The sequence below is a fragment of the Glycine soja genome, chromosome 7 (genome assembly GCF_004193775.1).
Source record: "Glycine soja cultivar W05 chromosome 7, ASM419377v2, whole genome shotgun sequence".
NCBI classification, from domain to species: Eukaryota; Viridiplantae; Streptophyta; class Magnoliopsida; order Fabales; family Fabaceae; genus Glycine; species Glycine soja.
The window spans coordinates 6176148-6235823 of NC_041008.1; the positions used below are offsets into that span (position 1 = coordinate 6176148).

Below are 59676 nucleotides of genomic sequence, written 5' to 3' on the forward strand. Positions count from 1 at the left end.
AGTTCCATCATGACCTAGTTCGGAGTCGGAACGTATAACCCATAAAAGCCATAAAAAAAATCAAGACTATTCAACGAAAACTCATTTTAAAGTTTAAATTGCTATAATATTCTTAAAATAAAATTGATTATGTGATATGTATTATGTCAATATATGGTACGATGAGAGTGTACTGTACGTGCGAATATGTTCGATCTAAAAGCATATGCATTTGATACGTAAACTTCAGCTAAGAGCGAAGCTGAAGTTTGATTGGCTTTGAAATTAATTATATCATATCCTTTTCTTCCTGATAGATAGCAAATTTTCTTCGGGGTTTGTGAGTAGGATTTGCTAGATATCCTTGGCCACGTGCACTTTTTTTGAACTTTGGATCTTAATGTCCTTTGATTGATGATGATATATATGTAGATAGAATTAAAGAACGAGACAACAGAAAAAGTGAGTGAACGATCATATGAAAATGAAATGATTAATGTCTGGAAATAGAAGTAGCTATGTCCCGGATGAATGTTTTAATTAAAGAGTATTAGTTGTTTCTACTTTAGCAAGCGTCAGCATGCCTTAATTAATTATATATGTATGTAGTCTCGTGTGTTTTGTATTCGCAAAGTTAACGATCCCAGACAAAAGTGCCGGAGATTACACATGCAATGTGATTCATACAATCCATATATGAAATGATTGGCATATATGCATGATTTCTTGATAGATTACACAAAATCTGGTAGGAAACTGAAATTAACTTCTTTGTTATCTTTTTTTATTGTCCCCATATTGTTTCTTTAAAATGATGTCGTTTTGAAAGTTATATTTTCAAAACGATATTATTTTAGAGACAACACAAAAAAGAATAACAAAAAAGTTACATTCCTAGGAAGCTAGGGTTGCGAAACGAAGAGAGAAAGAAAAGAAAAAGAAAGCGTTAAAGAGAATGACATTGCATGTTCACTATGTGATGTAATTCACAAGATCAGCTTAGTGGTTGAAAGCTGGGTAACAAAAAGTTTATTACTTATTGTAAAAAAGGAAAAGCTTAATTATTATGTGACGTATTTAACATTCAATGTATAATTTTTTTTAACAACATTCAACATGCAGTGACTGAGGGATGAGGACATAATTTTATACTTGTTATATGCTAATTACTTTTTTAGATTCATTACATTGGAATCTATGCTGCTTTAATTGTGCTTTTATTTTTGGAGTTGTATCTTTATGTCAACCTCAATCGGCCGATCCAATCTGGGGAAGGGAATCGATATTTGAGGAATGGGCTAAAGGTTTCTTCTGCAACATTGAACTGATTGGGATATATGTGGTTAAGCTCTGTTGTATGATTGTGATGTTATATTTGGCTGGGTGGGGTTACTTTTGGTATGTGGGGGATGATGGTTTTGATGTTTTGTTCCGAACTTTGTTTTTAGATTCTATATGGAGCTTTTTGTGCTACACAGCTAGCTCATTTTTTTTTTTTTAAAAAAAAATACATTATATCTGTTTTTTGATTCTGTCTCAATGGATTGCAAGCATTTCATCACGTTTACTGATGAAAGGATTAAATAAAATAAAATCAACTTTATACAGTAAGGGTTTGAATTACAAGTTAATATGAGGAATTGAATTGAGAATAAATATATATTGGTTAAAAAATCATTTTTGTTATCCATATCATTTCTATTTTCACTTTCTTCATCTCTAGCTATTTCTAGCGAACTAAACAGCAGTGGTTTGTCTCTCTTAAGATCGGAAACTTATAGGTGTAAAAAAAAAAAAGCTTGGAACTTATAGCTTCTGTGCAGCAACCATTAACCACTATATCCAATGTATTAGAGAATAATTAACTCCTTCTCCACTCCCTTGTGGATAAATAGGCTTACATCTAACTTATTTTCCATTTGTTTCACCGATTTAACTCTTTAGTTTTTAGACTCCATTTAGTCTATGTTAGGATTTTATTTTATTTTGCAATGCTAGAAAAGAAGAAGTTCAATTTGGTTCCTGAAAATCGTAAAAGATGAGTGTAAATTAATGAAGGAAATAAGCTTTTAACTCTACAAGCCAGTGTCACTATCAACAATAATTTACACTAAATTTTGTAGCAAATTTAGTTTAAAAATAATGTTTCTAAATATAAATTAATTCACTTAAAAACTTATTTTTAATCAAAATTAATTTACCAAAAAATTATCTAAGCACACTAATCGGCGAGGTATGAACAGGAAACGTGGTACACGGGGGCGACCACTATGATTCAACATTCTTGAACTCATTAAATAACATGTTCCATTCAATTTTTCATGAATCTATCTGGTTTAGTTCCTTTGGTTTACCTGCGATTACAAAATCAGTAGACTGCAAGAAACATAACAAATTAACAAAATTGATGCTTCAACATTAAAGAAAAATGTAATCAAGTACAACTAGAATGAGACTATTACACAATTATTTAATTTACAAAGCATCCTGTATTCTTTTCCCAGATACCTTGTCACTCTAATCTTTTTTTAAAAAAAGAAAAAAAAAAAAAGAAAAGAAATGTGAAAGAGTACAAAATAACAATGGTACAAAGGTCAAAATGCTGTTTTCCCTTTAGCTTTATCAAGGCATTGCTCCTACCAATCATGATCAAAAGTGGAAACTTAGCCAATGTCCACATCAATGGCCATTGATTTCTCCTCTGAAACAAAGTTACTTTCTGGAGCGGCTGCAGGCTCCGCAAACTGCGCCGAAGTGGACTCTGATTCTGTGGCTGCAAATGGACTCCTCGTGTGAGGAGCAATACTAGTGTCTACTTCCATAGCAGAAGCTCTGGGAGGTGATAGTGGCTGCACCTCCACATCTGGATAAGCAGCCTTAAACCTTGCTCGCAGCCCCTCATCCACCAACCTTACACCACTCAATTGATTACCAAGAGACATCCATCTGATGCAAAACAAGGAAGAACTTAATCAATAACGAAGAACAACACCAACAGCCTATGATTTCTATCCACAATTTTTGTCCCTAAACCTACAACTACTTGTCTAGTGCCTATGGTTCTACCAGTTTAGGTTCTTAGTCCAAGAAATCAAATCCACATGAGAAGAAAGCATTTGATTTATAGAAAATTATCATGTAAACTCCACTTACAAAGCATCAAAAACCATTTCATATTAAGACTATACTCAATCTCAACAAACTATTTCAAGAATACCATAAAAGAAAAACTCAAAAGGAAAATACACCAGTCAAGAAACCTACCCTGCATGAGTATTGTGCATGCGAGCAAATAGTTCTAGCTTTCTTGTTCTTGGACTTATCCTCTCCAGCAAAGGATACATCTGCAAGAATAAATGTTGACAATTTTGAAAATGTTAAGCATGTGAATTATTTAATTTTAATAACAGGAATAGTAAAATAAAATTATTATTAGGTGTAATTAAACTATTTCCTCTTCACACAAGGGACGGGGTTTCATCCCAAGATCATTGAATGTGCAAGCTTAGTAGCAATGAGAAACGGAAATGGAAAAAAAGAGCATGTGATGGCTTTTATTAATTAATAAACATTTTTTCCCTTGGCCAACAGGCCAAGCCTATTATAATATCAAGCACCATTTTTTGGATAAAAAAGAAACTTAATAACTGCAAACATAACATATCCTTCAAAATATAAAATTATAGATACAACATCCATGACTACTGTTGACCACCGTTTTTAGAGATAAATTCAGTCAAAGCATTTAAGGGCATAATGAACTATCAAAACTTAAGCGAATATTATACAAACCTCATCTGGTTTGCGACTTGTTTCCCGGACCTCAGCAACAATAACATCAGTGTCAATGTTCCTGTTTACTTCAGGATTGCCCTTTATTCCAACAAGACAATGTTCCTTACTGTGATTGAGCCAGTGACCTGTACGCCCAGTTCTGATTATTCGCTGAAGTTGATTTGTTTTGACCCAAATGATCTCCTCAACACGTTTATATCCCCAAAGGTCCAAGCTGGAGGGAGCATATGGATATAGAAATCAAATACATGACATTAACAAAAGGCAGACTTCTCTGCTAACCAGATGATAGATTTTTTTTTTTATCAAAACAACAATTAGCATATAATCAAATACAAACACAATACCATTCCCGCCCAAGTTCCATTGCACGTCCAGTGACCCATAGAAAAATAAGACCATCAGTTTGCAAAGCAGGGACATTAAGACTGCGCATTTCATCATCAGCCATTGTTCCATAAGGCAGTTCCATGTGAATGTCCCATGGTGGATCTGCCATTATTACTCCAAATTGACCTAAAATGTCCATTCTAAAGTTACGTATATCACAGTTGATCCATTGTGGTTCACCAAGTTCCACTTCAGAACAGTATTCAGCACGCTGAGGCTTTAGCGGTTTGGGAGGAGGAGGGGCGCCCATCATTGTTGGAGACACATCAGGTGTAGGGTCATACTCATAGTGCACATACTTGCATGTCTGTCAAGGGATAAAAAGAATAACACGCAACTCAAAATAAGAATAAACATTAGTAAAATGAAAATCATTTCAAAATAAGTTAAGAGGGAAAAATCATGCCTTCATGTGTCGGCAGGTATCAAGAAAAGAACAATCTCCTAAATTGATGTCAGTATGAGGTGCAATGATCCGTCTAAAATGAACCTGCCAAGGAAAGGAACATTAATGCATGCCAAGAAAGACTAATAGAAAATGTAAACACCAATATTCATGGTTTGATTCCATAAAGAACCACATTATCAGCATAGTATTTAAACCAACAGACATTGTAAGAGTTAGCAATGAAACACAAGAGATGGGAAAACAGCATAATACTGTCCTTGTAACTAACCTTTTCACATGCTATAAAGGAACCAGATTGACGTCGACAATCCTCTTTTGTCAGTAAGTCACAGTATTGCCTCACCTGAGAACCACCTTTTGTTTTGAACTGAACAATACATTGTAGAAAAGCTGGATTAGATTAAACTGTACAAAATAGCACTAAAAGCTGACAATCACAAAGGAAATTTTAGATAAAAGCCTAGTAAAGTAGGCAGTGACTTTGAACCTTAGCAGCTACAGCAGTCTCCTTTGCAGTTGGTCGGTGAATTAGGTCCAAAAGCTCCTCACCAGTTTTAGATTTTTGCATCTCCCTAAATGATTTCTTATTCAACAATGCCTCAAGATCCTTCATATCATCCTCATAAGTTCTTGGCTTCTGTGGCATTGCATTAGGACTACCCCCTGGTGCATTTGGCCCCAATGGGAGTCTATGCATTGAAGGAATACTTATACCTCTATGTGCCCCCATCATAGCCATTACTCTGGGTGGAGCTCCCCTTGGTCCTCCTGAAAACATTGGCTGCAATGCTGACATATGGGGGTCCCCATGGGGTGGCCACATATCAGACATTGGCCTCGGAACTAGCCTTCCCATCCCAGGCAAACTACCATTCACATTAGAACCACTATGAGTGATATGCTGAACTTGATTTTGATTCGCATTCCCATCTCCAGAACTTGATTCAAGTTGCTGATACTGCACACTTTCTGGCAATTCTCTCAGAAGCCGAGTCCGGTCTACATTTAAAACCATAATTCTTGCCTTGCCACTCACCACAAACTCCTCCACTTCAACACCACCATTATCATCTGCCATTGCCCTTAAAGCTATCTCCACTGCAAGTGTTGCCCCCGAATCCCCTCCAAGTTCCTGAAGTGCTGCCTTCTCTGTTGGTGTCACCATCTGATCATTTTCCAATTTCCTTGACACGGTGGAAGAATCAATCGGTGAGAAGGGTACTCGCCCTAATAGACAAACAGTGACCATTGATCGAACCACCGCTAATGGACTAACCTTCTCAGACTCTACTTGAAATGCTGAGTTTGAATGCATAGATGTTTTGGGCTTTTGATTCTTGGGATTTGTCAAGTTTGCCTCAATAGAGCCATCAGCACAGGTTTCCGCATTGAAACGGTGAGTTAGTTCAACCGGTTTTTTGGGACTCAGTTTTGGATCAGGCTGAGGCAGAGAAGGTGTAGGAGCAAAAGGACGACGGTTGAAAGAAGACACAACCTTGAGAGAAAGGTCAAGGGATGAAACAAGATTAGGTATTACAGTTTGCATAGAAGCAAGCATCTCCATGTGAGCCTTGTGTTGCGACTCTATGCGAGTTTCAAGCTGCTGCCTCATATTTTTAATGGCAGCTATGTTGTCCTCATTACCATCTGATTGTGTCTCCATAGATTCCTCCCGAAGACCCAAAACTGCATCACATTTTCAGACATTCTGGTCACCAACTAGCATTGTTTGCCAAGCAAAAAATACAAACAAAACAAGATCCTTGAAAAATTTGATAGTTAAAACTAGGAGGGGGTAAAAGAAAGATTAATTAATCAAAGTACCATCTTCATAAAATTAACCACAAAGGAACTAAAATTTGCTACTGTTTCAAGTTCAACCAACCACCAAGTAACTACCTAGAGGGTACTCAACCATTTAGAAATGATGCTAAAAGAAAACCTCAAAACCAGATCATGGCTGGCAAAAACTCGTCATACATAATAACAAAATAATGATACATCAAAATATCAAATGCAAACAATACAAGAAACAACCATTGCATATAAATTAAACATGGAAAAAACCCTCTAACACTCAACAAATAAGAGTATGCTAGATTCCCAAAGCAAGCTTGAATCACAAAACCCAAAATGATACCAAAATCAATAACCCCTTTACCGAAAAGTGCTTAAATTTAAAGCAAGAATAAAATTTTCTCGGCGGCATAAGAGTTTTTACGATACAGAATAAAAGGCCCTGATTTCTGATTTTTTAATACCTAGAACAAAGAGGGAGAACTTGAACCCAACGGTATGAGATACCGAATCTTCCAGAGAGCACTCGAAGGTTGAAACTAGCAGGAACTTAGGGATTTTCGACGGTGGAGAAAGAACAATGAATGAGAGAGGTTTAAAGGTTAGAGCAGTGACAGAAGAAAACCAAAGCTGATTTTGCAGGGAAGTTTAGGCTAGGTAATCGATGGCATTATCCTGATGTTACCATCGTTTAGTATTGTTAACTCGTAAGGAGGTGTAATAATTTGTAAGAATTTAAAAGAAAAGATAAAAAATTTAAAGAAAAAATAAAAGACAAGAAAACTGAAAAATTTAAAATACAAAACATTAACATAAAAAAAAATAAAAGATAACAGAAATAAAAAAGATTAAGATAAAAAAAATAATTGATATTGTTAGAACTTGACTTGTCTCCTTAATTATGAGTTTATGATTTTTTTTAAAGATTGATAAAAAAAATTCTGAATTTATAAAAGATTTCATAAAAATGTTATGATTTATTATACTTTTATAAAATATTTTTATGATTAAAAATTAAATTAGTGATATCTGATTAAGACATCACTAATTAGTTTATATAATCCTATTTATATTAAAAAAAATTAAAAATTTTACATCCTTCCTTAAAAAAATCCAAAAAAAAATCACAAATTTAATATAATTTCCCAAGTTCATTCTTAACATTAAAATCTATCATATTTATGCACGAGGTTCCAAAACTATAATTTTTATTGGTTAAAAATCTAAAACTATTTTAAATTATTAAACTCTTGCTTGGGATGTTCAGCTTCAGCATAAGTTTGGTGCTTCTAATGACCAGTCTTGGCAAATTTAAGTTAGAGGATCCTTTTAATAAATTATTTACGTAATAGGGTCTGTTTCAAAAATTTTTACAAAAATAATTTATTTTGCATGGAAGCCACCAGTGTCATTGGTAATAAGAAGGAACCGTCGTTGCCATTGGCGAGAAAGGAGATGACATGGACAGTCCCTCCATCGTTGTTGGCGAGACAGGCTGATGTGGTCGTCCTACCATTACTGCTGGCGACTCTAGTGACGTGGAACTATCGCCCTTCCCAATGAGAGTGCTGACGCTTCATCCCTTCACCACCACCACCGTCGCCTCCATGGTCTCTCCAGCTGTTCCTCCATCCCAGAGATAGCCTTCGTGCTGGGCCTTGATTTTCGAGCCCAGGAAAATTCTGCTGTGGTATATATTTTAAAGGATATTGTTATTTTTTTCTTAAATATATTCTTTTTTTAGTCTATTGCTTAAAAAAAAATTATTAAGTGACATTTTTTTACGTTCTACTTTTTTATCTCTTGTTAATCTAAATTTGTTAAATCATAAACTAACCTCAAGTATCAAAAACAAAAGTTAAAAAATGCCAGATATTAAAATAAAATAAATAATAAGCTGATAAAAAACATATATTATTGATATGAAAAATATATTTTTTAAGTGTAACTTTTTATTATGTAAATCAATAAAGATATGATAATACTATAAGTAATTCTAAATTTAATTTTCCTAAATAAAGTTTTAGGTTTGATTTTCTAGATAAAAAATATAATTGAAAAAAAAATCTGATTAAAAAGTAACTAAACAGGTTTTTTTTATCAACAACATAATTAAAAATAAATAAAAATTTGATGATCCGCAGTCTTTTTATCCGTAAGAAAGGAAAAAAGAAAAAGAAAATCAAGTAATTTGAAAAAGGGCAAGAATCCCAAAGAAATTTGAAAAGGACAAGAATCCGTTGACAAAGCTATTCTTCCCATGCCATCAGCAAAAACAAGGAAAGTAAATCAAGTAATTTGAAAAGGGCAAGAATCCCAAAGAAACTCAGCATCAGAGATCGATGACCACACTTAGACTCGCCAGCAGCAATGACGATACACTCCATGTCACCAGACTCGCCAGCAACAATGGTGGGATGGCCACGTCACCAAACTCGCTCCTTTTCATCGCCAATCACACTGGCAGCTTCCATGCAAAACAGATCCCCTTCGTAAAAACTTTTAAAACAGACCATATTACATAAATAATTTATAAAAAAAAACCCTCTAACATAAATTTACCACCAGCCTTCTCAGTTGTTTCAGGTCTTACTCGCCGATGTCATTGGCGTCTTGTATACTAGGATCTAATTTTGCTTGTTTTTTTATTACCACTTATTAAAAAACTATTAAACTTTTATAACAATACTCTGTCTAATAATTAGAACAAAAAAATATTGACATGGAACCATCTATTTTATATATGTAAGAATCGAACAACCATCTATTGGAGGGTCTTTGTTTCACTCTGGTTATGGCTCTATCATTGAAACCCTACAGTTTGGTCATAGCCTAGCTAGTTTTATTACCCTTTATTTTGGATCAACCTCTTAATGCAAGGTTTTTGGTGGAAAAGGGACTAGCCATTGAAGTGAAAAGTAATGAAGATGGGTCATTCACTAGAAATGACATTGCCACATCCCTTAGACAATCCATGGTAGGAAAGAAGATCAGAATTAATACAAGAGAACCTGCTGCAATTGTAGGAAACCTGAAGCTGCACCAGGATCGTTGCATAGCTGCATTTGTTCAGTTTCTTAAAATTGAATCTGGAAACAAATATGAAGTTGAAGAGTTAGCATAAGTAATGTGAACAATCACTAATGTAAATGTATTACTGAATTGGCTAGTTGTGAGTGAGCTTTTCTGCTATTATTTTCATTTTGCGTGGATCTTAACTCCTTATCATGACTTGGTCCAAAATGCTTTGATATGATGCTCAGAAACAGCTAGTTCAAAAGTTTATGATGCTAAATTGTTCAGTATATTTGACAAACGTATTAAATCATACAATTAGCATAAAATGAAAGGTTCAAATATTTTTTTTTAAAGAACTTGTGTAATATCAGTTCTTAGTGTGCAGTTTATATATTTATTGGACAACTTCACTTGGTGTCAATTAATTTTAAGTTAAAATCTAACATGGTATTAGAGTTTATAGCCCATCTTAGTTCTCGCCTATCGGTAGTCCATCATAGTTCTCGCCTATATTGGCACCTTGTCTATATCAACGGCATCTATGAAGAGGAATGTTAGAAAGTCCCACACGCCTGCTTCGTTCTTTGGATGCAACTTATATATCTAAACATTATATTAAGTTTCATTCTTCATGATCCGAATAAACTTACTTAGGGCTAACATGATTATAAAAGGTAACAGAAAATTTGCTCGATACATCCTTGTACATAGTATAGAAAATATTATTGATAAAGTAACAAAAGAATATAGAAGGTAGTAGAGAAGGGGAGAGACGGCAAGAAAATTAGACTATACTTGAATTAGTAATAATGTAATGGATCATAATATAATGAAATGGGATAAAAATGTCATTCTAATATTTAAATATTTTATGATAAAAACCAACAAAGATTTCATTCTATTGTTTGAAAAAATAATAAGTTACAATTTTTTATTTTCACGTTATTCTTATTTTAAATATATTATCCTTTTGAGGGCTAATGATCTGCATGCAGCTCAAGCAACAGAAATTCAGTCATCTTTTTTTAGAATCATAATGTAGTATTCAAAAGGAAAAAGAAGAGGATCAAGAAACTTACCTCGGGCCGGCTTAAGTTTAAAGCCGTGCAACCAAGAGCTTTAGGTTCCAAAAAAAGGTTTTAAAATATTTTTTAGTATTAATATATCTCAAAAAAAAATTTATTGTAAAATTATATTTAAAAATAAATTTTAATTAAAACATTATAAATAAGTGTTAATTTTTTTATCATTATCGTAAATAACAATTAATAAACAACAACTATTCATCGATATCATAATTATTCAACCATGATAATTTTAATAAATTATTTCATGAATAAATAAAATATGTTATTCTTAAATTTATTTAGATCTATCAAGTCATTGAGTTGTTTGTTCGTCCCTATTTAAGTGTGAGTGTGACGCTGTTGAATTTTGCTTCACACACCCCTACCTCTAAGGCTATGTTAGTAATATTTTAACTTACACTAATCATATAATTTTACTTTCTATTTGTACCGTGCAGTAAAACAAAAAAAGCCATACACTGTAATTGGTACCATAATTCTTTCAAAAATCAAAACTTAAACTCCTCCGAAAAAACCCCCACTCTTGCAAAAATATACTACTTTTACATTTGGGCAGCATGCATGGTCTTCAGCATTTGTTCAGTGACCTCGTTTCAGTTTCTTCAGACATTGAAACCATAGTTTATCTTTTACACGCAAAATCGGGCTTCTTTTGACAATCCATCCATTTCACTGTCTTTGTCTTTACTTAACATCTCACAAAAAGTAATAATTTTGTAAACACCGTCGAATTTGTATGATGTAAATAATTATAAATAATAAATAAAACAATAATTACGTATTAATGACTTTAGTTCTTTTTATTTTATTTTTAAAAATAAAATTTATAAATATAAAAATGTAATAATAATCAACTAATTAATGTAAGAAGTCACATATTTTCATTAATGAAACACTGCTTTATTTCACAATAAAGTAATTAATACGTTTACGTAATGATTGTTCAAATTTAAAAATGTAAAAACACAACAGTGCCTCACGGATATTTCAGAGAGAGTGTCTTATTGAATTCAAAAACAGGAGTTGGCTTTAGTTACCCTTACAAGATAGAAAACAGATGCAATTATTGAACCTCGACTTAAAGAGTAGGACTTTATTCAACAAACTGATGATAAACCTAAAATAAGACACAGTAATGATCCTCTTCAACATCATATTGGTTTCCTGATTCCATTCTTAAGAAACTGTACAAATGCAGCTACGTAGTGATCCTGGTGCAGCTTCAAGTTTCCTACAATTGCAGCAGCTTCTCTTGTATTATTTCTGATCTTCTTTCCTTCCTCCAATACCATGGCTTGTCTAAGGGATGCGGCAATGTCATTTCTAGTGAATGATCCATCTTCATTTCTTTTCACTTCAATGGCTAATCCCTTTTCCACCAAAAACCTTGCATTAAGAGGTTGCTCTATATTAAAGGGTAATAAAACAAGTGTATTCCCAAACTGAAGGTTTTCAATGACAGAACCCCAGCCAGAGTGAAACAAAGATCCTCCAATAGATGAATGTGCCAATATTTCTAGTTGTGGTATCCATCCCTTACAAACTCTTCCTCTGTTAGATGTCCTTTCAATAAAACCAACAGGTAGAGAATACCCATCATTGCTTTCCCAACTTGGTTTTCTCAGTGCCCATAAAAACGGCAATTGAGATTCCTCAAGTCCATAAGCTATCTCAAAAACTTGATCCTTGCTCAGCTTTAACTCACTGCCAAACCCCACAAACACAACTGATTTTGATGCTTGTTTATCAAGCCACTCAAATACGTTATCACTATTCCCATCAACAACTCCTCTCTCTACAGGCAATAAACCAATTGGAATCATAGGCTTCTCAAATAGTTTCTGATATGCATTCAGATATTCTCCTTCAATCTCGTAGCAGCTACGAAATATCACAGCTTTAGAGGCATCATGTATCTTTATAACCCTTTCGAAATCACTTACCCCGGAAGAATTTACCTTGTCGAAACCAGCACAGAAATGTATTGCCTCGTGTATTCGAAAAGCCACTGAAGATGGAAATGTCACCCATTCTGGTGGAGCTGTTAGACTTTCTGGAGATAAGTGACCTGCCCTTGTACCTGGTGGTCCTATGAATGTTGTTCCTGTAGCAGATAAAATAGAAAATAAGATTAACTTTACCTGAAACTCTTGGGCAATGTCTACAACCCAGTGAGGATTGAAATCACAGATTATCCAATCTGGTAACTGATTGGCCACAAATTGCTTCACAGCATCTTGGAGCTTATCATATGCTGCCTTTAAGTACTCATGTTTTTCAAATGGAATGTCCACGGTGGCCTCAGCACCTTCTGGCAAGATATCATTGTCCAATGATGGTAAAGGAAGTTCCACAAAATGAACCAAATGAGATAAAGTCGAAGGAATTTTGGGAAGCCTTTGAATGTTTTTGGGAGTGGATATGAAGGAGACATGAACACCAGCTTTGGCTAAGGCTATGGAAAGTTTGAAAAATGGTATCAAGTGGCCAAAGGCAGACCATGGAATCATCGTTACACGAATCGGATTCTCAGCCATATTTCCTAGATGTGCTTGCTGCATATGCTCTATCAAACATGAGAAAATATCAATACTTATAATTCATTATGTACACCCATCATTTATTTATAGGCATTCATCGAGCTTCCTGTTTCACTTGCTAAGATGTACAGTGCTGTAACTATATATACATATATAGTACCAAATAATTAATCTTGGCATCAAGCAAGGACCAATTCATACTTGTCTAAATATTTCAATTGTTTTTATAGGAGTTTAATAGAGTGGAAAGAAATAAAATAAAATAAAAATTTGAGATCAAAATTTCAATTGTCTTTATAGGAGTTTAATAGAGTGGAAAGAAATAAAATAAAATAAAAAATTGAGATCAAAATTTAAAATTAAATTAAAAGTATAAAAATATAAATCTTACCTCATTTTACTTTTCATTCTCTGTCTTTTTTTTATTGCTTTCTTTCAACTCAAATGTAAGGATCCTATATAATTGAGTCGTGCAACATGGCGCGCAACACCAATTTGCGCCATAATATGAAATATTAATTGGTTTATCTATTCTTTAATATAAAAATACTTTGTAAAAAAAAAAAATAGCCTTGGGCAGTAGTTTATTCCAAAACAATATTAGGTACTATATAGCATTGATTGCTATCGGTTACTTTTATCCATGGTGAAACACGTTGCAGTGTTCCAATCCTACATTTGGCCAGCATGCATGGTCTTCAGCATTTCTTCAGTGACCTCGTTTCAGTTTCTTCACACTTTGAAACCATAATGACTTAGTTTATCTTTTACACGCAAAATCGGGCTTCTTTTGACAATCCATCCATTTCACACTCTGTCTTTGTCTTCACTTTAACTTAACATCTCACAAAAAGTAATAAGTTTTTAAACACCGTCGAATTTGTATGATGTAAATAATTATAAATAATAAATAAAACAATAATTACAAATTAATGACTTTAGTTCTTTTTATTTTATTATTAAAAATAAAATTTATAAATATAAAAAATGTAATAATAATCAACTAATGAATGGAAGAAGTCAAATATTTTCATTAATGAAACACTGCTTTACTCCACAATAAAATATATATTATAACATTCAATAATTATAATGTGTAATATATATATATATATATATATATATATATATATATATATATATATATATATATAAAGTTAGTCATTATGGTACTTATCAATGAAAGTTTTATTTTGGTTTATGGTGTGAAATCTTGTGGTGTTGAACGATTGCTTGTAACTAACATGTTTTGATATGTGAAATGAAATTATGGTTAAGCTATGTTAGTTCTCTGGTTTAGGAAGTGTTAAATGATCACATGATTTAATATTCTATTTCTACTTTTTCTCTTATAATTTACATATTATTTTGGAGTTGGAGTTTCATGTATTTCAACTTCGAATTAAAGAGAGAACAAGGAATGATCATTACTTTTATTGCTTTTCTTTTTCCCTCATTGGTTTTTCAATTTCTCAAACATTTACTACTTCACTAACTTCAACAAGCTATGCAATTGGAATTATGTGCTTTATTACTTGAACACTTATGATAAATGGGGTTAATGAACAACCTAATGACAAGGGAACAACAACAAGAAAAATGCTAATGAGGCCAAATTAACTCAAATTTCTAATGGTTGTCAATAAAAAATGCCAACAAGCATTATAATTAGAAAATATGACAATTACTCACGCAATCAACACCACTAACCAATTATATGATATTTGATCAAGTTGAGGATCATTCTATTGTTCTGCAAAGTAATTGACAGTAGATAAACCAAAATCAAATTTCAAATAAAAAACTTGAGGAGCTGCAAAGTAGTTGACAATAGCAACACATTTTTTCCTGCTACAAATTCTTCAACAAAACAACAATTATAATATCAGAAGATGTTACTACAAATTTTTCCTAAAATACATTCACTTAAACTAACATTATAATTAAAAATGAAAAACCTAACAACACAATGTTAAATTTCTCATTTTCTTCTGCAAAGCTTCAATTTGTAAGTTCAAATCAGTCATTATCATTGATTCTCGTGTGACAGAAGAAGGATTAGAAACTTGATTTTCTTCTTCAACCCATTAAAAAAATTGATAGTTTTTTGGGTCTATTTGGAGCAGTGCACAAATATAGAATAACCTTCCTGAGTTCCTCCTTGTTCTTGTCGTTCGAATAGTTGCACGTCTTCCATGGTGGCATTGGCGAATGGTTCTACCAGAGAATGCAGAAGAACTATCACTTGCAGACATGGAGAAATCAAGTGAAGAAGAAGAAGCAAATGGTAGAATCTTTACAGACGAGAGAAGTTTTACAAACCCTAATTTGAGGAACACACTTAAGAACAAGAAGGGAATTCAGAGGACAAAAGCTTGATAAACCCTAATTTGAGGAAGAAGAAGCAAGTGACCAGAAGAAGCTTTATAAACACAGACTTTAGTGTCGTGTTGCATAGTCTTTGTGCCACTATAATTGTCAACAATGTCTCTCACTAACGATCGTACTTTCGAATTTAACGGCAAAAATTATCTTGCAACACTTATGCAAAGATATAGACTATTTTTTATATTTCAATAGGACAAAGACTAATTTACAAAATGACACAGGGACCAAAATACCTATTCACTCCATCATTTTGGATATATTTCATTAAAATTTTAAAAGATTGATAAAAAAATTCTGAATTTTTAAAAGACATCATAAAAATGTTATGATTTATTATACTTTTATAAAAGATTTTTATGATTAAAAATTAAATTGGTGATATCTGGTTAAGACATCACTAATTAGTCATATAATTCGATTTATATTAAAAAAAGTTGAAAATTTTACATCCTTCCTTAAAAAATCCAAAAAGGAAAAAAAATTAATATAATTTCCCGAGTTGATTCTTAACATTTAAATCTATGATATTCATACACGAGCTTCCAAAACTATAATTTTTATTGGTTAAAAATCTAAAACTATTTTAAACTATTAAACTCTTGCTTGGGATGTTCAGCTTCAACATAATTGTCGCGAGGAAAGTGCTTGTGCTTCTAATGACCAGCCATCTCAGTTGTTTCAGGTCTTGCTCGCAAATGTCATTGGCGTCTTGTATAATAGAATCTAATTTTGCTTGTTTTTTTATTACCACTTATAAAAAAAAACTATTAAACTTTTATAACAATACTATGCCTAATAACTAGAACAAAAAAATATTGACATCGATCCGTCTATTTATATATATAAGAATCGAACAATCATCTATTGGAGGGTCTTTGTTTCACTCTGGTTAGGGCTCTATCATTGAAACCCTACAGTTTGGTGATAGCCTAGCTAGTTTTATTACCCTTTATTTTGGATCAACCTCTTAATGCAAGGTTTTTGGTGGAAAAGGGACTAGCCATTGAAGTGAAAAGAAATGAAGATGGGTCATTCACTAGAAATGACATTGCCACATCCCTTAGACAATCCATGGTAGGAAAGAAGATCAGAATTAATACAAGAGAAACTGCTGCAATTGTAGGAAACCTGAAGCTGCACCAGGATCGTTGCATAGCTGCATTTGTTCAGTTTCTTAAAATTGAATCTGGAAACAAATATGAAGTTGAAGAGTTAGCATAAGTAATGTGAACAAACACTAATGTAAATGTATTACTGAATTGGCTAGTTGTGAGTGAGCTTTTCTGCTATTATTTTCATTTTGCGTGGATCTTAACTCCTTATCATGACTTGGTCCAAAATGCTTTGATATGATGCTCAGAAACAGCTAGTTCAAAAGTTTATGATGCTAAATTGTTCAGTATATTTGACAAACGTATTAAATTATACTAGTAGCATAAAATGAAAAGTTCAAATATTTTTTTTCTAAAGAACTTATGTAATATCAGTTTTTAGGGTGCAATTTATATATTTATTGGACAATTTCACTTAATGCCAATTGATTTTAAGTTGAAATCTAACATGATATTAAAGTTTATAGCGCCTGTATCGACGGTCCATCTTAGTTCTCGCCTGTATGGACGGTCCATCTTAAGTTTAAGGCCGTGCAAGCAAGAGCTTTAGGTTCCAAAAAAAGATTTTAAAATATCTTTTTAGTATTAATATATCTCAAAAAAAAATTATGATAAAATTATATTTAAAAATAGATTTTAATTAAAATATTATAAGTAAGTGTTAATTTTTTTATTATCGTAAATAACAATTAATGAACAACAACTATTCATCAATATTATAATTATTCAACCATGATAATTTTAATAAATTATTTTATAAATAAATAAAATATGTTATTCTTAACTTTGTTTTAGATCTCTCGAGTATTGAGTCGTCCCTCGTCCCTATTTAACTGAGTGTGACGTTGTTGAATTTTCCTTCACACATCCCTACCTCTAAGGCTATGTTTGTGATATTTTAACTTACACTAATCATATAATTTTACTTTCTATTTGTACCGTGCAGTAAAAAAAAAAAAAGCCATACACTGTAATTGGTATCATAATTCTTTCAAAAATCAAAACTTAAACTCCTCCGAAAAAACGCCCACTTTTGCAAAAATATACTACTTTTACATTTGGGCAGCATGCATGGTCTTCAGCATTTCTTCAGTGACCTCGTTTCAGTTTCTTCAGACATTGAAACCATAGTTTATCTTTTACACGCAAAATCGGGCTTCTTTTGACAATCCATCCATTTCACACTCTGTCTTTGCCTTTACTTAACTTAACATCTCACAAAAAGTAATAAGTTTTTAAACACCGTCGATTTTGTATGATGTAAATAATTATAAATAATAAATAAAACAATAATTACATATTAATGACTTTAGTTCTTTTTATTTTATTTTTAAAAATAAAACTTATAAATATAAAAATGTAATAATAATCAACTAATTAATGTAAGAAGTCACATATTTTCATTAATGAAACACTGCTTTATTTCACAATAAAGTAATTAATACGTTTACGTAATGATTGTTCAAATTTAAAAATGTAAAAACACAACAGTGCCTCACGGATATTTCAGAGAGAATGTCTTATTGAATTCAAAAACAGGAGTTGGCTTTAGTTACCCTTACAAGATAGAAAACAGATGCAATTATTGAACCTCGACTTAAAGAGTAGGACTTTATTCAACAAACTGATGATAAACCTAAAATAAGACACAGTAATGATCCTCTTCAACATCATATTGGTTTCCTGATTCCATTCTTAAGAAACTGTACAAATGCAGCTACGTAGTGATCCTGGTGCAGCTTCAAGTTTCCTACAATTGCAGCAGCTTCTCTTGTATTATTTCTGATCTTCTTTCCTTCCTCCAATACCATGGCTTGTCTAAGGGATGCGGCAATGTCATTTCTAGTGAATGACCCATCTTCATTTCTTTTCACTTCAATGGCTAGTCCCTTTTCCACCAAAAACCTTGCAATAAGAGGTTGATCTATATTGAAGGGTAATACAACAAGTGTATGCCCAAACTGAAGGTTTTCAATGACAGAACCCCAGCCAGAGTGAAACAAAGATCCTCCAATAGATGAATGTGCCAATATTTCTAGTTGTGGTATCCATCCCTTACAAACTCTTCCTCTGTTAGATGTCCTTTCAATAAAACCAACAGGTAGAGAATACCCATCATTGCTTTCCCAACTTGGTTTTCTCAGTGCCCATAAAAACGGCAATTGAGATTCCTCAAGTCCATAAGCTATCTCAAAAACTTGATCCTTGCTCAGCTTTAACTCACTGCCAAACCCCACAAACACAACTGATTTTGATGCTTGTTTATCAAGCCACTCAAATATGTTATCACTACACCCATCAACAACTGCTCTCTCTACAGGCAATAAACCGATTGGAATCATAGGCTTCTCAAATAGTTTCTGATATGCATTCAGATATTCTCCTTCAATCTCGTAGCAGCTACGAAATATCACAGCTTTAGAGGCATCATGTATCTTTATAACCCTTTCGAAATCACTTACCCCGGAAGAATTTACCTTGTCGAAACCAGCACAGAAATGTATTGCCTCGTGTATTCGAAAAGCCACTGAAGATGGAAATGTCACCCATTCTGGTGGAGCTGTTAGACTTTCTGGAGATAAGTGACCTGCCCTTGTACCTGGTGGTCCTATGAATGTTGTTCCTGTAGCAGATAAAATAGAAAATAAGATTAACTTTACCTGAAACTCTTGGGCAATGTCTACAACCCAGTGAGGATTGAAATCACAGATTATCCAATCTGGTAACTGATTGGCCACAAATTGCTTCACAGCATCTTGGAGCTTATCAAATGCTGCCTTTAAGTACTCATGCTTTTCAAATGGAATGTCCACGGTGGCCTCAGCACCTTCTGGCAAGATATCATTGTCCAATGATGGTAAAGGAAGTTCCACAAAATGAACCAAATGAGATAAAGTCGAAGGAATTTTGGGAAGCCTTTGAATGTTTTTGGAAGTGGATATGAAGGAGACATGAACACCAGCTTTGGCTAAGGCTATGGAAAGTTTGAAAAATGGTATCAAGTGGCCAAAGGCAGACCATGGAATCATCGTTACACGAATCGGATTCTCAGCCATATTTCCTAGATGTGCTTGCTGCATATGCTCTATCAAGCATGAGAAAATATCAATACTTATAATTCATTATGTACACCCATCATTTATTTATAGGCATTCATTGAGCTTCCTGTTTCACTTGCTAAGATGTACAGTGCTGTAACTATATATACATATATTGTACCAAATAATTAATCTTGGCATCAAGCAAGGACCAATTCATACTTGTCTAAATATTTCAATTGTCTTTATAGGAGTTTAACAGAGTGGAAAGAAATAATAAAAAAAAAAATTGAGATCAAAATTTAAAATTAAATTAAATGTATAAAAATATAAATCTTACCTCATTTTACTTTTCATTCTCTCTTTTTTTTTATTGCTTTCTTTCAACTCAAATATAAGGATCCTATATAATTGAGTCGTGCAACATGGCAACACCAATTTGCGCCATAGTATGAAATATTAATTGGTTTATCTATTCTTTAATATAAAAATACTTTGTAAAAAAATTAGCCTTGGGCAGTAGTTTATTCCAAAACAATATTAGGTACTATATAGCATTGATTGCTATCGGTTACTTTTTATCCATGGTGAAACACGTTGCAGTGTTCCAATCCTACATTTGGCCAGCATGCATGGTCTTCAGCATTTCTTCAGTGACCTCGTTTCAGTTTCTTCACACTTTGAAACCATAATGACTTAGTTTATCTTTTACACGCAAAATCGGGCTTCTTTTGACAATCCATCCATTTCACACTTTGTCTTTGTCTTCACTTTAACTTAACATCTCACAAAAAGTAATAATTTTTTAAACACCGTCGAATTTGTATGATGTAAATAATTATAAATAATAAATAAAACAATAATTACAAATTAATGACTTTAGTTCTTTTTATTTTATTTTTAAAAATAAAATTTATAAATATAAAAAATGTAATAATAATCAACTAATGAATGGAGGAAGTCATTATGGTACTTATATATATTATAACACTGCTTTACTCCACAATAAAATATATATTATAACATTTAATAATTATAATGTGTAATATATATATATATATATATATATATATATATATATATATATATATATATATATATATATATATATATATAAAGTTAGTCATTATGGTACTTATCAATGAAAATTTGACTTATTTATTTTGGTTTATGTTGTGAAAGCTTGTCGTGCTGAAAGATTGTTTGTAACTAACATGCTTTGATATGTGAAATGAAATTATGGTTGAGCTATGTTAGTTTTCTGGTTTAGGAAGTGTTAAATGATCACATGATTTAATATTTTATTTCTACTCTTTCTCTTATAATTTACACATTATTTTGGAGCTGGAGTTTCATGTATTTCAACTTTGAATTAGAGAGAGAACAAAGAATAATCATTACTTTTAGTGCTTTTTTTTCCCTCGTTGGTTTTTCAATTTCTCAGACATTTACTACTTCACTAACTTCAACAAGCTATACAATTGGAATTATGTGCTTTATTACTTGAACACTTATGATAAATGGGGTTAATGAACAACCTAATGACAAGGGAACAACAACAAGAAAAATGCTAATGAAGCCAAATTAACTCAAATTTCTAATGGTTGTCAATAAAAAATGCCAACAAGCATTATAATTAGAAAATATGACAATTACTCACGCAATCAACACCACTAACCAATTATATGATATTTGATCAAGTTGAGCATCATTCTATTGTTCTACAAAGTAATTGACAGTAGATAAACCAAAATCAAATTTCAAATAAAAAACTTGAGGAGCTGCAAAGTAGTTGACAATAGCAACACATTTTTTCCTGCTACAAATTCTTCAACAAAACAACAATTATAATATCAGAAGATGCTACTACAAATTTTTTCTAAAATACATTTCCCCTTAAACTAACATTATAATTAAAAATGAAAAACCTAACACAATGTTTGTTAAATTTCTCATTTTCTTCTGCAAAGCTTCAATTTGTAGGTTCAAATCAGTCACTATCATTGATTCTCGTGTGACAGAAGAAGGATTAGAAACTTGATTTTCTTCTTCAACCCATTGAAAAAATTGAGTTTTTTGGGTCTGTTTGGAGCAATGCACAAATATAGAATAATCTTCCTGCGTTCCTCCTTGTTCTTGTCGTTCGAATAGTTGCACGTCTTCCATGGTGGCATTGACGAATGGTTCTACCAGAAAATGTAGAAGAACTATCACTTGCAGATATGGAGAAATCAAGTGAAGAAGAAGAAGCAAATGGTAAAATCTTTAGAGACGAGAGAAGTTTTACAAACCCTAATTTGAGGAACACACTTAAGAACAAGAAGGGAATTCAGAGGACAAAAGCTTGATAAACCCTAATTTGAGGAAGAAGAAGCAAGTAACCAGAAGAAGCTTTATAAACACAGACTTTAGTGTCACGTTGCATAGTCTTTGTGCCACTATAATTGCCAACAATGTCTCTCACTAACGATCGTACTTTCAAATTTAACGACAAAAACTATCTTGTAACACTTATACAAAGATATAAACTATTTTTTACATTTCAATAGGATAGAGACTAATTTACAAAATGACACAGGGACCAAAATGCCTATTCACTCCATCATTTTGGATATATTTCATTAAAATTTTAAAAGATTGATAAAAAAATTCTGAATTTTTAAAAGACATCATAAAAATGTTATGATTTATTATACTTTTATAAAAGATTTTTATGATTACAAATTAAATTGGTGATATCTGGTTAAGACATCACTAATTTGTCATATAATTCGATTTATATTAAAAAAAGTTGAAAATTTTACATCCTTCCTTAAAAAATCCAGAAAGAAAAAAAAAATCAAATAACAAATTTAATATAATTTCCTGAGTTGATTCTTAACATTTAAATCTATGATATTCATACATGAGGTTCCAAAACTATAATTTTTATTGGTTAAAAATCTAAAACTATTTTAAACTATTAAACTCTTGCTTAGGATGTTCAGCTTCAGCATAATTGTTGCGAGGAAAGTGTTTGTGTTTCTAATGACCAGCCTTCTCAATTGTTTCAGGTCTTGCTCGCAAATGTCATTGGCGTCTTGTATAATAGGATCTAATTTTGCTTGTTTTTTTATTACCACTTATTAAAAAACTATTAACCTTTTATAACAATACTCTGCCTAATAACTAGAACAAAAAAATATTGACATCAATCCGTCTATTTATATATGTAAGAATCAAACAACCATCTATTGGAGGGTCTTTTTTTCACTCTGGTTAGGGCTCTATCATTGAAACCCTACAGTTTGGTGATAGCCTAGCTAGTTTTATTACCCTTTATTTTGGATCAACCTCTTAATGCAAGGTTTTTGGTGGAAAAGGGACTAGCCATTGAAGTGAAAAGTAATGAAGATGGGTCATTCACTAGAAATGACATTGCCACATCCCTTAGAGAATCCATGGTAGGAAAGAAGATCATAATTAATACAAGAGAAACTGCTGCAATTGTAGGAAACTTGAAGCTGGACCAGGATCATTGCATAGCTGCATTTGTTCAGTTTCTAAAAATTGAATCTGGAAACAAATATGAAGTTGAAGAGTTAGCATAAGTAATGTGAACAATCACTAATGTAAATGTATTGCTGAATTGGCTAGTTGTGAGTGAGCTTTTCTGCTATTATTTTCATTTTGCGTGGATCTTAACTCCTTATCATGACTTGGTCCTAAATGCTTTGATATGATGCTCAGAAACAGCTGGTTCAAAAGTTTATGATGCTAAATTGTTCAGTATATTTGACAAACGTATTAAATCATACAAATAAATAGCATAAAATGAAAAGTTCAAATATTTTTTTCTCAAAGGACTTGTGTAATATCAAACACGTACTTGTTCAAAATTTATCAACTAAGGCTAAAGAATAAAATAAAAGAGTTTCAATGACAATTTTGATTGGAAAACTAACACTAATTAATAGATAATGCAACAAAAGCGGAATCAAGAACAAAAGATTTAAGGATTTTTATCGAACATGTAGTATGTGATAAAACGGATAACAATCAATATGATTAATGTTGTGGGGATTGGACTTCATGAAACATCCGTCCACATGTATAATCAACACATAACAATTATCAAACTCAACTCGTATACTCATTTTAATATACCTCAATGCACACAAATTCATCAATCCCCAATCCCTTAGAATATTGAGATCAAATCCCCCCCACCCCCCCCCCCCCCCCCCCCCCCCATCTTCTCTAAGCACAAACATTAATAGAGAGATCATTGAATCTAAACTCATTCCTAGATCTAAAATCCAATGATTACTCTACTTCAAATCTAGAGTTAATAAGAGTTTTCCAAATATATTTTTGCTTGTTTAACCTTTAAGCAGTTGTTCCTTAGTATCCTATCAAAGCATTTAGGACTTAGGACTCCACATGCATAAAACGAAAATAATAGAAGAAAAGCTCACAAAAACTACTAGCCAATGAAGTAATTAATACGTTTACATAATGATTGTTCAAATTTCAAAATGTAAAAACACCACAGTGCCTCACGGATTTTTCAGAGAGAATGTCTTATTGAATTCAAAAACAAGAGTTGGCTTTAATTACCCTTACAAGATACAAAACAGATGCAATTATTTGACCACGACTTAACGGGGTGAATACATGAATAAGAAAAATCCAAATCCATTTATGCGCGTCCCAGTCGTCCTTAAAGAGTAGGACTTTATTCAACAAACTGATGATAAACCTAAAATAAGACACAGTAATGATCGTCTTCAAGTTCATATTGGTTTCCAGATTCCATTCTTAAGAAACTGAACAAATGCAGCTACGTAGTGATCCTGGTGCAGCTTCAAGTTTCCTACAATTGCAGCAGCTTCTCTTGTATTATTTCTGATCTTCTTTCCTTCCTCCAATACCATGGCTTGTCTAAGGGATGCGGCAATGTCATTTCTAGTGAATGACCCATCTTCATTTCTTTTCACTTCAATGGCTAGTCCCTTTTCCACCAAAAACCTTGCAATAAGAGGTTGATCTATATTGAAGGGTAATACAACAAGTGTATGCCCAAACTGAAGGTTTTCAATGACAGAACCCAAGCCAGAGTGAAACAAAGATCCTCCAATAGATGAATGTGCCAATATTTCCAGTTGTGGTATCCATCCCTTACAAACACTTCCTCTGTTAGAAGTCCTTTCAATAAAACCAACAGGTAGAGAATATTCATCATTGCTTTCCCAACTTGGTTTTCTCAGTGCCCATAAAAACGGCAATTGAGATTCCTCAAGTCCATAAGCTATCTCAAAAACTTGATCCTTGCTCAGCTTTAACTCACTGCCAAACCCCACAAACACAACTGATTTTGATGCTTGTTTATCAAGCCACTCAAATATGGTATCACTACACCCATCAACAACTTGTCTCTCTACAGGCAATAAACCAATTGGAATCACAGGCTTCTCAACTAGTTTCTGAAATGCATTCAGATATTCTCCTTCAATCTCGTAGCAGCTACGAAATAACACAGCTTTAGAGGCACCATGTAACTTTATAATCCTTTCGAAATCACTTACCCCGGAAGAACTTACCTTGTAGGAACCAGCACAGAAATGTATTGCCTCGTGTTTTCGAAAAGCCACTGAAGATGGAAATGTCACCCATTCTGGTGGAGCTGTTAGACTTTCTGGAGATAAGGGACCTGTCCTTGTACCTGGTGGTCCTATGAATGTTGCTCCAGTAGCAGATATAATAACAAACAAGATTAACTTTACCTGAAACTCTTGGGCAATGTCTACCACCCAGTGAGGATTAAAATCACAGATTATCCAATCTGGTAACTGATTGGCCACAAATTGCTTCACAGCATCTTGGAGCTTATCATATGCTGCCTTCAAGTACTCATGTTTTTCAAATGGAATGTCCAGGGTGGTCTCAGCACCTTCTGGCAAGATATCATTGTCCAATGATGGTAAAGGAAGTTCCACAAAATGAACCAAATGAGATAAAGTCGAAGGAATTTTGGGAAGCCTTTGAATGTTTTTGGGAGTGGAAATGAAGGAGACATGAACACCAGCTTTGGCTAAGGCTATGGAAAGTTTGAAAAATGGTATCAAGTGGCCAAAGGCAGACCATGGAATCATCGTTACACGAATTGGATTCTCAGCCATATTTCCTAGATGTGCTTGCTGCATATGCTCTATCAAACATGAGAAAATATCAATACTTATAATTCATTATGTACACCCATCATGTATTTAACAGTTCTGACATAGGCATTCATTGAGCTTCTGTTTCACATGCTAAGATGTACAGTGCTGTAACTATATATACATATATAGCACCAAATAATTAATTTTGGCATCAAGCAAGGACCAATTCATACTTGTCTAAATATTTTGTGATGTGTGACTCAAAATCACAATTGGCACAAGTGAGAAGGCTTTAAAGTGATGTTGTCATAACTGTTTTCAGTTATTATAACTGAATTGATTTTGGCACCAATGTATAGCCTTTGTTCCTAGGACTAGCTTTTAGAGTGTATATATATATTCTTGATCATGTAATGTAGTGTGGTGATTTTTGGAGAGTGGCTGCAAAACAGAGAAGCTAAAAAAACTGTAGAAAAACAAAGAGTTCAATAGAGAAAGGGAGCTAGGAGATTGAGAGAGGTTTTGAAAGAAAGAAACCAAGAAAGATCAAAGCTAGCTGCTGCTTGTATTGAACTTGTAATTTCATGATCAATGTGATGATGAGGACTTGCACTTTCCCGTAGATGTAGGCACATTGCCGAACCACGTAAATCTTTGCTTCTTGCTCTGCTGTGTATTGCTTGTTGTGTTTTTCTTGTTTTTTGATCTTGTGCAGGTTTAAAGTATAGCATAATTTATACAAAAAGAACCAACAAGTGGCGCCGTCTGTGGGGAGGTCAAGATCAAGAAAGATGGGAACAACAAAGTACGATATTGAGAAGTTTTCAGGGGAAAATGGCTTCGGGTTATGGAAATCAAGATGGAAGCAATCTTGATTCAACATGGCTGTGCAGAAGCTCTTAAAGGAGAAGAAAGGATGTCTGAATCTCTAAGCTCAAAGAAGAAATCAGAGATGATTGCTAAAATCAGAAGTGCAATCATTCTATGCCTTAGATATAAAGCTTTAAGAGAAGTTGCAAGAGAAAAGACAGCAGCCTCAATGTGGCTGAAACTGGAGTCATTGTATATGACAAAGTCCCTTGCAAATCGGCTATGCTTGAAGCAACAACTGTACACCTTCAAGATGACAGAGTCAAGAACAGCCACCGAACAATTGGCTGATTTCAACAAGATTCTTGATGATTTGGAAAATATTGAAGTAAAGCTTGAAGAGGAGGATAAAGCTCTTTTGCTTCTGAATTCCTTACCAAAATCCTTTTAACATTTCAAGGATGCAATTCTTTATGGCAAAGATCAAGACATTACCCTAGAAGAAGTTCAGACCTCAATAAGGACCAAGGAGATGCAAAAACAGCAAGACTCCAAATCTGAGGATAATGGTGAAAGCCTGGATATTTCAAGGGGAAGGAGTGAAAAGAAGGGAACAAGAGGAAAGAAGTCCAGATTAAGGTCAAGGGATTCAAAGAATGGCCAAAAAACAAAGTTCAAATGCTTTAATTGTCACAAAACTGGTCATTTCAAGAAAGACTGCCCAGACAAGATCAAGAAAGGATCTTTGGACTCTGCTGACAATGTTGAAGCCTCTGAAGGTTATGAGAGTGCAGGTGTTTTAGTAGCTTTTAATACCAAAACACAAACAGAATGGATTATGGATTCTGGATGCTCATATCACAACAGCCTGAGAAAGGACTATTTTGAAACCTTAGAACTGAAACCAGCAGGAGCTGTACTGCTAGGAGACAACTACCCCTGCAAGGTACAAGGCATTGTAACTGTGAGATTGAAGATGTTTGATAGTAGAGCGTATCTACTGAAAAATGTAAGGTACATTCCAGAACTCAAAAGAAATCTTATTTCCATAAACATGTTTGATGATCTAGGATATTCAACTAGAATTTTAAATGGTGTTCTTAAGATTTCAAATGGATCTTTAGTCATTGCCAAGGGTAACAAGAATAAAAGTAATGGCTTGTTTATTCTTGAAGGTTCCACTATTGTTGGACATGCATCGGTAGCTAGTAATACTTTGATTGATAAAACAAAACTTTAGCATTTGAGATTAGGTCATGTTAGTGAAAGAGGATTACATGAACTTGAGAAACAAAATCTGTTAGGTGATGATAAACTAGATAAACTTGAATTTTGTGACCATTGTGTGCTTCGTAAATCACATAGAATAAGCTTTGGCATGGGTATTCATGTTTCATCTAGGCCTTTTGAGTATGTGCATTCAGATTTATGGGGACCATCTAGAGTGAAAACTCATGGTGGAAGCTCATACTTTCTCACCATCATAGATGATTTCTCAAGAAGAGTATGGCTGTATGTTTTGAAAAATAAGTCAGAAGCTTTTCAAAAATTCAGAGAATGGCATACTCTTGTTGGAAATCAACTTGGTACAAAATTAAAAGTTTTAAGGACTGACAATGGCCTGGAGTTTGTTTCAGAGCAGTTCAATGAGTTTTGCAAGAAAATAGGCATCAAAAGGCATAAAACAGTCCCTCACACTCCACAACAGAATGGTTTGGCAGAAAGAATGAATAGGACCATTTTGGAAAGAGTGAGGTGCATGCTGCTAAGTGCAGGACTGCCAAAGACCTTTTGGGGAGAAGCTGCAAACACAACAACATATTTGATTAATACTTCATCAGCCTTAGATTTCAAGACACCAATGGAAGCTTGGAGTGGTGAACCACCTGATTATTCAAAATTAAAGGTGTTTGGATCGCTGGCCTTTGCTCATGTTAAACAAGGAAAGCTGGATGCAAGGGCTGCAAAGTGTGTTTTCATTGGCTATCCTGAAGGAGTTAAAGGGAACAAGCTGTGGAAATTGAAACCGGGTGAGACAAGATGCATCATCAGCAGAGATGTAACCTTTGATGAGAGCAGAATGTCAATACTAAGTAAGGAGCAAAAGGATAACAACTCAAGTAATGAGAATACTAAGTTTGAGGTAGAGCATTCTGAGATTTTAGATCATGGCAGTGGAGATGCCATTGATCACACTGATCAAGGAGAAGCTGAAGATAATGAAGAACTGGTCACTCAGCATGACTTGTCCAATTATCAATTGACTAGAGATAGAGAAAAGAGGGTGATAAAGCCTCCAAAGAGGTATGGTCATGCTGATATTATTTGCTATGCCTTGAGTGTTGCTGAGGAGATTCAAAATTCAGAACCAAAGACCTGGAGGGAAGCAATTGAAAGTGAAGACAGCCAGCTGTGGCTTCAGGCAATGAGTGAAGAAATGAAATCTTTGAGAAAGAACAAAACCTGGATACTTGGGGATCAACCCAAGAAGCAGAAGGCTATTGGATGTAAGTGGATTTTCAAGAAGAAAGAAGGTATTTCAGGAGTAGAAAGGCCTAGATTCAAGGCAAGATTGGTAGCAAAAGACTTTACACAGGTTGAAGGAATTGATTACAATGAGATTTTTTCACTAGTTGTGAAGCATTTCTCAATAAGAATCATACTTGGTCTGGTAAATCAATATGATTTGGAACTTGAACAACTGGATGTTAAAATAGCTTTTCTCCATGGAAATCTGAAGGAAACCATTTACATGAACCAGCCTGAAGGTTTTGAAGAAGGGGAAAACAAGGTGTGCTTGCTGAAAAAATCTTTGTATAGACTGAAGCAAAGTCCTCATATGTGGTACCTGAAATTTGATGAGTTCTTGATCAGATATGGCTTCATTAGAAACAGATATGACAGTTGTGTATATATCCTGAAAAAGGGGAAAGTGTGTGTTCTTTACCTTCTCTTGTATGTGGATGACATCCTCATAGCAAGTGCCAACAAGGAGGAGATTAGGCAACTCAAAGAAAGCTTGAATACAGAATTTGAGATGAAAGATCTAGGGTCAGCTAGAAGGATACTCGAGATTGATATTCATAGGGATAGAGCAAAGGATGAACTATTCCTATCTCAAAGCAATTACCTCAGGAAAGTGGTGGAAAGGTTTAGGATGCATCAAAGAAAACCTGTTACGACACCACTTGGTCATCATACAAAGCTATCTATCATTCAAGCACCAGAAACAGCTGAAGAAAGGTCTAAAATGGATCAAACACCCTATGCTAGCAGTGTTGGAAGCATAATGTATGGAATGGTTTGCAGCATACCTGACTTGGCTCATGTTGTAAGTATTATAAGCAGATTCATGGGAGATCCTGGCAGCGCACATTGGGAAGTTGTGAAGTGGACACTAAGGTATCTAAATGGATCTTGGAAAGTTGGTTTAAGGTACAAGAAGACAACACACGAAGTAGCAGTCACAGGCTATGTAGATGCAGATTTTGCAGGAAATGTAGACACAAGGAAGTCCTTAACAGGATATGTGTTTACTTTGTTTGGTACAACAATCAGTTGGAAAGCAAATCAACAATCAGTTGTTGCTCTTTCAACAACTGAAGCAAAATACATGGCCCTAGCTGAAAGAGTGAAGGAAGCAATCTGGCTTAAAGGTATGGTAAATGAACTTGGAATAGCACAAGCTTGTGTCACAATGAATTGTGACAGTCAAAGTGCCATTCACTTAGCAAATCACCAAATGTACCATGAGAGGACAAAGCAGATAGATGTGAAACTACACTTCATCAGAGATGTGATTGAATCTAAGAAGGTGAAGGTGAAGAAGGTTTCAACAGAAGAAAACCTGGCTGATATGTTCGCAAAGTCTCTATCTAGTGTCAAATTCAAGCACTGCTTGGACTTGATAAATTTTGAAGATGCCTAAAGCAGATTGGTAGAAGTGCAACCCTGAATCACAAGGTAGACACTTGCTGATTTGGAGTCAAGGTGGAGATTTGTGGTGTGTGACTCAAAATCACAATTGGCACAAGTGAGAAGGCTTTAAAGTAGTGTTGTCATAACTGTTTTCAGTTATTATAACTGAATTGGTTTTGGCACCAATGTATAGCCTTTATTCTTAGGACTAGCTTTTAGAGTGTATTTATATATTCTTGATCATGTAATGCAGTGTGTGGTGGTTTTTGGAGAGTGGCTGAAAAACAGAGAAGCTAAAAAAATTGCAGAAAAATAGAGAGTTCAATAGAGAAAGGGAGTTAGGAGATTAAGAGAGGTTTTGAAAGAGAGAAACCAAGAAAGATCAAAGCTAGCTGCTACTTGTATTGAACTTGTAATTTCATGATCAATGTGTTGATGAGAAACTGCATTTTCTCGTGGATGTAGACACATTGCCGAACCACGTAAATCTTTGCTTCTTGCTCTGTTGTGTATTGCTTGTTGTGTTTTTCTTGTTTTTTGATCTTGTGCAGGTTTAAAGAATAGCAGAATTTATACGAAAAGAACCAACATATTTCAATTGTCTTTATAGGTGTTTAATAGAGTGGAAAGAAATAACATAAAATAAAATAAAAAATTGAGATCAAAATTTAAAATTAAATTAAAAGTATAAAAATATAAATCTTACCTCATTTTACTTTTCATTCTCTCTTTTTTTTATTGCTTTCTTTCAACTCAAATGTAAGGATCCTATATAATTGAGTCGTGCAACATGGCAACACCAATTTGCGCCATAGTATGAAATATTAATTGGTTTATCTATTCTTTAATATAAAAATATAAAAATACTTAGTAAAAAAAATTAGCCTTGGTAGTAGTTTATTCCAAAACAATATTTGGAACTATATAGCATTGATTGCTAACGCTTACTTTTTATCCAAAAATATGAGGTTCAGGGGGAGACACGATGCTAACAAACACTCCCAATGTGAAACACGATGCAGTGTTCCAATCCTACAATTATTGATTTGTTGTTGGAAACAGATCTATAAATGGAGCTGACCACGTTCATAACTATCACTTGGTCCTGAATGCTTTGATATGACACCAATAAGGAAAAACTGGCATAAAAGTTTACACATGTACGGTTGTACAAATTCCACTGGCATTATTGTCCAACCACACCATTGTCACCGGATCTATATGACACAAGGAAATCTCTTAATTACGGCCTTTTTGTGTCCTAAGCATGTTAATTTGGAACATTATATTAAGTTTCATTCTTCATGATCCAACTAAACTTATTCAGGGCTAACGTGATTGTAAAACGTAATAAAAGATTTTCTTTTTAAAAAAACAAAAAATTTGCTCGATACATCCTTGCACATAGTATAGAAAATATGATTGATAAAGTAACAAAAGAATATAAAAGATAATAGAGAAGGGGAGAGAGGGCAAGAAACTTAGGTTATGCTTGGATTAGTAATAATGTAATGGATCAAAATATAATGAAATGGGATAAAAATGTCATTCTAATATTTAAATATTTTGTGATAAAAACCAACAAAGATTTCACTCTATTGTTTGAAAAAATAATAAGTTACAATTTTTTTATTTTCACGTTATTCTTATTTTAAATATATTATCCTTGAGAGGGCTAATGATCAAGTTATACTGCATGCAGCTCAGGCAACCGAAATTCAATCATCTTTTTCTTGAATCATAATGTAGTATTCAAAAGGAAAAAGAAGAGGATGAAGAAACCTACCTATAGGGCAAGCAATACAAGCAAGACCTTTAGGTTCCAAAAAGGGTTTTAAAACTTTTTTTATATTAATATATCTCAAAAAAATTATATTAAAATTATATTTAAAAATAAATTTTAATTAAAACATTATAAATAAATATTATTCTTTTTATTAGTACCATAATTAACAATTAATAAACAACAATTCTTCACTAATATCATAACTATTCAACATGATATTTTTAATAATTTATTTTATAAAAAATATTATTTTTAAATTTATTTTAAGTCTTTGAACCATTCCTATTTAACTGTAAGTGTGACTCTACTGAACCGTCATTATTTATCTGTCGGTGGACGCTCTTAAATTTTGTTTTACACACATCTGGATTGACGGTAAAAAGTGAAATGCGGATGGAATGAAAGAGAAAGTTATTTCACTATTTAGTTTGCAATATTTTAACTTACACTAATCATATAATTTTACTTTCTATTTGTACCGTGCAGTAAAAAAAAGAGAAGCCATACACTGTAATTGGTATCATAATTCTTTCAAAAATCAAAACTTAAACTCCTCCGAAAAAACCCCCACTTTTGCAAAAATATACTACTTTTACATTTGGGCAGCATGCATGGTCTTCAGCATTTCTTCAGTGACCTCGTTTCAGTTTCTTCAGACTTTGAAACCATAGTTTATCTTTTACACGCAAAATCGGGCTTCTTTTGACAATCCATCCATTTCACTGTCTTTGTCTTTACTTAACATCTCACAAAAAGTAATAATTTTTTAAACACCGTCGAATTTGTATGATGTAAATAATTATAAATAATATATAAAACAATAATTACATATTAATGACTTTAGTTCTTTTTATTTTATTTTTAAAAATAAAATTTATAAATATAAAAATGTAATAATAATCAACTAATTAATGTAAGAAGTCACATATTTTCATTAATGAAACACTGCTTTATTTCACAATAAAGTAATTAATACGTTTACGTAATGATTGTTCAAATTTCAAAATGTAAAAACACAACAGTGCCTCACGGATATTTCAGAGAGAGTGTCTTATTGAATTCAAAAACAGGAGTTGGCTTTAGTTACCCTTACAAGATAGAAAACAGATGCAATTATTGAACCACGACTTAAAGAGTAGGACTTTATTCAACAAACTGATGATAAACCTAAAATAAGACACAGTAATGATCCTCTTCAACATCATATTGGTTTCCTGATTCCATTCTTAAGAAACTGTACAAATGCAGCTACGTAGTGATCCTGGTGCAGCTTCAAGTTTCCTACAATTGCAGCAGCTTCTCTTGTATTATTTCTGATCTTCTTTCCTTCCTCCAATACCATGGCTTGTCTAAGGGATGCGGCAATGTCATTTCTAGTGAATGATCCATCTTCATTTCTTTTCACTTCAATGGCTAATCTCTTTTCCACCAAAAACCTTGCATTAAGAGGTTGCTCTATATTAAAGGGTAATAAAACAAGTGTATTCCCAAACTGAAGGTTTTCAATGACAGAACCCCAGCCAGAGTGAAACAAAGATCCTCCAATAGATGAATGTGCCAATATTTCTAGTTGTGGTATCCATCCCTTACAAACTCTTCCTCGGTTAGATGTCCTTTCAATAAAACCAACAGGTAAAGAATACCCATCATTGCTTTCCCAACTTGGTTTTCTCAGTGCCCATAAAAACGGCAATTGAGATTCCTCAAGTCCATAAGCTATCTCAAAAACTTGATCCTTGCTCAGCTTTAACTCACTGCCAAACCCCACAAACACAACTGATTTTGATGCTTGTTTATCAAGCCACTCAAATATGTTATCACTACACCCATCAACAACTCCTCTCTCTACAGGCAATAAACCAATTGGAATCATAGGCTTCTCAAATAGTTTCTGATACGCATTCAGATATTCTCCTTCAATCTCGTAGCAGCTACGAAATATCACAGCTTTAGAGGCATCATGTATCTTTATAACCCTTTCAAAATCACTTACCCCGGAAGAATTTACCTTGTCGAAACCAGCACAGAAATGTATTGCCTCGTGTATTCGAAAAGCCACTGAAGATGGAAATGTCACCCATTCTGGTGGAGCTGTTAGACTTTCTGGAGATAAGTGACCTGCCCTTGTACCTGGTGGTACTATGAATGTTGTTCCAGTAGCAGATAAAATAGAAAATAAGATTAACTTTACCTGAAACTCTTGGGCAATGTCTACAACCCAGTGAGGATTGAAATCACAGATTATCCAATCTGGTAACTGATTGGCCACAAATTGCTTCACAGCATCTTGGAGCTTATCTAATGCTGCCTTTAAGTACTCATGTTTTTCAAATGGAATGTCCACGGTGGCCTCAGCACCTTCTGGCAAGATATCATTGTCCAATGATGGTAAAGGAAGTTCCACAAAATGAACCAAATGAGATAAAGTCGAAGGAATTTTGGGAAGCCTTTGAATGTTTTTGGGAGTGGATATGAAGGAGACATGAACACCAGCTTTGGCTAAGGCTATGGAAAGTTTGAAAAATGGTATCAAGTGGCCAAAGGCAGACCATGGAATCATCGTTACACGAATCGGATTCTCAGCCATATTTCCTAGATGTGCTTGCTGCATATGCTCTCTACCAAACATGAGAAAATATCAATACTTATAATTCATTATGTACACCCATCATTTATTTATAGGCATTCATTGAGCTTCCTATTTTCACTTGTTAAGATGTACAGTGCTGTAACTATATATACATATACAGTACCAAATAATTAATCTTGGCATCAAGCAAGGACCAATTCAATTGTCTTTATAGGTATTTAATAGAGTGGAAAGAAATAAAATAAAATAAAAAATTGAGATCAAAATTTAAAATTAAATTAAAAGTATAAAAATATAAATCTTACCTCATTTTACTTTTCATTCTCTCTTTTTTTTTATTGCTTTCTTTCAACTCAAATGTAAGGATCCTATATAATTGAGTCGTGCAACATGGCAACACCAATTTGCGCCATAGTATGAAATATTAATTGGTTTATCTATTCTTTAATATAAAAATACTTTGTAAAAAAATTAGCCTTGGGCAGTAGTTTATTCCAAAACAATATTAGGTACTATATAGCATTGATTGCTATCGGTTACTTTTTATCCATGGTGAAACACGTTGCAGTGTTCCAATCCTACATTTGGCCAGCATGCATGGTCTTCAGCATTTCTTCAGTGACCTCGTTTCAGTTTTTAGAGAAGCCATGGTATTGGAGGAAGGGAAGAAGGTCAGAAATAATACACGAAAAGCTGCTGTAATTGTAGGAAACTAGAACCTGCACCAGGATCATTACATAGCTCCATTTGTTCAGTTTCTTAAGAATGGAAGTTAGAAAGTGCAAAACAGATGTGAAGTTGATGACTGTCACTTAGTTTTTATGTACTGTTTCTTGGTTTTTGGGTTTAAATAAAGTCCTATTCTTCTTTAGGCATGTGCAGAGAGTGCTTAGGGTTTTTCGTATCAATAAGTCACCACGTTGTATGCTATAAGGCCAACACTTGTTTTTTAATTCAATAAGGCACTCTGAAAAATTCGTGCGCTAGGTGTTGTACTGTTCTGTTTTAACAATTTGAAAAATGATTTATTAAAATGTACAGTATTATGGAATTGGCTAGTCGAAAGGGAGCTAGCTTTTCTTCTATTATTATTTTCATTTTACACATATGAATCTTAAGTTATCACTTAATTCCTAAATGCTTTGGAGTTGACTGAGTGGAGACAGGGAATAATTTTGGAGAAGGAAAGTTTGTCATTAGAGAGCCTCGTGCACTGGCCCGCAATTATAGTAACTTAGTTTTATTATTATTATTATTAACATAAAAAAACAGGAACTTCATAAAGGGATAATTCCACAATTCACTCATAATGAATTTTTTTTTGTATTCTTTTAGTAAATCAAAACTAAAACCAACTACACATGTCAAACTAGTACTGGAAAACTGTTTACTAGTACTGGAAAACTGTTTTCTGTGTGAACGAATGACAAATTAATAACCTTGCGGGCATTGTATTAGTAAAAGCTAAAGCTCACGATGTTTGCAATCACTTCCAAAATTGCCATCACGCAGAGCACATCATTTAGAAGACGTGTCTTGCCATGTGCTGCCAAGAGCAACCCCATGATTCTTAATGATTTGAACTGCCTGTAGGAGAATATCTTGTTCTGCGGAGTATAATTCATCTTTGCGCTGTAAATAGCAGAAAAACAAGATAAACATGAGATATAAAAAGTCGTACATGCAAATATGGCAAAAATTAAGGTGTATCACAGTATTAAAGGATTGTCTAACACAGGGATTCAGATGGGCGAGGTACCATATGTTTGAGGTTGTATCCAAGAGTCAATTCTGCATATGAACTTTCTATACGGGATAAGAAACAGTAGGGAACATCTTTCCCTAAGAAAACCTTTGCATTTGATCTGAGCATGCTTTTCACATCATCTGATATCTGGGGAATCTTACTTAAATCCTCAGTTTGCAGTGGAATTTTGGTAATAATGGCAAGATATTCAGCACGGGACTTGTTCACAATAACCTACAAAGTTAGCATGAAAGAGGGCTCTCACATCAATGTCTGAGACAGAAAACAGATTATATTCACAACATCAAAATCTTAAGCAAAAAACATATTTATGGAAATAAGGCAATAGCTTTTCTATCAGTCATGTGTGTGCACAGACATGTATGTGAGGTGCAACCTTCAAAATTTACATATCCTATGGAGAAGTTTCCTAGTACATAAATTCAACCCCAAAAGGCAAAGGGATTATAAAAATAAAAAACATAGGTGCAATCAAGTAATTTAATCAGATATCTTAGCCTCCGTTTAAAAACTGATGAAAAGAGAACTTTCCAACGAGTTGCATATCTTTGCATGATGTGGTAGTTCAAAGATAAAGATCATTGATTAGTAATGTTCAAGTGTTCAGAACAGACTTGGCTTCCTTTGAAGTCACTGCATAGATGCATTTAGAGAAAGAAACAATAAAATAGGCTCCACTAATTTTAAATCACAGGACCCACCTGACTAGAAAAAAATGAGTTTGGCACAATGACTGGGAACTTCTCCGAACTCAGCAATGATGTGGAAGTAAGACCCATTTCCACCACTTGACCCTCTATTGAGCCAGCCTGCAATTTTTACAATTTCTCAGACACGTTTAAGAAACATGAGATGTAACCAGGGGAAGACCTACATTGATGCATGGAACCCTTCAAGATTTCCAAATTTGTGAAATGCTTCTTTGAATTTCACCAAAAATTTCATGATAAATATATTACACCCTCCAAATACATTTTTTTTTCTCAAAAACCCTCGGTTTTATTTTTATTTTAGGCCTTCAATTGTTCCAACCCTAATTCTAGCCCTCAATGGACAAACTACATCTGTATACGTGCTACATATTGGGCCATTTGAAAAAGGCACAAGTAATGAATGACTATAATATTGTTATGACCTAATAATGTGCAAGTAGTAAAAAAACAATCATTTCTCACCTAAAAAAATAACTGTAAAGAGGGCATCAAATTGCCTAACAGATAGCCAGAGCACAAAACCCATAGTTCAGAAAATAAATTTTCCCATAAAAAGGACCAATCATTAATGTGCACCTACAAAATTAACATACTTTTATTGTATCTCCAATTGAAAAGGGCTTTGAAAACTGCATAGATAAACCACTGAACACATTGCCAAGAATGTCCTTGGCAGCAAAAGCAGTAGCCACACCTGCATAAGAAAGACAGAAACATGAAATCTAGAGTCCCTTATTTTGTTTGTAGAAAAAAGAAAGAAAGGAAGAGTGGAACTTGTTAATGAATGGAAAAGCAACATAATAAAACGTTTATAAATGAATAAAGAAACTAATATAGAGATCTTGACATGTTTTAGCATAAGACTCTTAAGCATGATCAACAGGTAGGGATTAGGATTAGCTGATATTTCCACTAAATGGAACACAAGAAAATATTATTTGTGCATGTCTGTATTCTATTCCTTTCTTTTTCTTACTATTGATCTTATACATTGCTTTTACAACTCTAGAACTAGGATGCAAGTGTCCAACTCCTCTAAAATGAGCAGGTGTACTTTAAAAGATAAAGTTCACTAACAACTATAGATTGAAAAAAAAAATGGTTAAGAATTGTGATAACGTGAAGAACATGCATAACAAACATTGACATTAGTTAGAATCTCAACTGTTGATTTGCTAATTAACAGTTATTACTATACTTTATCCTCTAAAGTGCACTCCTCTGCCTTTAGAGGAGCCAAATCCTTAGAACTAGCAGTCTCTTTAGAGATCAAGGCATTTTTACTTCCTAGTTATAAAATTTATTTTTTAAAACCAACTTATGCAGTGGTTCCTCTCACTTTGGAATCATTTTGCAAACACAAAGCACCATTAACACAATCCCAAACAATCCCTTCAGTTGGCATACATATACCAATAAAATCTGCAAAAACAGTATGAACCACGGGATTAAAAACCAATTTAACTTATTTTGTCAAATTTGATCCCTGTAGTGCTGATGGTGTCAACTTTCAACCAAATTGATATACCTATAAGGAAATTTGCTTTCCTTAAACCTAAATCTCAATAAGAGTTTTCCTGCCTCCAACTACATTAAAGAAAACCAATGATATAGGAAAAGGAGAGATGCTAAAAAATTTAAGCATCTAAAATTAAACTAAATTCAATACTTACCTCCTATACCACCAACGGTCACAACAGATTGCACGGCCACACCACAAGCCTCAGCCAAAGCCATTATACCAATCACAAATAGACCAATAGATGAGATTTTGTCTAGAGCAAGCACTTTCTCCTTATCAAGCCCAAGTAAACTTTGACTGGACAACGTCCGTGCAAAAATATTTGTTTTCCATCTATGCAAAAACCATACAAATGAAACTATCACTGCACCCCTCCAAACAGGTGCAAGATATTGTGAGGTTATAGTTGTTGGAGCCACCATAACACCACTGGAAATCAAAGTCAGCTGTCATATAACTGCACATATAGCAAACAAAATGACAAATTTAAAAAAAACAACTAAGTGTATACAACCCACTAACATTTGTGAGAATGCAATGAAGGTAACTAAATATCGCACTGGATCCTCCATAGCACCCCAAAAGCTTTTCTCATAAGGAACTGGCTCCACAGACACGCTTGCTGGCAATAGAGAAACAGGACCTTGCGTTGCATATTTGTGAAATTTCCTCAAAATCCTAGGCAGCAAGAACCAAGCTAATATGGTAGCAGTTAAAGTACCAGCAACTGGAATAACCACCTTATCAAGATATGGGTGTGAATCAAGCAACTGTTGAGCAAATGGAGTGAGATCATCAGAAGTTTCTTTGACCTTACCCCCTGCATATGATGCTGCCTCTGCCACACTCTTCCAGGCATCTTTAATCCTCTCAGCCCAATCACCCCCAACAACAGAATCACCAGTGGTATTAATATCAGTTGCACCAGAACCAGCAGAAACTTCTGTACCACCATCTCTACTTCCTTTGTCACCCACTGACGACGAATACATTCGATGATTCAACACGTGGCTCATGGAAGCAAAAGGAAGGGCACTACGAAAACAATAACCAGAGAATGTTGGTTTTACCGATACACTGGCTCTAGTGCCAAAGTGATGACTACTTCCAAGGGATTCAGAGGCCAAATTACTAAACCGATTCTTAGCAAACTGTAACTCTCTTTTGTAATAAGGATGACTCAGTGAATCACTTGGCAACCTTGCAAGATTCATACACATACTATGGTGATAGTGACAGTGTTGAACTAATTCCATATTAAAAGAACCCTGAATTGTGCTTCCTAACCTTCTTACAGAGGAAGACCTAACAGCTGCCATTGTTGGGCACACTCACTAACAACTCAGGATTTGAAAAAGAAAACAGCTACGACATTGTTTGATACGATTTCAATGCAAGTCTGGTAACTCGTCAATCTGCGAATTTCCAGAACAATAATCACAACATGCTTATGAGATTAAATTAAAATTCAGTATGAACAATTCAGAATAATCGATAAACCCTAAGCATCGTGTTTTGTGAGCAGAAAAGAGTGTGGCGGAGAGGGTAATAAGGTCTTACTCACTTTCCTTTCGTGTTGAATCGATTTTCGTGAGTGTTGTAAGGAACCAAATGGAAATGGAAATAGCGACATAGTGTTTTGGGATTAATAGAATTTTCTTTTTCTTGCCTTGGAAAGTAAGACAAGAGCCCAATAAATTAATAAATGAAAAATTAAAAGGAAAAAAATGCACACTGCTTGATTTTTATGCAACATGCAGTTTGAACAAGAGGGAAAAAGAAAAAGAAAAAGAAAATTAGGGAGGGTAAAATAGTTTAAAATTTGAAGAGAAAATTTTTCTTTTTATTTTATTTTAAGATTAACATTTTTTTGTTACCGTACCAAAAAAAAAAAGACTCGGCCTTACTTATTGTCTTTCTAATTATCTAGTTTATTCAAGTTTTAGGACAAGTTAAAAAGTCTCAAAAGTCTTACCTAGGATCAGGTTAAAAATAAATAAAAGGTATCTCAATTTGTTTCTTGAAATCCCTAGCTTTTAATATCCAAGTTGGAAGATCTTCTAACTATGCCAACTTTTTAATTTAGATATATATTTGATTCATAACTTACTATGACAAATAATTCATAAATGTTTATAGAATTAAATTTAAGATGAAGGAGCTTCTCAAAAAGTTATATTACATTGTAACTCATATTAATTTGGTTCATTAATATAAGGTTAAGATAGATTTTTGATTTCTCATGTTGTCTTTTTTATCTCTTGATCTCCTTAATTTAAAGAGTTTTAATTTAGTCTATTAATTAAATTAAACTAACCATTTTATCATATATTTTTATTAATGATGTTAATTTGAGTTAACATAATAAACATTCGTCTAATATGACATCTCTTATCATTTTCACGTGTCAACAAGTTAGTATAATAAATTGATAGAATAATCAACTTGATTTATAGGCTAGGACTAGAGGTACAATAGGCTTTGTTAGGCCTATGTTTAGCATCAATTAAAAGTATTTGGATTAAGTATATTATTTAATGTATAGTTTAACCTATATAAAAGTTGAGTCTAACTTACAAGCTTATTTAACATATTTTTTAATTATTTTTAAATTATCACACTTACAATCATACACATGCAAATTTTATGGTGACAGTTATCATCTTATTAGTTCAAAACTGATGATTTTTAGTGATTTATTTTCCACATAAAATCTATTAAGCATATATCTTTCACAAACTTATATCAAATTTTATTAAATAAAATATATTAAAATACATAAAAATTCATATCAAAATATCAAATTCAGGTTTATCACCTATCAATTTGAATCATCAAAAACCTATTATCAAGGGTCACATGCACCTTAAGAAAGCTACAAAGCATTTTAGTTTCCGTAGTCATCCACCCTCAGCACTAGCACCTTGGATGTTTCCTCCAAGTGCATCATTTGGAGGCATGTTACGTTATTTATCCATGAAGAGAATACATGTTGAATATCTTGTTGGTGTAGCTCTTGCATGTATTTATCAATTCAAGACATCAGTGCCGTAGGCTCCTCATTGTTCATAAGCATGGCCTCATTCATCCATTCAGAGACCGGTGCCAATTCCTCTTGGTTGGTCTGGCCATCAACAATTGCAATCAAGCATTGCAAATTCTTCTGAAACTTTTCCTGATGCCTAATTAAAGAGAGTAAAGTGATCATCAGATATGACTATCAGAACAAAAATCAGATTATAATTTGCCTACAACTAACATTACACTAATTAAATTCAAACCATAAACAAAAACAAAAAAATTAAATCAAAATTCAAACCAAACATGTAATTTCTAAGTTTTCCACTATCAACATAAAGAGCTTGTGGTTATCCTCCGCAACATATGTCATTCAAATATGAGTATTTTCACCTAAGCAGCTTGTTGTGCTGACAAGGAAATTAAATAATTTTTTAGATTGATTAATAAAGTAAAAACAGTTGGCTAGTTTCAAAGTTCAAACTGTCACAACCAAGAAGAACAAAGATTTATAATAATAACCCAATGGTTTGAATTCTGCTTAGGCAATCTTCTAGATAGAATATTTTAGTTAATGCATAACTGCACTAATAATCATTGTGTGTGATATGACACTTGTAACTAATTAACAGAACAATCATTGAGTTAAGCAACTGACTCGTGTACTGTGCTAGATTGGTTCAATCAAATTGTCTAAACAATCACTTGTAATTTCCAATCTTAATCTTAATATTCCTAAATGGTTTTTTTTTTATCATTTATATTTTCATTACTTTTAAATTAATTATGCACATTTTTATATTTTTATATTTTTTTAAATTTTACTTAAAATCAAATACTTATACAATATAGGAAATACTTACTAATATAAGGAACTTAATTTCCACCTTTATGTTCTTTTTTAATTTAAAAATATTTACATGCAAGAAAATGATAAAATATAACAAATATTATGTTCTTCATGAATGTTATCGACACAACCCTTAACAAATATTTTTTGCTGATGAAAAAGTTTCATTAAAAATAATATATTTTATTAAATTAAACCAATAATATAGTTTTAATAAATCTCAAAAAGATATATCATACTTTTTATTTTATTTACACTTATGTTATATCGTGTACACATAAATATTTATATATAAGGTATGAATGATAGCAAATCGGGTCAAATGCATGTTTGGGTTTCTCCATCTCCATCTCTACAAAAGGCAGGACAAATTCAGGTTTAAAAGATGAGAGTTTATATTTTATAAACTCATTTGCATCCCCTTTGGGATTTATCAAATACTTTTAAATCCATAGGGAATCCGCCACATTTTTTATATAATTTTAATTTGTATATATTTTTAAATTAAAATATTAATTTTATATTCATAATTTAATTTAGTTTTTATATTTGACCCTCAAATAAGATACTTTATCTTTGTTGTTATCATATATTATCAACAAAATATTATTTTATATTAAATAACATAATCACATGTTCAAATAATTTAATTTACTTATCTACTCTCACTATTCAAATCATGTTTTTTAGAGACCACAAGTATCTTTAACTAACTCATTTAAAGATTAATCTAACTCGCAATTTGTAGTTGTCGTTCACCTAAGCAAATTTTATAAATGAAGAGAATCAACATGCTAAATTAATTGTTCATCCACATATAAATGCAAAAAGATATTACACCACCATCACAATCCTTTGGATTCAATGATTTTCTGTTTGATAAATGATTTAAAAATTCTTCAATAAAAGTTGATAAAATATTTGAAAATGGTTATTGAAAAATAATTATAATAATTACTTGATAAATAATTTTTTTAATATCTATATGATAATGTAAAATAGTTTTATGTTATCATTTAATTAATGATAAGATAACTTTTAACATAACTATTATAAAAATTGTCAAACATATCATATATTATGATTATGATTTTATGATGGATGATTGTATAATCAGTGTCTAGTTTTTTTATAAATAAAATTAGATATTATAATATCAACTTAATTATATTTTAACATGTTATGTTTTTTATAAAACTTTTATAATGACAACTATATCCCACTAATTAGTTGCTATATAGAGAGAGAGGCAATAAGTGTCTCTTTTCGCAGTTTAAAATAATATTGACATTTGAAAATAAATTAATAATTATCTAAAATTATTAAAGAATAAAATCATTTGTAGTTTATAGTAATGTAAGGATAAAAGTGTGTGTGTGTGTATATATATATATATATATATATATATATATATATATATATATATATATATATATATATATATAACGAAATGTAATGAGTTTATTGCTGTCCAAAAAAGAATATGGTACTGAATATAAAATAAACTTTCATTTCAGTTGATACGTTGCTTGGCATATATCAATTTCATACATTTTATAATGTTGGAAGTTGGAACTAATTCATACATCCACTAAACAAATTAAAGCACACCCATTATTACCTCAGCGTTTAACATTAGGGAGTGGAGTTGCTCATTCGTTTAAATATTGCGAAATGTTAACTGGTGCTCCTTATACACTGATAAAAGAATCAAGAGCGAAATTTTATATATTAAAAAAATGTGCATTTATTATGATTTTCAATATACTTTTATCGTAATTTTTATTTTTAATTAATAAAAAGTTTGTACTATTAATTCTTTAATAAATATTTTTAAAGATAATGATTAGCAAGACCATTATAACATATTAATTTCTTAATTAGCATTTCTACAAATGAAATTTTCAAACCGCTTTTAAGTGGGAGACCAGCAACCACAAACTCAATAAAGAATTAACTGAACCCTAATCGCGGTTAGCTTTAAATTTGAGAGTCTTACAAGCATTGATTGTGTCATGACTTCCACGGTAGAAGACAACTTGTTTTTCAGTCCGCATAAACTCTACACAAAATCGTTGATGGGGTTGATTGAACACTTTGAAGCAAATAACCACGTTCTCACTAATAAAGGTTCAAAATTTTCGTTGGTGATTTTCTCTTTTAGAAGAAATTAACTAGCTAACTATATATTGTTATGTGGACCAATTTTACCAGCTCAAACTCCACTTACACTTTGATCAATATAGTCACTATATATGTGAACTCCAAGCACCAATGAGTGGCTGAAGTAATCAATCACAGGTGAGTGAGCTGACCCTTTGCATAAATTTTATTTTCATTTTGCATACAAAAGCATCTTTTATGTAATTATAGTTTTAGATTTTTTAAGTTAATCTAGAACTGTTATTATTGTTTATTTGAAGATTAAATATTTTACTAAAAGTAAAATAAATAATATCAATATCATACTAATTAAAATGTTCTTTCGATATAATAATAATAATAATAATAATCACTTAAGGGATAATTGAAAATATTTATTAAAATAATGAGATGAAAATAAAATATAGAACATATATGTTTAAATCCTACTACAACACTCTTTAAGCATGGGGTGGGATGAGAGATTCAATTCCTATATTCACGAGTATGAAAAAATATAAGCTCTTTAAACTCATATTTTTCCCTTAAGTGATTAGTCTTTGATTTTTGTTGAAATATATCATAGGTTAAAAGAAATAATACTCAAACTACTAGTTCAAATAAAAAAAATGATATATTTTTCTAATGGATCAATTAAAATGCCTTTATAAATGAATTTTGAAAATAATTATTACGAAAGTAAATCAATGATTCTAAATGACATGAGAATTCATAATTATGATTAATTAAAAGTGTAAAAACTAATGATATACTAAATGTATTTTAAGGCGACATTTGATCCAATTTATTTTTCTTTTATTTTCTTATTTTATTTTATTTAAAAAAGTATAGAGACATAGAGTGCCTCTCTTTTCCTCTAGTTGATTATAAAAAAAAAAATTAAAACTAATTTTAGTTTTTCTATTTAACTCGATCTATAATTTTGATCTCTTTATTTTAAAATTGAAGTATTTGATCTTTTTATTTTAAAAAAATCACAATGTTGGTTACCATATTTTAGAAATCTACCATTTTAGTTTAATATTTAATTTTAGTTATGTTTTATTTATTTTATTTGCTTTATTTCTTATTTGTAATTAATTAAATCATTTTTTATGATACTTTAAATGAATATTTTAGATTTAGGGTTTAATTAGACCAAAAGAAAAAAAAATAAAATATATACAAAATTAAGAATTTGATCAAAATTATAAAATTTTAAAAATAAATGACTAAAATTACATTTTTTAAAATAACAGAATTAAATATCTTTATTCTAAAATAAAAAGATTAAAATTATGAATTCTTTAAAATAAAAGAATTAGATACCTTAATTTTTAAATAAAAATCCAAAATTACGAAATAAATAAAATAAAAGAAGCAAAATTATATTAATAAATCTTGAAAAAAAGAACTGTGATATTAATAGTTGCGTCATGCCGTAGTAGATTGGAGATATGATCCAAATGCAATGCTGTTGGCAGTTATACAATCACAGATAAATGCATCTCAAATCTTTTATCTTTATAGCAAACAGTTGCCAAAGCATTTCTTTCCATGATAGTTCTTCCAAGTTTCTCGTATCAGCTCTCAGAACATTATCATGGTTTCCGTTTATAGGTAAAAACATCATGTGTTTATCTTTTGGGTAAAGTTGATATTCTCCTTATTTGTAAGGTTGGAGCGGAAAAAAACAAGAAACTTGTCTTCTCTTGTTTTTTTTTTTTTCGTTTATTATTCTTTAGTTGGTGATTTTGTGCTCAAACACGTGTACACCGCTAAAGCCAAAGTGGAAAGTGAAAATAAAATAATAAAACCATTTCTTAATTAAATATAACATATATTCAAGAAACTTGTCTTCTCTTGTTTTTATTTTTAAGAATTAAAGATAAAATATTAAGAGATTTATGATAATTATTTTAAAAATCATAAAGCAAATCTATTTTTGATTAGTTCATAAACACTTAATTCTGTATTTGCATAAATCGAAAGGTATCAACGGACTGCAAAATTGCCTTTAGCAATTAGCACTAGCATACAGTTAAACGACCCTTAATGGCTTGTTCAATTTAAAGATTTATTGTTAAGTCCAAAGAGTGTCTTTAGTTTTCTGTCCCATGTACATATATATATATATATATATATATTAGCCACCCTTATCGGTGGTACTATGTGCAAGCTCAAAACTTTACCAAATCTATAATCTTCCCCTTCTCTCTCCTCTCCCCATCTCCCTGATGGGGTTCTCATGAATTCAAGTAGTGAAATCAAGCTATGATCAAGCCTTTTGGGGCTTCGATTTACCATCTTTTTGTGCTAATTAAACACTTGAAAATTACCACCATGTCCACCATGAAGAACAATTTCAAAGACCAAGACCATCTCTACTCTTCATGGAGCTTCTCAAAGCTCATGGCTTTCTTCTTCCTCTTAATCTCCATCTCCTACCTCTTCTACTCCCTAAGGTTCGTTAGCCACTCCTTCGATTGTGATCAAACCCCTCACATTCCCACCATCACTCATCGTATTTCTTCCAACACCCCATCTGAAGAAGAGTCCACACCCCCCTTTGAAGAAGTTACCAACATTTCCCACATAGTCTTTGGCATAGGAGCCTCAGCAAAGCTTTGGAAGCAGAGAAAAGAGTACATCAAGCTATGGTGGAGGCCTAATGAGATGCGTGGGGTTGTGTGGTTGGAGCAAAAGGTGAAAGCTGAGCCTCAAGATGAGAATTTCTTGCCCCCGTTGAGGATCTCTAGTGACACTTCAAGGTTCAAGTATAAGAACCCAAAGGGGCATAGATCAGCTATTAGAATCTCACGCATAGTGTCTGAGACACTTAGGCTTGGGATGGAGGATGTGAGGTGGTTTGTGATGGGGGATGATGACACGGTTTTTGTGGCAGAAAATTTGGTGAAAGTGTTGCAAAAATATGACCACAATCAGTTTTATTACATTGGGAGTTCCTCGGAGAGTCACTTGCAAAACATTTATTTTTCTTATAATATGGCTTATGGGGGTGGTGGTTTTGCCATTAGTTATCCCTTGGCTGTGGCATTGGAGAAGATGCAAGATAGGTGCATTCAGAGGTATCCAGGGTTGTACGGCTCTGATGATAGGATTCAGGCTTGTATGGCAGAATTGGGAGTTCCACTCACCAAGGAAAAAGGGTTCCATCAGGTTAGTACTTTGTAATTTTGTTGATTTTTTTTCATTTATTTTTCTTTGTTGTTTGTGATATTGTTATTGTTTGGTTTGTGACACTAGTTTTAGTGTGCTACTATTTGGTTCCTTGGAAAATCATTGGGAAATTGGGGGAAGGGTGAAAATTGATAGAAAAGAAGGAAAGACGTGACAAAAGAAATTAACTGTGTCTGTGACTTCACATGTTGCCTTAGTCAACCAATATGATTGGTGGTTTGACATGACTATAATTGAGAAAGTTAATTATTGGAAGTGGTGGAGAAAGTGGGTTAGTGAGAAAGTTGGATGGTTTTTGGGTTCACATGAGATAATTAAAAGTAGACAAATTTTATTAGGTTGAGCTTAATTTTAAAATAATGATAATGTAAAGTTTTACTTTGTTATATCTGGATGCATTGTCATGTTATTTATATAATTTAATATTATATTAAAATTAAACATTTTGAGGTTAACTACTAAATCTTTTTATTTTTTATTTATTTATGTAATTGATGTTAGTTGTTTATGTTTAGGGAGGAGGTGGGACAATGCAATAATGATTTGTTGACCACAATCAGATGTATAGTGTAGGTTACCTAACTAATTTAAGATCTTTAATTTTAAACTAATTGAGGATAAAAGGGCTTAATTTTGCAAAACCTAGAGGGTTTTTTTTTTTAGGGCACCTAAAGAAAATTTTTAGTTACATGATTACTATGCATATTTTAGCATTTCAGTCGTGAATGGTCAAAGGAGTGGTCTATGAGGAGAGAACCTTGCTCGCAGTGAATGGGTTTTTTATGTAATTTTTTTTTTTGCATCTCTATACTATATTAAGAAAATTATCTACAGAAATATTAAACATATAAGATTACATAAAAATTTATAAGACACTATTTATTTATTTTTAATTAAAATTTTCTTTTTAGAGTTTAATTTTCTGTCTGTGTAAACTTTTAAAAGTTTTACATGCTATTGACCTTTGAAAATTTCGTTTTCTCTGTAAATGATAATCTCTCTATCGTGGAGAAATTCGAGAGGTAGGAGTAAATGATAATTTAATATTTAATATCTCTTTAGTGATAATAACAACAACTAAAAATGCTACCTGGCCATAGATGTCATGGCCCGTAACTGTAAGATGCAAAAATAGAAAAAGACAACTATAAGATGCAAAATCATAAAAGACACAACCGTTACATAATTAGATGCGGAAAACATAGATAGTATATACATTAAATCTAACTTTTTATCCTCATAGAAGGTTCGGGTCATTTTTTGGATGCATAAAGTGGACACCATTTATTGCTACTTACTTACCTAATGTAATTGAATTTTAAAGTCGACACTGACAGAAAGGTGGGACAAATTTAATTAAATTGTCAATTTATTTGGTACTAGTATTAATGTAAAAGAAGAATTAGATTAGATTCATTTTACAATATGGTCATCTTCGAAATCATATGGTCTCACATAATGCCTTCCTTTTTCATCACCGGTTCCAGCTCTGTCCACCGACTCAAAAGGTCAATTTTATATTAAGTTGTTGGTTTTTGCATCCTTTCATTTTCTTTCCTTGTCTCAATTTTTGCGTTTGAACTCTTTTTCTCATTCACAACGTTTTATATTTTTATATTTAATATAAAATGATAAGAAAGCTCAGTTTGTGGGGAATATCTATGGTGCAAACATCCACGTGTCACACAGTGCTAATTTTGTTGTGGCGTGACTAAGATGCAGTTTAAGCGACCCCACTTACATTCTAAGTTAGGACTTAGGAAAAATAAAATTTGAATATAATAACACTGAGTCACATACAACGAAACACGTCGCAGTCTGCACAATGAAGACATATGCCACAATCTGCTCCATGATTGGTAAACTATTGTCTAGTGTCGGTAGGATAATTAAGACCTTACCCAGTTCCTACTTCACCCACATAAATGATTGTAAAACTGGTTACAGTACATAATTAAAATCGCGTTTGTGAGGCCAAAGCTAACATGTGATTTCTTGGTCTACCAGGTTCTTCACTTCCTCTTGCGTGTTGATTGGTTAAACATACACATTAGTATTTCCATTTTTTTAAAAATAATTCTCTAACTGTATAGGTTGAAAATAAAAAATTGAGTAGTCTTATACAGACGAGCATGTATTTTTTTTTTCTTTTTTGTATTGGATCATTGCTAGCTGGAAGCTACTTTGGATATTGATTGATTCAAGTAAAGTCAAGTTGGGTGAATTCATTTAGGAGGGTAAAGTTTTTTCCAATACTTTTTTTTAGGTTAAATAATTTATTTGTTCCTTGAACTATTTGAGAATTTTTAATTAGGTTTTTAATTTTGTTTTGATTATGTAATTATTTATAACCGAATCCCTAAAAACATTTAAGCTATTATAAATGGTCATTTTTTTAAGGTTTTAAATTGTCAAACTAATACAGAATTTACTTTTTATAATTTAAGGTCACAATTAAAAAGAAGCTCTAAGGAATATCCAAAGTAGCTTAATTAGGACTAAGTAATTTAACCCTTTTTTTATACATAAAATTTGATCATATCATAAGACATTATTTAAGGAGAACCAAACTCATTACTCTCGAAGTATTTTTTTTTCTCTCTTTTAAAAACATAAATGGTTATAGGAAAAAAATTAATCGAGCATCCAAATCCCACATTTGAATTTCTTGAGACTGAGTAGTATTATTTGCAAAACATTTGTCTTGTCTAATTTTTCCCATCATTTTTGACATTGCTTTGCTCTATTTTACATTGAATAGTTTGATGTGTACGGCAATCTCCTTGGGCTTCTGGCGGCCCATCCAGTTACGCCACTGGTATCCCTCCATCACTTGGACGTGGTAGAGCCCATATTTCCAAACGTGAGCCGGGTCCAGGCCCTGAAGAGGCTGAAAGGGCCCATGAAACTTGACCCAGCCGGGCTCATCCAACAATCCATTTGCTATGACAAAGCCCGGACCTGGACCATATCCGTTTCATGGGGCTATGCGGTTCAAATTTTCCGGGGCACCTTTTCTGCCCGGGAAATGGAGATGCCAGCGAGGACATTCCTGAACTGGTACAAGCGAGCCGATTACACGGCGTATCCGTTCAACACGCGCCCTGTCAGCCGCCATGTTTGTCAGAAACCATTTGTTTATTACTTGTCTAAGGCAGTGTATGATGAGGGTGCTAATGAAACTGCAAGTCAATATGTACGGGTTCAGCAAAACCCGGATTGCAAATGGAAAATGGAGGATCCGACCCAGATCAAAGTGGTGGAGGTTTATAAGAAACCCGACCCGCATTTGTGGGACAAGGTAACTTCACATTTCTCTAATAAAAATGGATGGCTCTTTTAATGTTTATACATACACCTCATGTACACATATTTGACTATGATTAGTGATAACAAAACATCTTTTATTTGTTGAAATTCACATGGAACTAATTTGAGAACGAGACTTGCATCTTTAACTAGTCCATGTGAATTTCATCTATTAGAAGAGAATGTGGAAAGTAGGGTAAGTTGTTAATATTTTTGTATTTGACATTGAACTGAATGAAACTCAAAGTTGGTTAATGAAGTGGATTTTGTTTTGTTGATTTGAGCAGGCTCCAAGAAGAAATTGTTGTAGGGTTAGACGCACAAAGAAGAAAGGAACTATGGTGATTGATGTTGGGGAATGCAGGGAAGATGAAGTTGTTGAATTGTAGTTAGAGGTCCAACACATCAATTGATAATTCTTAACTCATGCCTTTGCTATATGTATTTTCTTCTTCTATACATATATGATTTACCTTGAGGATTTCTTGGCGGCTAGAGTAGACAAAGATGAGGGCTTGAAGTCTAAATTAGTATTTTCCTTAAAACGTGTACTATTTTTAACCAAAAGATTACGATGAGAGATGCATGTCACAAGGTCCAAATGTCACCGAATTCAATACTACGGTCTAAATTTTCAATTTTTATATTACAAATTAAGATATACAACTTGGAGAGTAAAACTCTTAATACATAAAAGAAACAAATAAAGTGACTATCATGTTCGAGTGAAGTAAATTTTTTTATAGATAGTAAAAAAATTTCTTTAAATATTTAAAACAGTTATATATTCACGACTTAAATTCAAGATTATTTACTAAAATAATTTTGCGTTCGTTAATTTATGCATTTGGTGGTACCATGACTTTATTTTTCAGTGTTTGTATTGACTTTGTTAGTTGGTGTAACATTCAGTTCAAAAAAGTTACAGAAAAACTAGGCAAGTAGATAAAAGGATTTAATGATATGAACTTTCAGATCAACTAAGTTAATTCTTTTTTCCTTTTATTTTCGTGAAAATAAATTATTAACTTCACAAGAAGTATTGCTTTCGTTAATCCAAACTTCGTATCTGCATTATAACGTATTGGGAAAGGACTTGAACAGATGTAAGCTAATAATAAGGATAAATTGTGTTTTAGGTTCCTTAAGTCAAAATTAACTTTAGTCCATACATTTTTAGAACAAAAGATCCAGTCTTCGTATTTTTTTAAATGCAGTAGATTTTGTTCATGACTCTACTTCATTTTGATTCGTTAGGAACAAAATCCACTACATTGAAAGGAAAAAAAAAATTACAAAGGCTAAAACTATCATTTTGAAAATGTAAGGAATAAAACCAAATTTAATGAAGAAAATTTGCCATTCTAATAAAATCATGCAAGTGAACTCATCGCTATAGGACTTGGATCCTGTGTTGCATTAGTGAGGAGTTCATCCAAGGTAACCCAAGCTTCAATGCCATCTCCCAAGCTTGTGTCCACTAGGATGATGAGATTCATATACACTGAAACTGAACCAATTGAACCAACACCACTCACCCAAGTGGGCTTTCCCCACCCAAAATCAGCCTCATACCCAAAATTGCACCAACTACTAAACCCAACAAATCCACTTCACCCTTCGATCCCTTCTCACCTATTGCCCCAAGACTCTCCTTCATAATTGACCTTCCCTTGTCACCTCTCAATTCTTCAACAAATTTATTATCAACTTGTGATATTGATTTCCTCAACTTTCCCACCAACTCCTACAACCCCATCTCATGATCATCACACACATTCTCCGCAGCCACCAACCAAAGAAGATTTCCCATTGCATGTTGGGGACAAAGAGCCTCATCCATTCTTCTCCGAAGGTTCACCAAATGAGTCACCAAAGAACCGTGCCTTGGACACACCCATGAGGAACTTCCACAACATAGCAGAAACTATCTCTAAACGTGTATTGTTTGCTTTTGCTGTGCCTGATGCTTGAGCCTTGAGTTTGGATATATCTGAGTTTCTAAAGAGAAACCTCCTTGGGACCCACTTGCCTTTTTTGAACTAGGAACTTCACGTGCACATTGATAAGTCTCTAAGCCATGGATTGTTGTTTGTGGGGAAGAGAGAAGATGCTATGAAGCTTGGTTGGGTCAATTGGTTGCAATTACTAGCCTTGGCTCTTTCTGTCCACCCTTTTATAAAGGTGCTTAGTGCAGCCCCATCAAGGATTCTATGAGAAATGCATATGCCAATGGCTATTCCCCCACATTCAAAGATGTTTACCTGAATGCTAGTCACATAGGTACCGGAATTTGATCCTTCAGAAACAAGATCAGTGGGAAGAAACTTGTGAAGTACGGTCAACTATGGTTGGACTAGAAATTTATCAATAGGACACTTCACTTTGGCTTGCACAAAATTAGCACCTTCATCATTGCACTCAATGGAAAAGTCTTATTTAATTTTGCCACCTAGAGGGTAGAATTGGGTAGTGTCTCAGAAAGATTTTTTCAGCAATTCTAACTCTTGGGGACTTCAGAAAGATAAGTCGTGTCATTGTTAGGTGAGGTGTAGTATAGGATTATGGGAGCATATGGTGATGGAATGAGGTGATCCAAAAGGGAAAGATTGAAGACTCTCGGGTGAGAGGGTGTGGGAGAGGAAGGCCTAACGTCTTCTCTAGAAATGATTTCTACTTCAACTTTCGTCCTCTTTTTCTTTTGGTTCTATAGCTTGTGTGTGAAAGATGGTTGCACTTGCTCTTGTAATTTGGTTAATATATGCATGGAGTGGCTAAAAGTTCTCCTAGCACAAGAAGTATATTCTCAATGAAGATGCGCCACTTAATTTGACATTAGGAAAAAGTTCATTTCGGGCATAAAGGCCTATATTCTCAATGAAAATGAAAACTTTCCAAATTGGTTTGTTGAGTTGAATGTGATGGTGATGGTACGTTGCTGGATATGTGGAGAGTATCAATCCAGGCCGTCGGTATTGACACACAAGGAAAGGCATTAAGATCTTTTTTTAGTGTTTTTTTTATCAGAAATAATTCTTAAAAAAAACTATTATGAATAATAAAAATTTTCATATATATTATAATGGATATATCCAAATGTATCTCCTCATCAAAAAAAAAAGAAAAAAGAAAAACAATGACTTCTTTAAACTTCCTTTTCTGTCCTTTTAAGTATTAATATTTTGTTCTGTGATCTGTAGTAAAAACAGTATCAGCACCATGACCTTATAACATGAATAGAAGGATTGATTTATGGAAGTTGGGGCTAGCCAGCTAGTTATCTCGGATTAGGATTCCTTGAAATTCTTGCAGTCGGTTGATCACAACCAAATCGTTAATAACAATTGACTAGTGATAATCACTATTTTGTATCACTACATGAGTAGAAAATAATAATAATTAATCACAACCAAAAATACAAATAAAAATCAAACCTCCCACGATAAATAACTTAGAAGATGAAACTTCAATTAATATTCATTCATTCAGGGATTCCCATTCACAAGGAATCCATTTCCCTTACTATCCTGATTCAGAACAAGACTCTTGAGGTGATCTATAAGTGTCGTGAGACTGTTGTAATGCTCCACTCGTACGGCGAAATGCTCCACTCCGCCGCCCCCACCTCCACCCCGAACCCGTGCACCTCCGCTCCAAACTTCAATTAATAATTTTCTCCTTCTTCTTCGCCGTCTTTGATGCAATGTAGTCATGATTTTGTTTCAACTCAAATTAAAGTTGGGGAGGGTAATGGGAAGGGGTGTAAGTAAGGCTTTACTTCTTCTTCTTTTTTTTTTTCCTGAAAAATTTGGGGTGAAAATAGCAATTCTCATCTTGAGAGAAATTTTTTTCATTCTCTCTAGCAAACAGAGGGTTAGAGTTATTTTTTTCTACTACTGGGCCAACCACAGTTCAGGTCCAAAACAATATCATGTATCCATTTTGCTTTCCCTCTTTTTTCCCAACCCAAACTCCCACTACTACTGCACCTACTGGCACTGGATTCCTTCCCCTTCTCACTGGATCTTGCTATTCCAATACTCGGTTTTGCTAAGTTAACTCCCAACATTTTAATGATTTCTTTCTTTTTTTACCAAAATACTCCAGATAGAAATATGTTTTCATTGTGTATATGTGTCAAGATATACAGAAAAAACATTTTAATTGTGCATAATTAATTTACACCTAATACACAATATAAGCATGTTTTCATTGTGTATTAATTCAAAATATAAAGCAAAAACATGTTTCTTTTTGTATATGTGTATTATAGATGTTTTTCTGGTTGTTTTATACTATAAAAAATTGTAGCACCTTAAAACCAATGAAAAAATATATTGAATTTTATCATGTAATTATTATGTGAATAGCTCACTTGGTAAGTCAAGTGGCTATCACATAATCATTTAACGCTAATACTTGATAAAAGAAACTAAAAACAATGACAAATATAGTTGCAGGACAAAGAACATCAGCAATGATGATAAGAAACTAAAAACATAATTTGTAGAAAAATTTATATGGGAAAACACATAAAATCAGTTAATAATGTGACAACTCATGTGGTTGTCACGTTTATAGCAAAGATAAAAAATATAAAGACTAAAATAGGTCAATATTTTATTTAGAGATTAAATGTGAAAATTTGTAAAAAAAAAATAGAGACAAAAACATAGTAAATCCATTTTTTTATGTTTAATTAGTGCTTCATCAATTTGGTTTTAAATCGAGAAACTATTGAGAATATTTCACTTTATGCAAAAATGGATTCACCTTAACCATCTGATTTATTAAAAAAAATTACTCCGACGAATTTAAAGTTTGATCGAAAAGTAAGTAAAATTTAGCCAAAAAATATTTGAAAAATGGAATCACATGAGATCATCCATGTGTTTATGCCTAATTTCTAATTAAATAAAATGTATTATACTGGTTACATTATTTTTATTTATTATTGTTTAAGTAATGAGTTTGTTGATCAACTTTAGCTTGAAGTTGGGTCATTTTTTAACACATTTCTTTCTTTCTTAATTATTTATTATTTTCTCATCTAGCTAAATTATTTAGGATTTTTTTTCATCTCAACAAACATGAATTTTATTTTACAAGTTAATATCTATAGAATTTAGAAATTATAGATAAAATATAACACATAGGAATGAATATCATACATTAAAATACCATGAGGAAATTACACTTAAATTTTATGTCAAATAAAATTAACATGAGTTTCTTGGAAAAAAATATACTCTATCATAGTTTGTTACTGTTTTCGTTGCTATAATAATTATAATATAATTATATTTATTTGTCATTTTTTTCCTTCCGAAATAATTTTGATCACTACAATAATATATTGCAAATAAGCCTTCTCCAATTTATCTTTGATTATTACAATCTACTTTCTAACAATTCGTTTCCCTCATAGAAAAAGCATAATGGAATGAAGATGAAGTCAGCAAAATATTATATAACTGATATGTTAAAGCGTAAGGAAATTAGAATCAGAATTTTTGCAACCCAGGCATGTTTCATGGCTTCAACTATATATACGTTGTCTTTGAGAATAGGATTAGAGGCATTATTTGTGAGGCAGGCTTTTAGCAAGTGGAAATTGTTTAGAATTAGAATATGATGTCAATAAATTGACAGGGTAAAAGCATCCGATTGCAAAAAATTATAAGATTTTATCATAGATAATGATGATATGAATAAATAAAAAATTGTGTGTGTGCATATTTTACTTAATTTTCGTCATTGCTATTATTCTTTTATTTGTCTTTCATTTTTATTTCTTACCATCAATAAATCTCAATCGACTATAGTTATAAGTGATTTGTGACTCTTCACTAATTAAATATAGGTTATATAACATACCTTTGTGGCATCAATTCAAAAGTCCTCACAAAAAAGAATGCTATATCCATATTCTGCATATGGATATGTTTATAAAATTCTCTTTGATAAATATTAGTAATTGAAAATACTAATTATCATTTTTTTTATTTAATGATAGCTACTGACACTAATAATTAAAGACGACTAAATATTACCAAATGTACATTAAATTAATTTTAGTTGATCATTAAAATTTTAAAATGTAACATATATGATTCATTAATTCGTGCTATGAATCTGTTTATAATTTTTAAATTATTTATTCTAAACTTTAAAAGAAAGGTTATTAATATATAATTTAGATTAAATTAAAAATAAGATAGCATGTGGTAAAAATTATATAAGTTTTTCATGTCATAAAAACACCACTAACAACGTGATAAAATAAAAAGAATAAATAAATAAATATTTAAAGTTATAAAAAAGTAATAATAACTCTTAAAAATGGTCTCATGGAAAAATAGTTCTTAAAAAAATTATTTAAGATGAAAATTTGAATTTATAATATAAGAGTAGATTTGCCTCACTCGTCCCTAATTTCATGAAAATTTTCTCCAATTTTTCAAAGATAAATTATCTCTATCACCTTAATTATATTTATCTCTTTTGACTTGATATAAATTTCTTTATCTGTTATCTAATTTAGTTTTAATATATTTCATAATCTTCATCACATTCGTCATGCCTTGAAACATATTAAAACAACAAAAAATGTTGAATTTTAATTATTTTGACTTATTATGTTGTTAATTATTATATACTTATATATATATATATAATATTATTTTGTGAATATATTTATTAAAATTTATCGAGATCATTTAATATATAATTAATTTAATTATATAACACCATATTTTTTTTATAATATTTAATTATAATATATAATAAATTTTACATACTAGATTAGATTTCACTCATGCAATACACAAACTAAAATACTAATTAAGATAGAACAAATTTCTTTACCATGATAGATAAATATAAATGGACGCATACTAAATACTGATACTTTTTTTTTAAAAAAATATTACTCTATACTGATAAAAATAAAATATTTAGCTGTAAATATTTGATGTATTATAAAAATATTTTTAATTTAATAAGAAATCGTAAATAGTTTTTTTAGGTAAAAAACATAAATATTTTAAATTTAGAAATTAATGGATATACACTAAAAAATACAAATAAAATAATTTTATATTGTCAACCAAACATAAATCATAATTAATATAATTTTTATGATAGTTATTTTAAAAGTTGATAAACTTATTTGTGCATATATAATTTTTTATAATCATTATACTTAGGCTCTTTGAATCTTCGTCAGATTCCAAAATATTTTACAAGTTTTCGATCCTTTTAATCGATTATGAAACTAATTTTAAAAGTCAAGACTTAATTAACTAAAAGTTTATATTCTTTCCCTAATATAATGGTAAGAAATATCTTTATATATTTTAAAAGAAGAATTAGATTTAAAATATATTATAATATAAAGATTTACACTTGTTAAAAAGGTACCATTAACTAAATATTCAGTGTTTGATTTTATTACCATTAAAATGGAATCTATTGGAAGAAGAGAATTTTTACTTTTATTTATTTATTTATTTTATTACCATTAAATGACAGAAAATTTTGACTTTGATAAAACTTCTCTCAAAATGTGTGTTTTTCTAATTTTTCAAAAAGAATAATTCTAAATCTTTCTACAATATTCTTTTACTTTCTTTTTCCTATGCATGATATTTATTAAATGTCTTTTATATTATGAATACATTAAATATATTTTTTATTTATTTTTATTGATATTTTGTTTATATGGTAGTAAAAAATTTATAGAAAATAAAATAATTTTAAATATTAATATTAATATAAATATGATATGAATATATATACTTTATAATATAACATGTTATATACAGAAAAAGATTTTATTAATATAAAAAGATTTCACCGCTTAGTTAATGACATCTTATTTTTTTAGAGACAATAACTGAGTAAATTAAAAGAAAATATTATATAAGCAAAACTATTAATCATAATGTATTCTTTACTCAGCAGCACATTTCCACATGCTTCAGAAAGGCACTGACCCAAACATGGTTTCAAACAGGCACGAGCATCGCATACATGCTATGAAAAATATAATCCTTATTAACCTCAAAAATCATTGATATGATCAAAGTATATATAGACAAATACAATCATATATCAAAGCTTTATGCAAACAGAAGCTGATACATCCGTTAGTTCTAACTAGTTGGGACTTGAATTTAATTTTTAGATTTTTCCATACACAAATTTCACTATAAATATTAGTTAAAATTGAAGGTCGTCTTTTTTAGCCTTGCTGTGTCTTCTCATATTCTAAATATTTGTATGTACCCAAAAAAAATAAAAAAAATCAAAGCTTTATTTATTTATTTATTTATTTGTGTCTAGTGGAGT

General features: G+C 32.2%; 7 protein-coding genes and 1 pseudogene across 8 annotated transcripts; 1 reads left to right on the plus strand and 7 right to left on the minus strand.

Annotated features, from left to right (window-relative positions):
* Positions 1-2374: 2374 nt before the first annotated feature.
* Positions 2375-7062, minus strand: LOC114418405 (N6-adenosine-methyltransferase MT-A70-like). Its single transcript, XM_028383720.1, has 8 exons — positions 6835-7062; positions 5061-6259; positions 4842-4940; positions 4571-4654; positions 4122-4471; positions 3772-3988; positions 3244-3323; positions 2375-2925 (listed from the first exon to the last, which is right to left on the minus strand). Exons 2-8 carry the CDS (start codon positions 6234-6236, stop codon positions 2643-2645), a joined length of 2289 nt encoding a protein of 762 aa, XP_028239521.1. The 5' UTR covers positions 6237-6259; positions 6835-7062; the 3' UTR covers positions 2375-2642.
* A 4399-nt stretch (positions 7063-11461) lies between these two features.
* Positions 11462-13035, minus strand: LOC114418413 (putative UDP-rhamnose:rhamnosyltransferase 1). The gene has a single exon (XM_028383728.1). The coding sequence runs from the start codon at positions 13011-13013 to the stop codon at positions 11628-11630; it is 1386 nt and encodes a 461-aa protein (XP_028239529.1). The 5' UTR covers positions 13014-13035; the 3' UTR covers positions 11462-11627.
* Positions 13036-18018: 4983 nt separating this feature from the next.
* Positions 18019-19609, minus strand: LOC114418546 (putative UDP-rhamnose:rhamnosyltransferase 1). The gene has a single exon (XM_028383962.1). It carries the CDS (start codon positions 19594-19596, stop codon positions 18187-18189), a length of 1410 nt encoding a protein of 469 aa, XP_028239763.1. The 5' UTR covers positions 19597-19609; the 3' UTR covers positions 18019-18186.
* A 4472-nt stretch (positions 19610-24081) lies between these two features.
* On the minus strand, positions 24082-25816 carry LOC114418972 (putative UDP-rhamnose:rhamnosyltransferase 1). The gene has a single exon (XM_028384543.1). The coding sequence runs from the start codon at positions 25737-25739 to the stop codon at positions 24330-24332; it is 1410 nt and encodes a 469-aa protein (XP_028240344.1). The 5' UTR covers positions 25740-25816; the 3' UTR covers positions 24082-24329.
* Positions 25817-33244: 7428 nt separating this feature from the next.
* On the minus strand, positions 33245-34893 carry LOC114418407 (putative UDP-rhamnose:rhamnosyltransferase 1). The gene has a single exon (XM_028383724.1). The coding sequence runs from the start codon at positions 34838-34840 to the stop codon at positions 33413-33415; it is 1428 nt and encodes a 475-aa protein (XP_028239525.1). The 5' UTR covers positions 34841-34893; the 3' UTR covers positions 33245-33412.
* Positions 34894-36077: 1184 nt separating this feature from the next.
* Positions 36078-40469, minus strand: LOC114418406 (mechanosensitive ion channel protein 1, mitochondrial-like). Of its 2 annotated transcripts, none has more exons than XM_028383722.1 (7): positions 40369-40469; positions 39327-40219; positions 38956-39233; positions 37876-37976; positions 37271-37378; positions 36561-36782; positions 36078-36433 (listed from the first exon to the last, which is right to left on the minus strand). In XM_028383722.1, the coding sequence occupies exons 2-7, from the start codon at positions 40121-40123 to the stop codon at positions 36320-36322; spliced, it is 1620 nt and encodes a 539-aa protein (XP_028239523.1). In that variant the 5' UTR covers positions 40124-40219; positions 40369-40469; the 3' UTR covers positions 36078-36319. The 2 variants fall into 2 exon arrangements, with proteins under 2 accessions (XP_028239523.1, XP_028239524.1); XM_028383723.1 differs by having other exon boundaries at positions 40365-40463.
* A 6418-nt stretch (positions 40470-46887) lies between these two features.
* On the plus strand, positions 46888-51962 carry LOC114418408. Its single transcript, XM_028383725.1, has 3 exons — positions 46888-47994; positions 50777-51316; positions 51612-51962. Exons 1-3 carry the CDS (start codon positions 47089-47091, stop codon positions 51711-51713), a joined length of 1548 nt encoding a protein of 515 aa, XP_028239526.1. The 5' UTR covers positions 46888-47088; the 3' UTR covers positions 51714-51962.
* A 490-nt stretch (positions 51963-52452) lies between these two features.
* On the minus strand, positions 52453-55037 carry LOC114419455 (annotated as a pseudogene).
* Positions 55038-59676: the final 4639 nt, after the last annotated feature.

Coding starts and splice junctions, on each gene's coding strand:
- LOC114418405 (XM_028383720.1), bottom strand. CDS start 6,236: ATGGAGACACAATCAGATGGTAATGAGGACAACATAGCTGCCATTAAA. Junction 3,324..3,771: donor CAAGTCGCAAACCAGATGAG/GTTTGTATAATA, acceptor TTATTCTTGCAG/ATGTATCCTTTGCTGGAGAG. Junction 2,926..3,243: donor ATGCACAATACTCATGCAGG/GTAGGTTTCTTG, acceptor GTTTTGCATCAG/ATGGATGTCTCTTGGTAATC.
- LOC114418413 (XM_028383728.1), bottom strand. CDS start 13,013: ATGGCTGAGAATCCGATTCGTGTAACGATGATTCCATGGTCTGCCTTT.
- LOC114418546 (XM_028383962.1), bottom strand. CDS start 19,596: ATGCAGCAAGCACATCTAGGAAATATGGCTGAGAATCCGATTCGTGTA.
- LOC114418972 (XM_028384543.1), bottom strand. CDS start 25,739: ATGCAGCAAGCACATCTAGGAAATATGGCTGAGAATCCAATTCGTGTA.
- LOC114418407 (XM_028383724.1), bottom strand. CDS start 34,840: ATGTTTGGTAGAGAGCATATGCAGCAAGCACATCTAGGAAATATGGCT.
- LOC114418406 (XM_028383722.1), bottom strand. CDS start 40,123: ATGGCAGCTGTTAGGTCTTCCTCTGTAAGAAGGTTAGGAAGCACAATT. Junction 37,977..38,955: donor GACCGTTGGTGGTATAGGAG/GTAAGTATTGAA, acceptor TTTCTTATGCAG/GTGTGGCTACTGCTTTTGCT. Junction 37,379..37,875: donor CAATTGGAGATACAATAAAA/GTATGTTAATTT, acceptor TAAAAATTGCAG/GCTGGCTCAATAGAGGGTCA.
- LOC114418408 (XM_028383725.1), top strand. CDS start 47,089: ATGATCAAGCCTTTTGGGGCTTCGATTTACCATCTTTTTGTGCTAATT. Junction 47,995..50,776: donor AGGAAAAAGGGTTCCATCAG/GTTAGTACTTTG, acceptor TACATTGAATAG/TTTGATGTGTACGGCAATCT. Junction 51,317..51,611: donor ACCCGCATTTGTGGGACAAG/GTAACTTCACAT, acceptor TGATTTGAGCAG/GCTCCAAGAAGAAATTGTTG.